A 72,089-nucleotide genomic window follows, 5' to 3' on the forward strand; every position below is an offset into this window, starting at 1 on the left:
TCTAAACACAAGACATACACAATAAAGGAGACAATAGTAAAAATATGTCACACAATAAGGGCGTGCATCAACCCCATTGAAGTTGTGAGGCTTTAATTAGTCCTCAGGAAAGACTGTTTTTTTGTTTGTTTTTGTAACTGGGAATACCTTTACCTGGCAACTTACAAAAATACAAGTATATTTGTTTTTATTTATAATGTATATTAAATACACTGTTAGGACTAGTAAATTATTTTATAGTGCTGCCGTGGTGAACTCTGTTGAACCAGCTCAGAACTCCCTCCTATTCACCTGCTGTTCTGCCTGCTGTTCACCTGGCTAATAGAAGGATGGCTGTTGCTGGCACATACATTACAGTTCGTTCTGGTTTGGTACTGGGCACCGGAACTCCTATGCTGAAATAAGTTTGAGGCTGAGAAGCCATAAAGGCTGACACACTTGGGGAGGGTGGATTTTAAGGAATTGTATGAAATGTTCCTGTGAGCTGGAACAGTCTGGGATAGAAGACAATTTCTGATGCAGGAAAAGAAAAGGTAATGAAATCATTTGTTTCAAATTGACATTGAAATTAATTTAATAATTGGGAATGGACTGTAATTCTGTAATCAAGATGGTGTGTGTGGGGGGAAGGGATACTAGAAAATAATAAGTCTGATTCTCAATTATACTAAGATCCCTTTATACTTCCAGAGTGGGCCTTAGAGTAACTGGGAATCAGGCCCAATATATACATGTTATTGTTGATTTTCTATTTTTAAAAGTTTGCTTTTAATTAGCACTTACTGGTGACAGTAAGCTGCTGCTTTTAGGAAGTTGCAAAGGAGACGCCAATGGTTGAATTGGCAAAAAGATTGGACTATTCTTATTCATGGAGATCGATCCCCCAGTTCAGGATTGAAACACGAGTAGGTTAATGTGAAGGAATTGCACTCCTGTTGTCTACAATCTATCTATTGTGATTGGACTTCAGCTTTTAGCATTGTCTGTCTTACAATTTTCATCACAGCTGTCTTTGATGAAGGAAGTAGGAACTCCTCAACACATTGCTAGTATGGGAGAAAGGACTAAGAGGCCCTATAGACTACATGTACACATCAATAGACAGATACAGGCAATATTACTCTTCTCAAAACAATCCTCAATCTCTCCTTACTACACCCACAGCTGTCCAAGGGACTTGGTACAGATTGTAACTACTCCTGCAAACTGTGCCGCTCCATGCAGGGTAAGGGGTTTGTCTATACTTGGAGTTATTCAGGAAAAGCAAGTGCAGAATAAGTACTCCTGAATAATTCCATGTGTGGACACCCTTTTTCCATGTGGATTAAGCTAAAATGGAATAAAACAATCTTATTCCACATAAGAGTGTCCACATGCAGATGCGGATTAGGTTTTTCTGGGGCCCCTGGGCCAGAGCAAGTGGGGCCCCCTGCCCACCACTTCCACCTGCAGTCCCCCTCCACACACCTCTGGTGCTCCTGCTGGGGAAATGGGGTCGGGGCACGGGGGCTTGCCCCACTCCGCCCACCCGGAGAGCCTGCTGGGCAGTGGGGTCGGGCGAGGGGCCTGGAGCGAGACAAGCCCCTGCTCCCCAATCCCACTCCCCAGCAGGAGCGCCGAGTGGGTTGGGGCACAGGGGCCCCCTTTTTTCTGGGGCCCCCCAATTGGCAAGGTCCCCTGGGCATGGGCCCCATTGGCCCAGTGGCTAATCTGCTACTGTCCACATGTAGAGTTATTGATGTGGAGTTACTGCACTTTAAATGCACACTTTACCTTAATCCAAATTAATTTACAAGCTGACGCAAGAATCAGGAGCTGTGATGAGTGTGGGACAGCAGTTTGTAGAAGTTCTATGACGCTTAGCTGTAGAACTGGGATTGTTTTCGGTTTGTTCTTTGATATTTTGCCTTCCACAGCAGGCTGACATTTCTGTGGAATAGGTTCATCTATCTCACAGCCAGTATCCATGGAGTTTTAGTGTTTGTAGGCTCTGTAGGAGAGAGACCTGGGATAAAATACTGGCTCCACTGAAAAAATGCCATTGAATTCAATGGTGCCAGGATTTCATCCCTGATATATTAATACCATATCTGCACCCAAAAGTGTCTCTTCTATTGTTGGTGTTGTTGTGTGGACAGGTAGCCAGATTCAAAGCAGAGTGAAGCAAAACCAAGCATTTAATCAGCTCATACAAAGAGGGAGAAGCTCTACCACTGCTACCGGGGGTAGGCAAAATCTAGCACAAAATAATTTTAAGTCACTTTTAGTCTAAATGAATCTAGCAGTCTAAAGAGGCATGCCCTGTGCAGTGCAGGGACTGGCAGAAAGTGTAAATTCCAATTTAGTCTGTCTTTGCTGAAACTTGTCTCTCTGTTTGGTCCACATTATTACGTGCAGATGTTGTGTTATAGGGAATCTGTCAGGCTTTGATGTTTTACTTATTTTTAAAAACAAGGAGTCCTTGTTCTACTCTCTTTCACCAGTACAAATCAGGAATAACGCCAATGAACTAAATGGAAACCAAAGTATGTCAGATCAGAATCAGTCCCCAGATATTTTCTTTCCTTTAAATACTAAAAGAAAGAAAACATGATAAAATATTCTATTAATTTACAATTAATGTTGAACAGAAGATTAGTTTAATTACACTTCCTTTTTTTATAGCTGGAGAGCCACTAGAGGAAATTGTATTAACCAGTCCCTGTGGTCATTCCTGAGCTTGAGGAACTGATCGATTTTTAATAAACTTCCATAGAAGGATTCTGCATTGAACAAATACATAATTACTTGGAAAGATTAACTTTAGTGCTATTGTTTTAGCAAAGCACATTACTGAGAAGCAATGATTTTCTCTGAGCACCTCCACCAATACATTATAAGTAGATCTGTGCAAAACTTCATGGTATTGGTTCATGTGAATTTTCTTCTTTTGCATACATATGGGTTTGCAACCTAGAGTTTGCCTTTTGAGTGTCTAAGAATTAATCAAACAACTAATCAAACAAATGTCAGCCCAAATTATTCAGTGCTGGGTTGAAACCATGCCAATCCACTCTTTCACGTGTTCCACCTGAAGTCACACCCTACAAGTCCTCTGCATGTGCCTGATGGCTCTCTCCTTCCAACTGGGCCAGTGTTACTCTTCAGTTAGTGAGACAACTGGATGAGTTAATATATTTTTTATTGGACCAACTTCTGTTTGTGAGAGAGACAAACTTGCAAGCTGCCCAGAGCTCTTCTTTAGAGCTGGTTCCAAGGTCTGGGAAACTTATTCAGAGTGTCACAGCTAAATACAAGGTGGAACAGATTGTTTAGCATAAAAGTTAACACATATTTCAAGGGACCTGTGATGGTGTAGCTGCTCCACACTGGCCCTTAAGGGGTTAACAGAGCCCTAGGGAGGCTGCGCAGGAGACAGCCAATTAGACAGAGGCTGCATTAAGCAGCCAATCAGGGCTGGGTTAGCCCATATAAGAAGGGCTGCAGACTTTGCTTTTGGACAGATTTTAAGAGTGAGATTTTCAAACATGCCTAAAAGATTTAGGAGCACAAATGTCAACATTTCCAGAAGACATTACACTTAAAATTCTGATTTGGTTGTGTTTTACACATTTTCCACTAGTGGGACTACATAAGGTTCAAAGCAATGGTCATAGTGTACATAGAGATGAGATTAATTAAGATCCCTCTTTTTATTAAACCAAAATGTGTTGTCCCTGTGTGTGTCTGAGGCCTGGCCTACACATAAAAATTTTGCTGCCATAGCTTTGTCATGTAAAGAAATTACGTCTCTAACCAACATAGCTACACAGCAAAAAGCCCTAGCATAGACACAATTATACTGACAAGAGTCCTTTTTTTCTGGGTTAGCTTGCACCATTTCCCTGACTGAAATAGGTTTGAATCTTCACTAGGAACTATATCAGCAAACCTCCTCTAGTTCAGACAAGGCCTGACTCTTCTCTGGTCCTGGTTTTTGCCATTCCTAATCAATTCTTATGTTTGTGGTGTATGTATGTGTAGTGGGATTACCATACATATCTATCAGACCAGAAGCTCCTCACCTTATCTCTACTTATAGCAGGATTATGTTAAAGAAGATAACTATGCAGTTTGTGCCAAATTCACAAACTTCTGTCAAATTATCTATTTTTGCAAAATATAAGAAATGAAATTTCCCCCTCCACAGTAAATCCAAGAGGTGATTTGTTGACAACAGTCTTGTAACTTCTAATCATACATCTGTAAGAACTGTAGTAAAAAACTGCAGGGAATGTAGTTAAACATACAGGGTCATCTGGTGTGCACTGATGTATTTCCATTGAACTCAATAGAATTATGCTTATTTACATTAGCTGAGGACCTGGGCCAAAATGTCAACTTCTTAAATCTGTGTATTTATTTTGTTTTGTTTGATACATATATACAGTGGATATGATTTCTATAAATACCAAGTTACCAGGTGCTAAGTTATAGCCTATTCTAGGAGGAGAGTTGTAAACTGCTTGTAAATGCTGCCTTTTAAATTTATTTTACTATCAGGAAGGAGAGAGAAAGTAACAGCAGCATGTAGCCACAGTGACTTACTTATAGGGTATATACGAATTTCTGAAGTTGCAAATAGTTGAATGAATAAACTTTTCTCAGGATGACGTCCTTTGATGTAGTGCTGAGTGTAAGTGTTCCTCATTTGATCTTTACTTGGCTTCCTCTAGCAACAGTATGTTCAGTTCAGAAGGGGGAATTCCCAGGAGTTCTATAATTAGACAAGCATATGGAAGAATCTCCAATTTGGGATACCCTAAGGTAAAATGTAGAGGTTATGAGGTGGAGGATGCTATTTATTTTGCAAATCCAAACTAAGCAATGGAACAAAAAAAGAATAATTTTCTAATGCATTCTGCACTAGGCTATATTATATCATCATGTATGAACACATTTAGATGGGCACTTTCTATGTCTGGCTGCTCAATTTATTTTTATAATTCATTTATTTTATATTGGAGAAGAACATATAGATTTACATATGTTTTCCTGCAAATCTCATTGTGACCCTTTTAAAAAAATGATATTTGACTTTTTTCCTAAACAGCCAGAGTTATCCAAAACATTTTATAAAACTGTCTTTGGGCAGCAAAACACAAACAAGATTGGAACACACACACACACACATACACACACCCCTTTTCTAGTGCTAATCCCTGCAAGAACAGATAATGAAGAAGTTAAACCTTAATCGGAAGATGTAGTAAATTACAAGTATTTGTGTGTTACTTATGTTTGCTGGTAGCATGAAAAAACACGTTTGAGGAGAAATGGCCAAACTGCTTATATTGGCTTTCCAGATATGGGAGCATGATGGGCCACAGAACCAGGTGGGTAGAGGAGCCTAGTGCCCTTATGAGGGCTGATCTATGTTTCTGCTCCTGCTCAGCTTCTTGCTTCCTACCCATTCATTCTTAGTTCTCAAACAATCAGGTTCTGCCCATGTCATCCCGCCCTCCTAGTAGTGGGAGGGGGCAGGGCACACTTCTACCAATAGAGAGACAGTACCTGCATGCATGATGGGTGGGGGGCCTGTGGGGGGCCTCCAGTGGGATCTGGAGGGCCTGGAGTGGCCACAGCAGCACCCTGGATTGGAAGGGAGATCAGGTAGGAGCTGGGGCAGTTGCCCCCCTTCCTCTTCTCCCACCTCTCCAGTTCAAGGTGTGCCTCTGCCATCTCTGGGGAGCATTAAAGTAGTAGATCATCTTAGTAGTAGGACCTTAGCTTCTCCCATTAAAGTCAAAAATTAATTTACAAGGGTAACAGGGTGAAATTGAATGGCCTGTGATATGCAGGAGGTCAGATTAGTACATCCAGTGTTTCCTTCTGGTCTTAAAGGCTCCAAATCAAATTGGGAGCAGGATTGAGGTTTAAGGGTCAGATTAACAAATATTAAAGAAAGGAGGAATGTATGGTTAATACTTCATCCTTTTGTACTTGTATAAGCTTTGGCTGGGCTAGAGATTACTTCACTGACCTTCTAGTGTTTAAAAACATGCTCCTTACAAAAGCCCATGGAGACCAGAATTCAGTCACTGAGGATTTTCAGCAAAGATTGAACCGGGTCAACCTCCCCACAATCAAGTTCAAAAAGAACAAAAGGAATGAATTTAGTTCTTAAGTACCAATTTTATAAAATCTTATGATAAAGAAAAATAAATAACTTAATTTTTACAACATATCATGGCTACTTTATAAGCCACAAACTTTATTTTCACAGTTACACATAAATATAAAGAAAACAAATTAAATCTAAATAGGTCAGTCCCCACAAAAACACAGTGAAAACTTACTCGGAGTTCCCAAAAGCTAAGGTTGAGTTCACCTGAGTCTCAGCTGCAGTCTTTGATCACCAAAATCTATATAGCCTGCTGAATCAAAAGCACTGCAACAATATTTTCTGCTTGTAGAAATCTTCAGCTGGAATACATTCAGACTCTTCCTCCCCCTATGAAATCACCCAGTGAGCTCATCAGATAACTAAATAACCAACTACTCAGTTTAAGTATATAGATTTTATTTAAAAAACCCAACCCAGGAGTTTGGTCCCCCTTGTGCTCTACCTGCCCCGCCATCAGCTGTTTCCTGTTCCCCCTGCCTCCCCCTGACCCCTGCCCCACCCAGCCCACAGTTTGGTGCGCCCATGTCCCCTCACTGAGAGCTTGTGCCCCTTCTCCTTTTTTTTGTTCCACACACTGATCACTGCACCCCCCTGATGCCATTGTAGCACTATGCTGCTCGGCAAGCGCATGGGGTTCTCCACCCTTCCGACCCCCCTGCGCATACTCCAGGAGGTGGGCGCTACCTTGTCCCCCCGTCTCTCGTCCTCCTGTGGTGGGCCCTGCAAGAGGGTACTCCCCACCCCCCACCCCTCACCTCGGGCCCTCTGGACCTTTTTATGGAGCCCCTGTTCTGCAAGCCCCCCAACCTCCCGGCTTTCTCACTCCCATACTCCGAGACGGCTGCGCACTCTGCAGCTGTTTTGCTTCCGAACCGTGCCCAGGGATCATCTCTACATGCTCGTGCTCCACACATTGCATTTCCTCACCCTCTCATCCTGCCCTGACACCAAGTGGCGGGACTATCTACCACCTGTGGAGGGTAAGGAGCACCGGTGGGCCAGCCTCTATTCCACCTTGGTCCCACAGTCCACCGGGGACATTGGTTGGTGGCTCCTTCACAGAGCCGTGAGCATGGGCGTGTATCTTGTGTGATTCTCCCCCATACCTGAGGCCTTCCCCTGCTGTGGCATGAGGGAGAATCTGGCACACGCCTACCTCGAATGCGCCAGGTTGTAGCCCCTATTCTGGCTCCTCCAGAACCTCTTGTTGCAGTTCTGGCTGCACTTTTCCCTGCACCTGTTCATTTTCGCACACCCTATCCGTTGCCCCACAAAGTCGCGAGACCTCCTTGTCAACCTCCTCCTGGCTCTGGCCAAAGCCACCATCTATAACACCAGGAGGAGGATGTTGGACAAGGGGGTACTCTTCGACTGTGGGGCCTATTTCCGTTCCTCCCTGGTCTCACGCCTCCGGGCAGAGTTCCACTGGGCAGCATCCACTGGCTCCCTAGACACCTTTGAGGAGCAGTGGGCACTGTCTGGGGTCCTCTGCTCGGTGTCCCCATCCAGTACCCTTGTTTTGAACCTGGGACCATCACTCCGATCCCTGTTTTTCATTAGTTGTCCCCCGTATTCATTTGGTTCCTGGGTCCAGTGGTCCCTCCCACTAGGCTGGGGGAGGGACCTTTAGAAGTGGGCGGGCTTGCACCCACCCACCTCCCGGGTTTTCCAATAAGGCCTCACTACAACATGATAGTACCACTCTACTCGGGGTTGGTGAGGTCTCAGCTGGAGTATTGTGTCCAATTTTGGTCACCAATGTAGAGAAAGGATGTAGAGAAACGGGAAAGGATCCAGAGGTGAGTGACAAAGATGATCAAAGGGATGGAATGCAAATCATATGAGCAGAGGCTGAAGGAATTGTGTGCATTTAATTTGGAAACGAGGAGATTAAGGGGGATACGATAGCAGTCTTCAGGTACTTGAAAGGCGGCCACAAAAAAGACAGAGAAAAGTTGTTCTCTTTTGCCACAGAGGTTAGGACAAAAGGCAATGGTTTCAAACTGCAGCATAGTAGATTTAGATGAAATCTCAGGAAAAACTTCCTAAATGTAAGAACAGTAGGACAATGGAACAAACTGCCTTGGGAGTTGTGGAAGCTTCTTCACTGGAGGTTTTCAAAAGGAGGCTGGATAGCCATTAGTCTCGTATGGTTTAGACACAACAAATCCTGCATCTGGGCAGAGGTTTAGACTAGATCACCCTTGTGGTCTCTTCTAACCCTATGATTTTATGATTCTATTATTATTCTGTTACTTATTTGATGTACTTCTCTATGAATAGCAACTCATATTTTAGGGGAAAAAATGTTGAGTGCAGTGCTCCTACATTAAAAGTAATATAATGTGTGCTTTGCAGTATGTTTTGAACTTGTATCATGCATTCACTCAAAGCAGTCTGCAGGCCAGCTTTTCTGTTTCTTCTGATTTCTATTTGGTTCAGGAAAGGAGAATAGGAGGCAATGGTAGCTAATGGCTTGTCTACACTCAGGAAAGTTAATCCAAATTAACCCAGGGCTTGTCTACATTTACAGTTCTGCAGCAGCACCACTGCACTAGCACTTAGTGAAGATACTGCCTACGCCAATGGGAGAGCTTCTCCCATCAGCGCAGATACTCCACCTTATTGAGCAGTGATAGCTATGTCAAAGGGAGAAGCCCTCCTGTCGACATAACCCCTGGTGTAGACAGCACTATGTTGGTATAACTGCATCGCTCAAAGGTTTGTAGTGTCGACCAGGGCTGAGGGTCTGAATTTAAAGTGGATTAGTTAAACCGTACTAAACCCTTCTATCAATACTTATTCAGAATTAAAGTTGCCTTAACACAGTTTAGCTTAATTCATTTTCAGCTTTGCACATTGTAGCCCAGTCGGTTTGCTTACCTCTATTCTATTCTCTGCTTTACATTATATTCTGCTTTATTATATTCAGCAGTAATGCAAGGAACCTACAGGCTTGTATCCTGTAAGACATTGGCTTCAGCAGTTAGCTTGAGGCTTGAGGCCTAGGAACTTTGGCAGAGATAAATTTAGGTAACTCATAAGTTTTGGGAAACTGGAAATAGAGTGTAGGGGGGAATTTTGTCCATAATGACATCAGTCAACCACAGAACATGAACTGACACCAGCTTCTGGAAGATTTTGGACGGAACATCCGACCACAAGAGTGCCATGGCAACAAATTGATGTATATGATAATGGCATGAAATCATAAATACAGTAACCCAGTGGTTCTCAAAGCCGGTCCACCGCTTGTTCAGGGAAAGCCCCTGGCGGGCCAGGCCGGTTTGTTTACCTGCCGCGTCCGCAGGTTCGGCCAATCGCGGTTCCCACTGGCCGCGGTGCGCCGCTCCAGGCCAATGGGGACTGCAGGAAGGGCAGCCAGCCATCCTTCAGCCCGCGCAGCTTCCCGCAGCCCCCATTGGCCTGGAGTGGTGAACCGCGGCCAGTGGGAGCCGCGATTGGCCGAACCTGTGGACGTGGCAGGTAAAGAAACTGGCCCGGCCCGCAAGGGGCTTTCCCTGAACAAGCGGCAGACTGGCTATGAGAACCACTGCACTAACCTATAGAAGAAGGACACCTTAATATTGGTAAGAGGAGGAAATACAAATAAGGAAGAGGGAAGAAACCCCTATTGAATATGCATTAGACATGGTAACATCAGCATAACATATTATAAAAGTGGCATCCCAGCCTGTGGGCAGGAGGAAAGAGAGATATAGCCCATGGAAGGAGCTAGAATGATGGCCACTAGTGAAGATGAGGAGGGTGACGGTGATGAGGAAGATAATAGCTAACGTTTCATGTTGTTTAACAAGGCATGGTGTGAGTATGGATGTTCAGATGTACTTTCTGTATTATCTCGATCTACCTTATTGAGTTACTGTGTGTGCGGCTTTGCTAAATGTATTAATTATTTATTCGTAAGAGTTCCTATAGTATGAGTGTTGCACCTGTGCACATCGGGGTTCCCAACTATATAATCATTTTAATAATAGTGGGCCTGATCTTGAGACAAGACCCTGTCAATTGTCAAAGTGGTAACTGGGAATTTGTATTCATAATCTATAGATCAGGTTACAACATCCCTATATCCTGGAAGTATCTGCATGGAAGTATTAGATTCCTGGTGTAAATTAGGGTATGTCTACACTACGAGGGTAGTTCGATTTCACTTAAATCGAATATGTGGAATCGATATTACAAAGTCGAACTTGTGTGTCCACACAAAGGACAGTAATTCGACTGTGTGAATCCACACTAACGGGGCAAGCGTCGACATTGGAAGCGGTGCACTGTGGGCAGCTATCCCACAGTTCCCGCAGTCCCCGCTGCCCATTGGAATTCTGGGTCGAGCCACCAATGCCTTCTGGGTAAAAAAATGTGTCGAGGGTGCTTTTGGGTAACTGTCGTCATCCAACCGTCACTCCCGCCCTCCCTCCCTCCCTCCATCCTTGAAAGCGCCGGCGGGAAATCAGTTCGCGCACTTTTCTGATCTGTGACTGCGCGGACGCCACAGCACTGCGAGCATGGATCCCGCTGCTACCATCGCTGCAGTTGTGGCCGTTCTCAACGCCTCGCAGCTTATCATACACCTTTCCCTGAGGCAGATGCAGAGAAATGAGGAGAGGAGGCTACGGCACCGCCGTGAGGGCCTGAAGTCGGAGAGTAGCACAGAGCTGTCAGAAACCACGAGACCCAGCGCCCAGGACATCACGGTTGCAATGGGTCATGTTGATGCTGTGGAACGGCGATTCTGGGCCCGGGAAACAAGCACGGACTGGTGGGACCACATAGTGCTGCAGGTCTGGGATGAATCCCAGTGGCTGCGAAACTTTTGCATGCGGAAGGGGACTTTCCTTGAACTTTGTGAGTTGCTGTCACCTGCCCTGAAGTGCAGTGACACCCGGATGCGAGCAGCCCTGACTGTCCAGAAGCGAGTGGCCATAGCCCTCTGGAAGCTTGCAACGCCGGACAGCTACCGGTCAGTCGCGAACCACTTTGGCGTGGGCAAATCTACCGTGGGGGTTGTTGTGATGCAAGTAGCCAACGCAATCGTTGAGCTACTGCTCTAAAAGGTAGTGACCCTGGGAAACGTGGAGGTCATCATAGATGGCTTCGCCGCGATGGGATTCCCAAACTGCGGTGGGGCTATAGATGGGACTCACATCCCTATCCTGGGACCGGACCACCAGGCCAGCCAGTACATCAACCGAAAGGGCTACTTTTCAATGGTGCTGCAAGCACTGGTGGACCATAGGGGATGTTTTACAAACATCAACGTCGGATGGCCGGGCAAGGTTCATGACGCTCGTGTGTTCAGGAACTCTGGTCTGTTTAGACGGCTGCAGGAAGGTATTTACTTCCCGGACCACAAAATAACTCTTGGGGATGTGGAGATGCCTACAGTGATCCTCGGGGACCCAGCCTACCCGCTAATGCCCTGGCTCATGAAGCCCTATACTGGCGCCCTGGACACAGAAAAAGAACTCTTCAACTACCGGCTGAGCAAGTGCAGAATGGTGGTGGAGTGTGCTTTTGGCCGTCTCAAGGGGAGAAGGAGAAGCTTACTGACTCGCTGTGATCTCAGCGAAACCAATATCCCCATTGTTATTGCAGCTTGCTGTGTGCTCCACAATCTCTGTGAGAGCAAGGGGGAGACCTTTATGGCGGGGTGGGAGGTTGAGGCAAATAGCCTGGCTTCTGATTACGCACAGCCAGACAGCCGGGCGATTAGAAGATCCCAGCGGGACGCGCTGTGCATCCGGGAGGCTTTGAAAGCTAGGTTCCTCAGTGAGCAGGGTAACCTGTGACTATTAACTTTGTTTAAAGAGAAGCTGAACCTGCCCCCGTTTCTTTACCCAGTTTATGTTGACTATCCTCTCCAGCTACATACCCCCTTCACCCCCTTCCCAAAAAATAAAATCTGTTCTGTTTTGTTGTTAATGAACACCGTTGTCTTTATTACTGTTTTCGCAGGAATGTTTTAAACCGGGGACGCAGACTGTGGCGGGGGGCGGGTTTAGTGTTGTGATGCAAATGATGCTTCTAAACTCCCGGAATGATAGGCTCCGCACTGGTGGACTGGTTGTCTCAACGGAGCCTGCCAGCACTCCTGGGCGGGACTGCGTGTATGTGTCGGATATGTGACTTTCTGGCAGGGGGAGGAGGGTTACAGATCCCCTGCTGCGTGGCTCTGTGATCCAGGTTAAGGACCGCTGCATAAGATCTGTAACTGCCCTCCCCCGCCACAAAGTCACAGAGCTCCCCCCCCGCCACAGAACATGAAAACCACCTCCCAGACTGAGCAGGGCAAGTAGTGACTGCACTGTGTATGTGTCCTGATGCTGGACCTGCCCCCGCCTCTGTACCCTGCTAAAGGTGACTGTCCTGTCCAATTACCAAGCCCCTTCCCCCCCTTCAGACAGACTCTCCTCCAAAAGAAAATCATGGAAACAGTAATTAACAGAAACGAATATTTTATTATGAACCACACATGAAACGAGGGGTGGTGAAACTTGGACGGGGGCTTGTGTGAGGTGGGTAGGAAAGGACTTTTCAAATTTTGGGGAATGAGAGCCCAACAGTGCTAGAGCAGTCTGCACTGGTTGACTGAAAGTTTTAACGGCCCTTGCCGCCCCTCCTTCTTTGGACTTTGGGTGAGGGGGGTGTGGGACTTGGTGGCGGTGGAGGGCGGTTAGAGATAGACCACAGCGGGGCTCTGTCCTCCTGCCTCCGGTCTTGCAGAACATCAACAAGGCGCCGGAGCGTGTCCGTTTGCTCCCTCATTAGTCCAAGCAGCGTTTGAGTCGCCTGTTGGTCTTCCTGATGCCACCTCTCCTCCCGTTCCATGATTGCTCGGTGCATTTCGGACAAGTTCTCCCTCCACTGTGTCTGCTGGGCTGCCTGTGCTCGGGTGCAGGACATTAGTTCTGAGAACATGTCCTCACGCGTCTTCTTCCTCCTCCGCCTAATCTGCGCTAGCCTCTGGGAGTGTGATGCCAGACTGGGTTGGGAGACAGTCGCAGATGTGGCTGTGGGAATGGGAAAAAGGGATTGAATTCCTGAGACAGATAAATGAAGTTGTGAACAAAGAACATAGTCTTTCTCTGTGAACAAGACCATGCACTGCACCTCTCACATGCGCACTCAGGACAAGGTCGAATTTTCGGACCTCGCCTTCAGTGCCTGGGGTCTTGCAGTGGCGATCTGAGAAGCGGGGCAGGACACCTCAACTTGTGTAGCAGGCAAACATGGTAAGCCGTAGACTTGTGGCTGCTTAAAACTTTAATAGTAGCACTGGCCTCCTTTCACATTGAAAGCAAAGCCAGTCTCTGCTGCCAGCAATCCGGCAAGCATGAACTCTGCCCCTGTCCCACCCCCTCGCGGCTCTCCCAGGGAAAGATCCCTGTATGCTGCCCCTCTCCCGCCTCCACCGCGTCGCTGTAAAGCAGTCCCAATACTAACATTCCCCTCCCTAATTCAAAGCAGGGCATCATGAGCGACATCACCCTGATGAGGATCTCGGACAGCGAGAAGGAACACATGCTTAGGGAAAGCATGCAAAAACCAGGGCCGTATGCCGCCATGCTTTGCCGTGCAATGATCCCTGAGTATTTGATTGTCTCCTGGCGAGGAAACGTCTCGTACCATGGAGGACCCAATAAAATCGCTCTCCCCAGGAACCTGATGACCAGGCTTGAACATTACCTGCAGGAGACCTATGTTGAGATCTCACATCAGGATTTCGTCTCTATCCCCGGACATATAGACCGGATTTTGGTGTAGCTGCACTGGCAGGGACTAAAGAGTGGAGCGTCTTGGGCAGCATAATCATGAAAAAACGGACATTGTTAGATTTTTTTTAAATAGTTGGGACTAAAAATTTTAAGGCAAAGAAATCATGAAAAACCCATTGTTAATATTATAAATATTCCAGTTCTGTTAAAAATAAAAGTTTAGATGTTTAAATCACTTCAGGAAAAACCCATTGTTAATATTTTAAATATTCCAGTTCTGTTAAAAATAAAAGTTTAGATGTTTAAAGCACTTACTGCTTGATCCTTCCCCTGATTCTGTGTCCGGGGTAACGGCTCGGGACGGTTGGTAGGGGATCTCGGTAAGGGTGATGAAGAGCTCTTGGCTGTCGGGGAAATCAGCTGTGCAAGCGCTGTCGACTGCCTCGTCCTCCTCATCTCCTTCCTCATCTTCCCCGTCCGCTAACATATCCGACGAGGAACCGGCCGCGGACAATATCCCATCCTCAGAGTCCACGGTCACGGGTGGGGTAGTGGTGGCGGCCGCACCTAGGATGGAATGCAGTGCCTGGTAGAAACGGGATGTGTGGGGCTGGGATCCGGAGCGTCCGTTTGCCTCTTTGGTTTTTTGGTAGCCTTGTCTCAGCTCCTTGATTTTCACGCGGCACTGCGTTGCATCCCGGCTGTATCCCCTCTCTGCCATGGCTTTAGAGATCTTCTCGTAGATCTTTGCATTCCTTCTTTTGGAGCGCAGCTCGGAAAGCACGGACTCATCGCCCACACAGCGATGAGATCCATGACTTCCCGATCAGTCCATGCTGGGGCCCTCTTTCTAGTCTGCAATTGCACGGCCATCTCTGCTGGAGAGCTCTGCATCATTGCCAGTGCTGCTGAGCTCGCCACGATGTCCAAACAGGAAATGAGATTCAAACTGCCCAGACAGGAAAGGGAATTCAAATTTTCCCGGGGCTTTTCCTGTGTGGCTGGTCAGAGCATCCGAGCTCTGACCGCTGTCCAGAGCGTTAACAGAATGGTGCACTGTGGGATAGCTCCCGGAGCTATTAGCGTCGATTTCCATCCACACCTAGCCTAATTCGATATGGCCATTTCGAATTTAGCGCTACTCCTCTCGTTGGGGAGGAGTACAGAAGTCGAATTTAAGAGAGCTCTATGTCGAACTAAATAGCTTCGTGGTGTGGACGGGTGCAGAGTTAATTCGATGTAACGGCGCCAAATTCGACATAAAAGCCTAGTGTAGACCAGGCCTTAGAGGAACCCTTGGTCTGTTCTAGCCTAGGTTTACTTGCAGTGTCCTCTTAAGTTTATTCTGGCAGCCACTTATAGCTACAATGCAGTGGTGCTCCAACTCTTCCCATTTCTGCCCCAGATGCCCTCAAAATGCCCCTTTTGCTAGTGGGATGTATTTTGCAAGTTCCAGTTCTGCCAACTCTAGGACTCCTTTATGCAACTGTAGAAACATAAAGAGCAGAAAAATCTAGGCCATTATCTCCAGAGTAGTGGTAACACATCATCATATTAAATACAAGCAACTTATTTGCATTGTTCAACAGTCAGTATTAGAGATTTTAACTCATTTTAGACACCACTAATGTCTTACTACAGATTTAAAGATTCAAGACTTCAAGTTTTATTTACAGTATCTTTATTGGCATCGTATATTTGAATGAGGAAACACCCTACTTCTCCAAGAGCAGAACAACTTTAGCAAAAGCTAAAGGGGACAGTCTAGGGGAGTGGAGAACTTTCACTTTGTTACCAATAGTATATTTATTTATATTGGTCATGCCTATGTATATGATGAGAGACAACAGAAGCACAAGGTAACAATGAGATAATTATGATAAGTGCAATCACCTGCAGCCACAACTACTGCCTAGCTACTCACAGCATGGGGCACTGTAAAACTATCTTAGTTTATCCCTTATTCGCCATGATTTCTTGCATAAAAATATGAGCAGGAGTAAGTCCTAATGAAAAACATTCCATATTTGCTTATTCCCACATTGTGACATCATTACCAGTTGAGGTGTTGCTTCTGTCGCTGATAGAACCATTTGCACTGGAGTTATGACCTTCATGATTTCTGTGTACATTAACATATTTGCTTTTATTTCAGCCCAAGGAACAAGACAATAAGGTCTCATAATAGATTCTCTTTTACATGTTGCCCACAGAGTATCTTAACATCCTTTCCGCCACTTGGACATAATTCTAGGAACACTAATCTTTTTAATGGGCTTTTTCCCATATCCCAATAGGGATTTAAGATTATAGCTTAAGTAGGAGCCTGGTGTGTTGAATTTAATCATAGTCACACAGAAATTTCAGATAAATTACCTTGTGTCATGCATTCTACCTTTCTCAGCATTGTATTACATATAATCGTTTCAAAATAAAACAATGGCATGGGATTACTCTGAATGGATCTTTCCACTTTATATATTTATGCTTCTCTGTTTGTGCTACTGATAGATACATATTACCTGTTGTCTAATATGTTACTCATGTCGGGTCTGATCTAGCTCTCATATAAGTCAGTGGGGGTCTTTCAGGGTCCCCATTGCATGCCGCATTTTGCTTGTAATGTAGGTAAGTATAATCACTTCTGAACACTGACAACACATCTGAACTCACCTATGGCGAAAGTCTTAAATTCAATGCACAGCAATATGGAGATTGTAAATTCTGAAGAAGCTGTTTTGTTTAAAAAACAAAACAAAACAAAACAAAACAAAAACTTAAGAGGGTTCCACAGTACAGGATAGATCTTTCTCAGATTGGAAGGCCTACAGAAGGCAGTGAGACTACTCTTATAAATAAGGGCTATGGACCGATCCTGTCTAGGGTACTTATGGTATTTGTGCACATCACAATTTTAATGTATTTATCCTCAAAACAACCCTGTGAGGTATGGTAAGCCTGTTATCCCATTTTACGTATGGAAAACTAAGGCACAGAGAGGCTAAGTGACTTGCCCAAGGTCATCAGGAAATCAGTGTTTTCTGGATCAAAGCTTAGCACCCTAACCACAGGACCATTCTTCCTCTTGTTGTATGTTTTTAGATATTTTTTATATCCTTTAACCTTAATAAATTCTCTATACCAGCAGTTCTCAAACTGTGGGTCAGGACCACAGAGTGGGTCGCGACCCCATTTTAATGGGGTCACCAGGGCAGGGTTAGACTTACTGGGGCCTGGGGCCAAAGCCGGAGACTGAGCCCCACCGCCCAGGGCCAAAGCTGAAGCCCGAGGGCTTCAGCCCTGGACGTCAGGGCTCAGGTTACAGGCCCCGTGCCTGGGGCTGAAGCCCTTGGGCTTGGGCTTTGTTCCCCCCCTTCCCCCCGCCTGGGGAGGCGGGACTCAGGCAGGCTCAGGCTTCAGTCCCCCATCCTGAGGTCATGTAGTAATTTTTGTTGTCAGAAAGGGGGCACGGTGCAATGAAGTTTGAGAACCCCTGCTCTATACTAATTGTTACATCTGCTATGCTTCATTCTTTTTTTTCCTTTGAGAGTGCAGAATAAGGCATGTCTAATCTGAGAGACTCACTGCTTACTACATTATGGTTGAAGTCAAGGAAATGTAATCTGATGGAAAAAGAGGGAAATGTATACAGTCATTACAATTATATTGGTAATGTGCTGGGGAAGAGCTGCATTTTCAATAAGGACTAAACATATACAATATCAAATCCCATTAGATCACTGGTCAATGAAAAGCTAACTTGCAAAACTTTCAGTTCAGCACAATAACAATGTATAACTTAAGGGCAAATCCTCTTCTTGGTGCCCACAAGAAGTAATCAGGCTGACATTCAGCAGATGTAAAGATCACAGACAGTAGCTCTAAAGGGGAGCACAGAGGGTGTTGGAGTGGGTCAGTCCACCAGGGCCCTGCCTTCCTCCCACGAGTTAGCAGTTCAGGCTAGGCTCAGAGGGGAATGAATAATGCCCTCTCCAAGAGTGGTGGAATGGTGCATGTTACATTTCCAAAGTGCAACAGGGACAATGCCTGCTGCAGCTCTTGCTGGGTGATACGTCTTTGCAAATGCACCTCAACCCAAAAATAGTCTGTGCTTTAAAAGCATAATAGAACCCATTATGAATTCAGTGCAAGGAGCAACAAAATGCCTATACACAGCAGATTAGTAAAGAACAAATGTTCAACTACTAAAACGTGCTATGTTCTGTGAACCACCATTGATTTTTTTGTATATAATTGATTTTTACATCAATTTTTTATATAAATGTGCTTTCTTATAAACTTTGTTTATTGCAGTAATATGGCATTTATTGCATTAAAATGACTGAATAGGACATGACTTTTTCCATGTCAGATGGAGATTTTTTTTTTTTTGCATATGAAAAATAAAATAAAGTGGCACCTTTTAATCTGTGTAGAACAGATTAAAAGATTTCCCTTTATATGGACTTAATGGAAAATCTCATTAATTCACCCTGTAGGTACTATATCCTGCAATGAGTAGGATTCTTGGAAAAATAAAAATATTTAAGGGAAAATTGCATCATTTTAAGGCATATCTAGGGAATCATCTATTTCATGCTGTTTAAAATCAGAGAAGGTCAGCTTCCTAATTAAATCCTACATATTCTTTTGAACAAAATCCTCAGATGCAAAGTCCTGCAAAAAGCACTGCTCCAAGCAAAGTTCATGGGTTCTTAATGAAAAGACAGATGACAGAGCATGAAGCTCATACAAATGACTTTTTTGGAAGAAAGAGCCTCATTTTGGATAAAATTCTGCCTTGGGATGCTCATGTAGCATTCACTGAAACCAGTGCATCCCACCCACAGAGACCTAGTGGCAAATAAGTGATGTTGACAAACATTTCCATATTACAAAAAATACAAGATGCTGATTCATCACAATTGTTTATAATGTTTTGTAATCCACTCTTATCTTCAAAGACACATTAAGTTTCAGAGGGGTAGGTTAGTCTGGATCTGTTAAAAGCAACAGAGAGTCCTGATATATGCATCCGAAAAAGTGGGTTGTAGCCCACGAAAGCTTATGCTCTAATAAATTTGTTAGTCTCTAAGGTGCCACAAGTACTCCTGTTCTTTTTGCGGATACAGACTAACACGGCTGCTACTCTGAAAAGAGAGTCCAGATGTATTGGAGCATAAGCTTTCGTGGGTGAATACCCACTTCGTCAGACGCATGTAATGGAAATTTCCAGAGGCAGGTATAAATCTGCAGGCAAGAATCAGTCTGGAGATACCGAGGTTAGTTCAGTCAGGGAGGGTGAGGTCCTCTGCTAGCAGTTGAGGTGTGAACACCAAGGGAGGAGAAACTGCTTTTGTAGTTGGCTAGCCATTCACAGTCTTTGTTTAATCCTGATCTGATGGTGTCAAATTTGCAAATGAACTGAAGCTCAGCAGTTTCTCTTTGGAGTCTGGTCCTGAAGTTTTTTTTGCTGTAAGATGGCTACCTTTACATCTGCATATTAAGTTGTTTATTTTGTCTTCATGAGCTTCTATGCCAAGGTGATATATTCAAATAGGGCATAGGGAGAGCCTAACATGTGAATGAAATCCTGGATTTGTTGAATTCAGTCTGAGTTTTGCTATTGACTTTAATAGGACCAAAATATTAGCCTGTGTGTGCATAATAATAAAATAATAATACCTGACTCATATAGCACTTTTTATTAGTAGATCTCAAAGCGTTTTACAGAGGTGGTCAGTATCATTAACCCCATTTTACAGACTGGGAAACAGAGGCACAGAGAGGGGAAGTGACATGCCCATGGTCACCCAGCAGGTCAGTGGTAGACCCTGGAATAGAACCCAGCCCCCTGAAACCCAGCCCAGTGATTTGTCCACTAGGCCCCCAAATACCTAGGTCATTGTTCTCAACATTTTCTAGGATTTTTTTTATGTTTCTAATTTATTTATTTTCTTGATCTCTTGGCTAACAAATATTAGAGAGTATTAAATAGTTTTCAAGATCAGTGCATTTTAATATAGTTGAACAAAACATAAAAGGTTCCCTTTTATCAAAATATAAATATGAAAATGTCCTTGGGGAATAAAAACAAGGTATCATCAGGGTTGCCTTTTTGAGTAATGTTTTTCAGGATAAATCCCTAACATGTTTGTTTTTTTTTCCCCTCCCCAGCTGTCCATCACCAAAATGTGTCAGATGATTTACCGTCCTAATTAGATTTAATTTGATCTATTTGTTGATGACTGTGGGGTAACATTTTTCTTTTGATGCCTGTGCATAACTGCCATTACTGTTAATGGAAGTTACACACATGCACTGAAGGGAAGGTATACCCATTGGTTTTGTTAATAAAGAGAGAAGGAGATGCAGAAATATAGTCACAAGTTAATATTTTTGTTGGCATTGTACCCAATACAATTTTACATGTAAAATGTAATAAAGACATGCTGTGCTGATGTTATTAGTCTCCTCTAACAGTTCATTGAAGATGATTGACAACCAAAACAGTCCAAAGGAATTATAAGCACCATTGCTCTATCAGAGAGATGGAGGCTTGGAAGACAAAGAGAAATCAAGAGAATGGAAAGACAAAAAGAACCACATTGGGAGAAACAGCCTCAGCAGGTGAGCTCACAGTACCACAGCAGAACTTCCTACAGTGACAGCTCTGCCCTTACATCAAAGAACAGCATGTTTGACAAAGAGGGAGAGATGTTACTGTAAATGGCAATGGGAGCTACAAGTTCAGCTGTTTAAAATCCTGCTTTTATTGAGGTCTTGGAGCTCAGATGCTGGAAATTATTACCAGGTAGTACCAGATTCAATCCTCGGTTAGTAACAACTTTTCTATACATAAAATATTAGTTTTACAGTCAAGTTTCTCATAGCCCCACAAAGCTAGATATGGGAGCTTTGTATAATTGACTTTGGGAGAGACCTGTCCTCCTGATGGGCCCAAGGGCTAATCTGTAGCATCAGAAGGACCCATGCTAATGGATTTTCAAATTTGCTCTTTTTATATAAGAAAACGATTTCTAGTCATTTTTATAAATGACCTGTATATACATGGAGTCATTGGCCAAACATTTGATTTTATTCTATATAGATTCTTAGACTGTGTTTATCTCTGTAGTATCTGAACACCTAACATTTTTGCAGGTGTCTAGTGATTTTTGGGTGTCTCGTTTTTTTTAATCTCCATCTTGAGACACCTTAAAGGGTTCTGATTTTCTGGATTTCTGACACCCTGTTCTTTGAAAATCAGGCCCCTTTACGGTGTCTCAAGTTGGGCAGTCAAAAATGATGAATCAATTCTAAAAATCTTGTCCACAGTAACTGACATCTTTACAGATAAACAGATACAAAACCTAGTGCCAAGCAAATTAAAATAAAAAAACAACATATATTACATGCAGAAGACCTGATGGTGTGATATAAAGATATATGAATGCTAGTTCTTGAGGATCTGTGTATAACTCACTTATGGTTTTACTACTCCTAACTAATGTGGTAATCTGAAACTCATACCAATTGAGCCTTTATATCACAGATTATCATTATGTATATTAGATGCAAACATGTAAATTGAATTGAAAATTAGAGAAATCTAATTTCTATGAGAAAAGCTCTTGACTCGCTAATGGATAGCTAAAGCAGTAAGTAATTAGCTTCTTAAGCGGTTGATTTTGAAATGACATGGTTCTGAAATATGTAGTTTTGTAAAAATATTTTGATCATAACTTACAGCTGCTGCTTTGTTGCTATTCGAAACATCAAGTGTTTTACAAAGAATATGGCAGAATTCCTTTTTCTTCATCTCTTTCATAAACTACATTTTCTTTGAATAGTATAATTAAATATAATGTGTGTTTGCAATGTTGCACATAACAAATATTAAATATGAAACCAGCTTTTTGGTTACATAATTTTTGAAAAAATGTTGGCCTATTTATTTATATTGGAAAAGAAAAGCATTCTTAATTCTGCAATGTGTATTTTAGGCCTGGATTCTTATGCATACGGTTAGGTTTATGCACTGTGAGTAGTTCCATTGAAGTACCACTTACACATACAGAGACACTGATTTAATCATCTGAGATAGCCTCATTGTCAACTGAGCCATGCCAATTTACACCTGTGGAGGATCTAGTTTGCAGTGCCTGAAAGTTAAGCACGTACGTAGACTTTGCAAGACTGGGGCTTTAGATTTAGCTTACCATTTCTGACTGCAGATATTCACGGGCTGTAATTCCTATTTTAAAAATAGAATTTCTGTTCTCGAAAAAATTTTAGGTTACTCTTGGGTGCTAATAAAATTGTTATTAGAGCATTTGGTACACTTAATTCTATATCACGTGGCTATGTTTCACTGAAAGTATTGGATGCATCTATGAGATCAAAGCTCAGACTGGACCCTATCTGTCATCCTTTGCTCAAGGAAATAATGTGAGATTTGCTTGTATTATGAGTACAGGATTTTGTACATACATTACTATCATTACAACCATCCCAAGCTTAAAATAATTCTTATGTACATTTTTTTGTTGTATTCAGGTGGTTTACTCCAGCTTAACAAAGAACTTTTTGTTGTTGCCACCACATATTATTACATTTGAGGCTCTATTGTTCCTTGTCTTCATTAGGAAATTGCATCATATTTAAATACAGTTTTAACAATTGAGGTAACATGATGTTAACTGTGACTGACTGGTCTCTATAGACAAGGACAGTTCCTGGTCAGCATCATGCTAGCTAGTCATAGGTAAACCCTGTTCCCGATAGAATGTGTTGATGACTGACATGATTCTGAATGTGACTTGTCCTTGTCTACATGGACCATTCAGCATTGTGTCAGCAAAATTAAATGTTAAAAGTCAAGTTTAAACATTATGGAATTTCCTAAGGACAGCAAATTCTTAGGCAGAGCCTGGGTAGTACAGAGCCACACTTTTCCTGTTCCTGAAACACCACACACCATGTGCTTCATCAGAGAATGAGAGAATGAACTCCCAGCTGGAATTCCCTCATTTTATTAGGTTAATCCTTCAACACATCCTGATCTTCTCAAGGAACTAACCAAGAGCTCTATGAGGGTTTATTCACCCAGAAAGTTAAGTTGAATTAACTGCAGGTGTATTAGTGGAAGTGCATTACTAAAGTGGCCTCAGGCTACATCTACATTACTAAACCTATGCCAGCATAACCCACTAGAATAGGAACATCACCTCCATGAACCACATTAGCTATGTCAACAGAAGAACTCTTCTGCTGGCATAGCTGTGTCTACATTGTGGTATTTGTTGGCATAGTTATGTGAGTCAGACAAGGTGGATTTTTCTCACACTTCTGACTGACATAGCTATGCTAATAGAAGTTTTAAGTGTAGGCCAAACTTTACTTCACTTTAGGTTAGTGAATTATGCTAAAGTGAACTAAGGCCACTTTTACTTTTCAATGAGAACATCCATAGTAAGGTTTAATGCACTTTAAATTCATACTTTAATTGAGCTTATTTTTCCTAAGTGTCCCTGAACTGTCAAGTTCATTTAAATTCAGGACCAGTCTGCACTCCACAAAGCATTGTCTCCTGCAGACACCATTTAATTCTTAGCCTGTTCTGCTCTGTTGTTCCTTTTCCCACTTTCTTTGTCCTTTTCTTCATCTCTTCTGTTTTCCTTCACTTCCTCTACAGTAGCTTTCCTTTTCTTGTCCCCTTCCTCTGCTCTCCTTCCCATCCTCCATGCATTGTATAGAATGGTCCAGTCATTTGGGGGTATTTGGCCCTTATTGCAGTTTGTTTAGTAGCTTCATTTTTTTAAGGCTAAATTATGATTTTTTTTAAAAGCTGCTGCAAGTGGCAGATTACAGGCTAAATATTTGTGGTGACAACACCAGCAATCAGGGGGTTTAGTTGGTTTGTTTTGTTTTCATGGATGGCTTTCTCATCATTTTTTTTTTTATGTATGTGCTGTGCTTTTCTTCTTATTACTTTGTATGGATGTCCGGGCTGAAGGAGAACACAACTTATAAATCCCTGTAGTTTATTGAGATATTACAGTGACACTCTACAGTCCACTATTATTATGATCCTATAACCAGTTTATCTTTTTTAAACCAGAAAAGGAAGAAAGTATGTTTCTACATAAACAGGAGACAAACAGGAAATAAAGGGTTATATCTTGTGTAGAGCAAAATATCACACGGCTTTTGTACCATATCCAATAGTGTCTAGATTTTGACTCTGGTTGTACACTCACAGAGGGGCAAAAGGGGAATTAAGAACCCTTCTCCCACACCCATTTCCCCTGCATGAGATACGTGTACCTTGAAGCTGGACATGCATAGTTAAGCAGGCAGTTCATACCTACTTACTCCTATTTTACGGCAGATAGGGATGGATAATGGGCAGGCCCCAACATCCCACCCAATGCAGCCAAATTGCAACAGTAATTGTCTGAGGTTTAGACTAATAGAAAATTATTCCTCCTCTGGAGAAAGTCACATGCAGGAAGATAAGAAGCAGTGCGTCACCCTTCTACTATGGGCCATATCCCAGGGACACAGCTGAGCCCATGGTGGGAAATATCAGTCCCTGTGGTGGATGTTTGTACTGTACCTAGCACAATGGAGCTGTGGTCTCTAGGCACTAACTAATAACAAGCACATAAAGACTCCAACATCGACAAGAAGGTTCTGCTTAAGGGCTATCAAAGGGTAGGAATCTTTTTGAAATTAATGGGAGTTAATGTGGCAGTCCTAAGAAGTTTCATAGGCTTTCTGATGACATTATTAACAGAGCCATTACTGACAATTTGCTTGAAAGGGCTATAACATGTAGAAAGACAACTTCTACACCCGTCCAGTAAATGTAGTCAATTTAGGGTTCAGCCGACCTTGTGATTAGTACCTGAACTCTAAATTTATCTTGCTTAAGAGGCTACAAGAGCTACTAGAAAGGTCCTGGGAATCAAAAGACCTAGGCACCATTCCTGGCTTTGCCACTAGCACACCGTGAGACCTTCTGCAAATCAAGTCACTTGTCTAGGCATTATCTCCCAGCTGTAAAAAGAGGCTAATGATACTTCACCTTCTTATGTAAAGCACTGTGAGATCCTTTGGATGAAAAGTGCTATAGAAGTGTTCAGCATTATTAAATTAGCGTTGTTATTAACTCAGTGGGACCACTGCAAAGTGAAGTGCTACTCAATGTGAATAAGATTGGCAGACTCCTCCCACACTGACATATCTTCCATTTCTGATTTGAATGCACAAATCTTAAAAAAAAAAAAAAAAAAAAAGTTGATACTTCATCTTTGTCACCTGACTGTGTCTACATATTGCAGCCATGGTCTTCTGCTGTTTCAGAATGATGAGAACACTTGCATTGATTGTGATCTGCTACGCCTGCAGGAGGCACAGCTGGGTAAGTAATGATTGCACAGGGAGCCTTAATGCTGAACCTCCTTGTACATGTGTAAGTCAACACTTTACTTAACACCAGTTTTTATTCCATGCATGCACAATATAAATACAATATCTATGTAAATGCAGCTATTTCAGAGTATGGCTTCATCAGATTTTTAAAAAGCCTGAAGAACCTCTTATATGAAATAGCAGCAGGGACGACCTGTTTAAGCCACTTAACATCTGTCCAGATTTATAAACAGTAGTAGTTTTCATTTGCTACAGTTTATTTACTCAACATATATAAATGAGGTGTGACAGACACCCTGTAGCTCCCATTGATGAGAAGATTAATAAAGCTTGTACTTTCAATATGACATCCCAAAGCCATCAAGTGTGCACACCTTCAAACGTGATTACTGAATGCTGCAAATGTAATATTGTCAATCAGAAGTGGCAGAAGATGAGTGGAGAATTCAACATAGACATGCCGTTTCCTCTTTAAATTGCAGATTATTTTTGTTTGTGCAGAGTTGTTATGATTTGTTCCTACAAAGCTAATAATTGACTCAAATAATTGGTAGCTGTTTTCACTCACCTGTCAATTTTATATTAGAGGTGTAGCTATACTCATTTAAAGACATGCAAACAATGTTAAATTATCTTTTGTTGTTATTAATAAGAAAATTAAGGCATGGTACCTATGTAAAACAGCAAGGTGTTGGATGACAAGTCACCTCAAGTGAGGGTATTTTAATGGCGTGTTCTAGTTAAAAATTCCTGGTACAATATGGCCCATAATTTTCTTCCAATCTCATCTCTTCTCCTTTATTAACAATGAGTAAGACTGTGATTTTGGGCACAGCCCTAATCAATGTGTGTAAGTTGTATGACCCATGAATAGCCCCTTGAGTCATTACGTTACAGAGACAGCCCTGCTTCTGCTATGCTGAAGCAGGAGGTGGAAATTAGTAATAGACTGTTTGCCCATACCAGCAGCAAGTGATGGCAATCCCCACACCAACTCAGCTGTGCTGGCTGGCATGTTAGTGAGTGGAGCCAACACGCCCTCAGTTTCCATCTCCACCCAGTCCTTATTCAGGTGCTCTGAGAGGGATAGGGGAATGGGCTTGCAGTGCTTGCTTAGACCAAAGGTACAGGTAGACTGCTCAAGGGTATATGAAGCAGTCTCCCTCTCTCCCCCGCCCCTAACCCCATGCAAGTTTTGAGTGGTTCAAGTCAGCCTTTTTTTAACAGTGGTAGAGCCAGAAATAAAACTGAAGTCTCCTGAGTACAAGCCCAGTGATCTATTCACTAGATCACAGGGCCCACCCAGAAGTAAATTAAAAATCATTTTAATAAATATAATATCAACAGTTCGTCATAAAAACTTGTCTCAGTAAATAGGTAGCATCACAGAGGCTTCATCCCCTAAGATGGACATCAGAACACTCTGGGACAAACTCAGCTTGTTACAAGATGGTGCAACTCCTTTAATTTTAATGAAGTGCTGCTCAGTTTGATTCCATGTTTGCAGTGAGTATTATATTTAGACCATTATTAATCCACAGAAGGGATCCAAATGAGCCCATATTCGTTTGTTTTAACACACATCACTTAGGACAAAATTCTCCTATCAGGGCTACATGTATGATGAGAAGAGAGAATTTTCTCTTTAATTTATATATTTCTTTCACATGCAAAAATTGATGTATCTATTCTGCGACCATAGGAACTACTGTGGCTTTCCATTTCCTTGAAATCATATTTTGTTCTACCAGCTTTTTTTTCAGTTTGAATTGACCTATCGCCGGGAGAAAAGTTATACTTATAAAGGGAACTTGTTTTTTCTAAATTTTCCTGTGCATTGATGTACCTTTCACTAAACCGTAATGGCTGCTGCAGTAGCTAACTTACTTCTGGTGTCTTCTGATCAGAGAGATCAGGGCATTTTAGATTCTATATGTAGTGTGGAACCCTGCTGATTCAAGCCCATCTTTAAATGCAAATGCTTAGAATTTTGAAGGAAAGTCATGTTTGGCTTTCCTTGAGGACTTCTTTATTCTGAATTTTGTTTTCAGCCTGAACAACAAGGAGTCTGATGGCACCTTAAAGACTAACAGATTTATTAGGGCATAAGCTTTTGTGGGTAAAAACCTCACTTCTTCAGATGCCCTAATAAATCTGTTAGTCTTTAAGGTGCCACCAGACTCCTTGTTATTTTTGTAGATACAGACTAACACGGCTACCCCCTGATACTTTTCAGCCTGGATTCCTGTAGTAGTTTGATTTTATGCTCTCTTTAAGTTGTCTGGACAAAAAGGATTCTTATTTACAAAGTTTAACCACAGCAGACATTCCATTTCTATTTTAATATTGTGCTAATAGTGGCTTTGCCACATCCCCTGTGTCAAGGGATGGTGCAGAGGTAGGCCACCCCAGCAACAGTGCAACAAAGGATTTGAACCATGCCCAGTTCCTTTCCATTTCTCCAGGGGATAATAATTTACTGCTGAGCTATACCAGCAACAAAGTCTGACAGTGCAGTTGTGCTGGGCGACATGTTGTGGAACAAAACTAAGGTGCTACCCGCTCACCACCCACCTGTGCCGAAGGTCTGGATACGTTCTGCAGGTGTGAAGGGGCATAAAGCTCCCCTGCATGAGTATGCTTATTAAAGGACAGCGCCTACACACTGGGGTCCTGATCCATGACTGGGACTCCTACGTGTTACCACAATACAAATAATATAAAGTTATCCATTTGAATTTTTCTGTTAACCGCTCCTGGGATTATAGCTCTTCTAGGTTTAGTGTGAGCTTTTGTAAAACACTGAGGCCTGGTCTACACTATGAGGTTAGGTTGAATTTAGCAGCGTTAAATCGAATTAACCTTGCACCCGTCCACACAACGAAGCCATTTACTTCGACATAAAGGGCTCTTAAAATTGATTTCTGTACTCCTCCCCGATGAGGGGAGTAGCATCAAAATCGACATTGCCATTTCATATTAGGGCTAGTGTGGCCGCAATTCGACAGTATTGGCCTCCGGGAGCTATCCCACAGTGCACCATTGTGACCACTCTGGACAGCAAGCTGAACTCGGATGCACTGGCCAGGTAGACAGGAAAAGCCCCGCGAACTTTTGAATTTCATTTCCTGTTTGCCCAGCGTGGAGAGCACAGGTGACCACGCAGAGCTCATCAGCACAGGTAACTATGCAGTCCGAGAATCGAAAAAGAGCACCAGCATGGACCGTATGGGAGGTACTGGATCTGATCACTGTATGGGAAGAGGATTCTGTGTTAGCAGAACTATGTTCCAAAAAACGAAATGCCAAAACATTTGAAAAAATCTCCAAGGGCATGATGGAGAGAGGCCACAATAGCGACTCACTACAGTGACGTGTGAAAGTTAAGGAGCTCAGACAAGCCTACCAGAAAACCAAAGAAGCAAACAGAAGGTCCAGGGCAAAGCCGCAGACATGCCGCTTCTACGCTGAGCTGCATGCAATTTTATGGGGGGCCGCTACCACTACCCCACCTCTGACCGTGGATTCCGAGGAGGGGGTAATCTCAGCTATGCCTGAGGATTCTGCGGACGGGGAAGAGGAGGAGGAGGAGGACGAGCTTGCGGAGAGCACACAGCAGTCCGTTCTCCCTAACAGCCAGGATCTTTTTCTCAGCCTGACTGAAGTACCCTCCCAACCCTCCCAAGGCAGTATCCCAGACCATGAAGCCATGGAAGGGACCTCTGGTGAGTGTACCTTTGTAAATATAAAACATGGTTTAAAAGCAAGCGTTTTTTAATGATTGATTTGCCCTGAGGACTTGGAATGCATTCGCGGCCAGTACAGCTACTGGAAAAGTCTGTTAACGTGTCTGGGGATGGAGCGGAAATCCTCCAGGGACATCTCCATGAAGCTTTCCTGGAGGTACTCCAAAAGCCTTTGCAGAAGGTTTCTGGGCAGTGCAGCCTTATTCCGTCCTCCATGGTAGGACACTTGACCACGCAATGCTAGTAGCAAATAATCTGGTATCATTGCATGACAAAGCCTGGCAGCGTATGGTCCTGGTGTTTGCTGGCATTCAAGCAACATCCGTTCTTTATTTTGCTGTTTTATCCTCAGGAGAGTGATATCGTTCATGGTAACCTGGTTGAAATATGGGAATTTAATTAAGGGGACAGAGGTGGCCATTCCTACTGGGCTGTTTGCCTGTGGCTGAAAATAAATCCTTCCCTGCAGTTAGCCAAGTGGGGGGGGGGCATTGGTGCTGAGCTTTTCGTGTTTGGCCAGCAGGGATCTTCCCTGATACCAGCCACGCAGTGGGGGGGAGGGGTAAAGCGATCATCCCAGAGAATTGGATGGGGGGTGCGGGTTAGTTTGGTTTCTGCAGGGATCTTCCCTGATACCAGCCATGTGGTGGGGGGAGGGATAAAGCGATCATTGCAGAGAATTGGATGGGGGGGGTTAGTTTGGTTTCTGCTGCTGCACGTTAACAGGAAAACCGCAGCACTCAATGGGCTTTGCTTGGTATGTGGGAAAGGAGGGCGCTACTTTTAGGAAGGTTGCAGAAGCCGAAAGACAATGGCTTACCATGGCCGCATGCAAGCCAAATTCTGTTGCCTGGACCTGCGTCTGTGATCGCTAACACCAAAGCCACAGGCACTCAATATTAAGATGCAAAATGCGACCTTGTACAGAAATCACATGTGCTATGTAATGTGAATAGTGTTGTTCACCATGAAAGTGTATAATCATTGTAGTGTAAAATGTATCTTTTTAAATATTTCTCTCCCTTTTTTCCCTCCCGCAGCTGCAAATTTTTCAAGCCTCCCTCCTCCGTCCTGAAGGCTATCTCAGATAAGGCGGCGAGATGAAATGTTCTCGGAAATCATGCAATCGACCCGCGATGAAAGAGCTCATCTGAATGAGTGGAATGACACCCTATCCCAGTACAGGAAAGCTGCCAGTGAACGTGAGGCCATGAGGGACAAATGTGAGGACAGAAGGGACGAACGTGAAGAGAGGAGGGACGCTCGAGATGAGAGGTGGCGGGATTCAACGCTGGGGCTGCTGTGTGAGCAAATGGACATGCTCAGGCGTCTGGTGGAGCTTCAGGAATGGCAGCAGGATCACAGAGTGCCGCTGCAGCCCCTGTATAACCACCCTCCCCCCTCACCATGTTCCATAGCCTCCTCACCCAGATGTGTAAGAACGCATGGGGTGGGGGGCGAGGCTCCGTGCACCCTCCCACTCCACCCCAGTGGACAGCCCAAGCAACAGGCTGTCATTATTTTGAACTTTTGAAGTGGCCTTTTCCTTCCCTCCTATCCTCCTTCCAAACCCCACCTGGGCTACCTTGTCAGTTCTCTCCCTCTTTTTATAATCAATTAATAAAGAATACATGATTTTTAAACAATAGTGACTTTATTTCCTTTGAAAGCAAGCTGTGATCGAAGGGGGAGGGTGGGTTGCTTACAGAGAATGAGTCAATCAAGGGTGCGGGTTTTCATCAAGGAGAAACTTTCACATCGTAGCCTGGCCAATCATGAAACTAGTTTTCAAAGTTTCTCTGATGTGCAGCGCTTCCTGGTGTGCTTTTCTAATCGTCCTGGTATCTGGCTGTGCGTAATCAGTGGCCAGGCGATTTCCCTCAGCCTCCCACCCCGCCATAAAGGTCTCCCCCTTACTCTCACAGAGATTGTGGAGCACACAGCAAGCAGCAATAACAATGGGAATATTGGTTTGGCTGAGGTCTGAGCGAGTCAGTAAAGTGCGCCAGCGACCCTTTAAATGTCCAAGTGCACATTCTACCCTCATTCTGCACTTGCTCAGCCTATAGTTGAACAGCTCCTGACTACTGTCCAGGCTGCCTGTGTATGGCTTCATGAGCCATGGCATTAAGGGGTAGGCTGGGTCCCCAAGGATAACTATAGGCATTTCAACACCCCCAACGGTTATTTTCTGGTCTGAGAAGTAAATCCCTTGCTGCAGCCGTTTAAACAGATTAGTGTTCCTGAAGACGCGAGCGTCATGAACCCTTCCCGGCCATCCCACGTTGATGTTGATTAAACGTCCCTTGTGATCCACCAGTGCTTGCAGCACCATTGAAAAGTACCCCTTGCAGTTTATGTACTGGCTGCCCTGGTGCTCCGGTGCCAAGATAGGGATATGGGTTCCATCTATCGCCCCACCACAGTTAGGGAATCCCATTGCAGCAAAGCCATCCACTATGACCTGCACATTTCCCAGAGTCACTATCTTTGGTAGCAGCAGCTCAGTGATTGCTTTGGCTACTTGCATCACAGCAGCCACCACAGTAGATTTGCCCTCTCCAAATTGATTCCCGATTGACTGGTAGCTGTCTGGCATTGCAAGCTTCCACAGGGCTATCGCCACTCGCTTCTCAACTGTGAGGGCTGCTCTCATCTTGGTATTTTGGCGCTTCAGGGCAGGAGAAAGCAAGTCACAAAGTTCCATTAAAGTGCCCTTACTCATGCGAAAGTTTTGCAGCCACTGGGAATCGTCCCACACCTGCAACACTATGCGGTCCCACCAGTCTGTGCTTGTTTCCTGGGCCCAGAATTGGTGTTCCACGGCTATAACCTGCCCCATTAACAGCATGATCTCCAAAGCGCCAGGGCCCGCGGTTTGAGAGAATTCTGTGTCCATGTCCATGTCCTCATCACTCTTGTCGCTGCACTGCAGTCGCAGCCTCCTCTTCACCTGGTTTTTCAGGTTCTGGTTCAGCATAAACTGCACGATAATGCGCGAGGTGTTTACAATGTTCATGACTGCTGTCTTGAGATGAACGGGCTCCATGCTTGCCGTGGTATGGTGTCTGCATAGTTCACCCAGGAAAAAAGGTGTGAAACGGTTGTCTGCTGTTGCTTTCATGGAGGGAGGGGTGAGGCTGTACCCAGACCCACCAGCGACAATGTTTTTTGCCCCATCAGGCATTGGGATCTCAACCCAGAATTCCAATGGGCGGGGGAGACTGTGGGAACTATGGGATAGCTATGGGATAGCTACCCACAGTGCAACGCTCTGGAAGTCAACGCTAGCCTCGGTACATGGACGCACACCGCCGAATTAATGTGCTTAGTGTTGCCGCATGCACTCGACTTTATACAATCGGTTGCCAAAAATCGAATTCTGTAAATTTGGAGTAATCCCGTAGTGTAGACATACGGTGAGATTATGTTCTTCCCAGACTTTGATTTTGATATTTCTTCTCTTCTTGAGTTCGGCAGAGACTTTTATAATTTTACGACTCCTTTCAGCTGCGGCAGCATCTCAGAGTGTTTCATTTGCCACTGTTTAATTATCATCATAGCAAGGTTTTATAAAAGAAGTAATTAATATTTTTCCTTAGCAGATTTTTGGGGTTTTTTTGCCCTTTGGTTGATGAAACTGTTAATTCTCTCAAGATGAGACTTGTTGAGGTTTGCAGCTGAGGAGATAAAAGGAAATCTAGGCATGAAAAAGTAATGTGCCTTGCAGAAAAGAATGGAAATTATTTCTGCTCCTTGGATATTTTTCTCTCTGTGGATGAGAGGGGCCCAAACCAGACCTTATTTCGGTCTTTTGTGTAACAGCTGTCTGAGTGCTGGTGTGAGATCTCCCCACACCCACCCCCAATGTGGGGATAAAACTATGTTAAAGTCACCTGTCATACATATAACTTTGTTAGCAATTCATGTATTGGAATTAAATGTTGTCTCCACTTCCTTTGGTGCATCTCCATTATAAATAGTTATAGGTCCATCATTTAACCACCTATGTAATAACAAACATCTACTCTCCTTTCTAGCTACCACTTGCAGGAGTAAATAACCCCTGCTTTCCTCACCACAGCCAGTCACAATCTAAGCAGTACCTCTTGCTGTCCTGTGAAGCCAAGAATAGTATGTGAGAACCTAGCCGCACAATTTTTTTTCAGATAGACCTTGAATCAGCAGTGCTATTCAGCAAAGCACTTAAGCACATGTCATGTGCTTAAGTCCCATTGATATCAATGGTGACTTAAAGATAAGCACATGCAGAAATGCTTTGCTAAATAGGGATGTATTTAAGCACATGCTTAAATGTTTTGCTGAATTAGGCCTCTGTTCTAGATGTGAACAGTTTCAATTGTAAAACAGATTCTGACTCCATGTAAATATCTGGCAATCAATAGCTCTTCCTTACTGAAATTTCTCATGTTTACTCTTAGGGCAGCATTGATTTTTTTTTGTTATGGGTATGTATGTGTATCTGTGAATAAAAGTATACAGAAATAGAGGAGGGGGAGTAAAATAAATTCTCTGATACCAAGCTTTTACACCACCCCAGTACAAAGATTCAGATAGAAATTACAGGTTTTACAGCTCCTTAAGAAATCTTATTGAATCTCTTGTTATGGAATAGCCTGAGGGGGAGCAGGAATAAAAAAATCATTAGTGAACAAAACATATTTAATGGACTCCATTATGAAAGTGATAGCTTTTAGAAGAATAAGTAATAAAAGTGTTTGGACATGTTAATGCATCAATAGCTGAAAGAGGAAGTTGGATAATAGTTGCTCTATTTCCTGTCCACATCCTTCACCTTATAATTCTGGATCTAAATCTGATGGATTCAAAATTTAAATAGTCATGTAAGAATTGCTGTGAAAGAAATTTGATGGCATTTAATTCATTTCATTAAAGCAGAAGAGGTGAAAATTTATTCTAGAGTCAATAATATTCAAATGCAACCTTTCTGTTTTATTGATTAGAATCAAAGCCAGGGTTGGGAAAGCTGCTGAAAGTTAATGGATCATGGGCCGGAAGCAATACCAGTTAAAGTCAATGGGAGTCTTTCATGGATTTGTGTGGGTGTTGGATCAAGCCACCACAGGGAGTTCTGAGAGGAATAGTAGATGAGAGGTTCCCTAACATAACAGCTCTAGTGGAGCATTCTTCCAGGAAGCTGATGTGAGGAGCTGAGGACCACAGAGACAGTGAGTTCAGGGATATAAGACCTCCATTCTGGTGGCTTTGGCCTCCAAATTACCGTGTATGGGAGTGAGGCTTAAATGACTCCAGTCATGTAGGGAAGGGGAAGAAGTTGGCTGGCTATATGGCTAACACATTATTTGTTATTTTTTCAATGTGTATTCTAGCTTCTGTGATAGTGGAACAGGTCAGGCACCCTGGTGTGTCTCTATATTATCAGCAACTTATACTCAATAAATGCCCCTGGAATGACACTTATTCTTTTGGCTATACGATTTGTACTTTAAATAAAAAGTTAAGTGAAAAATATTGTGAAGTGTATTTAAATATAAATTTGAAAGCGTGGCTATCTAGATGTAGGGAGATCATTACAATATCAGTCTTCAATTAATATTTTGTGGTTCCCTTTACATGAAGAAGAGCCAGACATTTTGTTTAGTTTATAGGAAGAGTCCAATACTGTTCTCATGAATTATCACAAAAAAGTATTCATATTCCATGAACTATGATTGTAAATAGCTACACAGAATGTCTTACACTTCGGTAATAATAACAATACATTTTAAAGGCAGTCTTCTGTATCTGAAGGCCTCTAGGTGCTGCAGTTAAAAACAAAACAAAGGCTGAGATTTTTAAAGCTACCCAAGGGATTTGGAAGCCCAAGTAACATTAACATTTGTGGGAATTAGGTGTTCAGATTCCCTAGGTGACTTTGAAAAATCTCAGGCTAAATACATAATGGCATTCAAAGCAAAATCCAAAGCAGACATTGCTGATGCCCCTCTGGATAAGAACACAGCACACTGGCTATTGGGTTAAAGTCCAGCACTGAACACTTGATTGAGTGACTCAAACTGCAGCCATAAAGCCCAAGGCTACCCAGCTCCCAATTCATACCAATATTGCAGTGGTACCTGTATTAAATACAGTGATGGGAAAAGGGGCTTCTTACCCCACTCCCTATAATCATCCTTAGTATATCTATTCTCAGACCGTGTAAAAGTTATGGGAAAGGAGGCCACCAGAACCATCCCCTTATGTAAGGGATTCCAGCACCAGGAACATCTGCCAACTGTTTGATTTAAGCCAGAATGAGTACTCTTGTGAAAAAATTCAGCTTGGTTGTCCTATTAGCAAGCATCATCCTCTATAATTAACACTGATGATTATACAAATAGTGGTAGGGAATCAATACTTAGTGAGGTTATTTTCTTTCCTAGAGAACTATTTCTTGATCAACCACCCTATTGTATAGATCCTCCTGGATGAAATCATGGCCCTGTTGAAGTCAATGGCAAAACTCTCACTGACTTAAATGGGGCCAGGATTTCACCTTTTTTATTGCAGTAGTGCCTAAGAGTCATGGGTCAAGGCCCCATAGTGCTAGATGCTGTCCAAAGACGGAACAAAAAGATGGTCCCTGCTCCAAAAGTTTATTTATAAAGAGACAACACTCATTTAGCAAGAAATAAAATGGAAGTAAATGGAAGCATTCAAATGAATTAATGTTACTCATGGGAGTAGCGTGCAGGATTGGGCTCTTTGACTATAGATTTAGGGAATGAGACAATATTTTGGGGTGGTAGATCCAGACTTGTTAAGATTCTTAAATATTTTTCGCAGCATCTGATCTCTTCAGACCTGAGACTAGTGGTACAGCAATATTATGAATGAGCCACCAGACTCTGGAGCTGTCTCTTTCTAGGAAGGGTAACATCTAAGTATTCTATGTATTAGAAAGATTGTGTTGATTATTTTTTTAGTTAATCTGGATAGCACCCCGAGCCATAATAAGGAATGAGGTTTGATAGAGGTAGATGTACAAATACACATGATTGGAAGATGTTATCCCTACCCCAAATGAACAAGAGGCAAGGTAGAAGAGGAGGAAGGTAGTGTAATAAATTCATGCCTTAAATAATGCATGGTGCACAACTAGATTTATATGTTACTTGCCCAGATATAGAATGATAATTTTTTTTTATTTAGTTGGGTTTCTTTGTTAGACCTTTAATGTCTAATAATACATGATTGTCTTCTGTATACCATGCACATACTGATGGTATAATTGTAACATTTGCACACATTTTCTTTTATCTATAACCTTCTCCCTATTGTATACTGGAGATTTATGGTTTGTTAAAGAATACTAGTGTAGCTGATCTGTTTAATTATAGATTATAGGATATTCTATTGAGAGGGTCTTGCTTCAAATATTGCTATGTTAGCGTAGCCCTCTGTGACTATGGGAGTTCTATATATAGCAATCATCTTCTGAGTGTGTCTTTACCTGCATGACTTCCTCAATGTAATATAAATGAAGAAAACTACTTTGTGCATGCCATCTACTTCTATAAATTAAATATTTTGTAAATGAATGTAACTGCAATACTTAAATGGCTACTGAGAACTTGCCTTGCTATAAAGTTCAAATTACAAAGCCTGAACTAGTTTACAAATAATTTACAGGTAGGAATTGATGAATTGTTTATTTTAGAAATTGCTCAATAACATAATATTTCATCCTCCACTGCCATTCAGTCTATTATTTACAGAAAATAAAAAAAACAATACACAGCTTTGTGTACTGTTCTGTTCCTGTTGTTAAAAGATTCCCTCACGTTGTTGCAGCAGTTCTGGTTTTCTGTGCTGTTCAAGTTTGTATCAACATTGCATCTTCATAGCAACCTATTAACTGAACCATAACAGTTTGTTGAAGACTAGCAGAAAAGCAAATTCTTTTAAGGAAGTTCATGTTTTTAATATCAAGAAAGCTAAATATGATGTGTTCCATTTTATAAAGAGATCAGAAATATTTCCTTTTAGTGGGCCTTTTCAGTTTGTCTGAAATTTTTGGGACCCTATCCTGTAATGTGCTGAGAACTTTCAGCTCCTGCTAAAGTCAGTAGGGAATGCGGGCATGCAGCGCTTTGTAAGACACATTTAGTACCTGGGAGGATTGAATCCCAGGTAGTTTTATCAGGATATTTAAAAAAATCTAGCTTAACTTCCAATAATAAGATCTGATTCTGCAATCTCATCCTCATGCATCACTACCAGCCACTTTCTTTCACCCTAAGTAATTAAGTTTTGCTTTAGCAATCTATGCACAGAATATTGTATCTCAGGGCAAGCAGACTTTTTACAGCCAGACTGAAAGCTGTTCTCAGATTCTAATTTCAGATCACCTGCTTACATTTTTTATATGACCTCCGACTTCAGAGATACAAGCATAAAATATTCTAGGCTGAAATTAAGGAGAAGTATTAATTTAACTAAATCATCAAAAATTAAACTGGCAATAGATTTCGAAATAGCTTTTTATGTTTTACTAAAGATCTTATGCTTTCTGTTTCCACTCACTAATTCAAAATGTTTAGGTTACTCTTTCCTACCCTAACCACTCCACTGTCAGATTTTGAGGTCCTTTTCTTGCTAACCAATCTTCCTGCCTGTGCACCTCAATTTTTCCTCTTCTAACTCATAATTTGGCCTTCTGTCCATCTCATAATTCATCATTATTTTCTCCTTTCCCTCCTCCACAGAACGCAGGCTAGATTTACCTTGCAATTTTTATTGTATTAAATAATTATGTAGTTACTTCTGTTGCTAGTACTGCAACTCCCGAAATTGCAAGAAGAGAGCGATCACCTTAATTTTTGCAGCCCATGAGTCTCTGTTGTAGATTGGGGGATTTACTGCTTTTCATTAAAAAACAACAACAACAACAACAAAACCTTTTTATAAATACCAATTTCCTAAAGGATTACAACATTCAGTTTTCAAGGAATATATACCCTTTAGTGATCATCTGTGGAAAAATATGTGGGCTCAACAGACCACAATGACTCAATGGCTTTTGCTTCTAAAATCTGCATGCGGCGTGGAAGAATATGTGGAAGAAAATGTTTCAGCTAGTCCAAGAAAGAACACACATTGTGAAGCTGGTAGACAGTACTGTGGAACACTTTTGGATATTAAGCAATCCTTAAGTACACATTTGTCCAATAGACTACTATAGAAATGTTTCACTCCATATGGTAAGCTATAAAAATGTTTGACTACTAACTACTTGCTAATGGATACTGGCAGACACAGTATTTTTCTGAACTAGAACAGATTCTGAAATTAATCTGCTTCAGCGTTGTTCAAGTTATGTCTACCAGATCAAGATGATGTGAATTATGACTGTGACAGGGAGGGTAAAGACTGAAATTCACTTCCTTTGTCACAGTAGATCAAACTTTGCCACCATCAATGTGTCATTAGAGCACTATACCCTAGTATATTAGCAGAGAAAAGTGTATTAAGACAGGATACAAATAATTTTACATGTGATTTTGGGCTTTCGTAACTACCAGAGTTACAGATGATGGCGCTTTTCATCTAGATAGCAGCTGGTAGGTTCATATGCTCTGAAATGCCATCTGCACCTGAACACTTTATGTTCAGAGCACCAGACTCCAATACCCTTATTCATGCCAAGAAGTACCTTAACTCAAAAACAGCTGAGTACTGACTCCATTTGGGACAGCAGTGGAATAAAATGCTACCCAGCACGAGTAAGGGTATCAGAATCTGGCCCAAAATCAGTGGTGTAGGAATGTAGAGGAGGGCATATGGCTGTGGGCTACATTGTACCATCCTTACACTGAATAGTACCTCACTCCAGGAGTAGCCCCATTGATCAATTGAACTGCTTGTGCATAAAAACACTACTAAGAGTGAGTAAAGGTGTAGCAGCCTGTACATATGTGACTAGTCACTATCTGTTTTGCTGTCTGCAATGTAGGCAGTACATTTAACAACCTGTCATGAAGGAAGTTCTTTGCTATTAATTTTCCATTTGTAGCACATCTTTGGGCAAGATATATGATTCTACAGTGTCAAAGGAAGAAAGATCAGGAAGCCACTCCATTGCAGTAATGTTTAACCTCTCCCTGTCCCATGTGGGAGCAGGGATATGTCTTTAGGGAGAATTCACCATCCTTTGCTTTCCCCTCATCTAGAGAGGTGACGGTAGATGATCTGGCTGCTGCAGTGGGTACCAAGACCATTCAGGCAGGAACTTTGGCGGACAATGTCACTAATGTTACCTGATTTCAAGCAGGGCAAGCTGATTGCTTAAAACTGGCATAGCTGAAATCAGAGCGTAGCAGTTGTATGTGATACTGCAGTTCTCTTTTCAGACAAATTTCATGTGATGTGAAATGAGCATAACTATATTTTATTCAATTTTGATGAGGGCAGGAACTTTCATGCCTCCTGGTGGTGCCTTGGAGTGGGCAGGGTGATGATGGTGAATGCAATACAGAGAATCTATGAGACTTTTGTATTACAGCTGAAAAGTCTGTTAGATTTTTAAGGCTACTTTGGGTTCTGTTGTTTTGAACATCGTAATGAGATATCAATTGTGATGTATAGTGTCGTCTAATTCTTTCTCTTCCTCCGTTTCTCATTGCCTCTGGGCTTTTGCTTTCAGTCAGGTCTAATGATGATGGGCCAATTTTCCATCAATGCATTGGTTCTGTTAAATGACTGCATGATTTCATTTATCAGTGCTATGTCCTGCTATGCCTGCAACTTGAGGTTCACTTTGAAACCTATTCAGATCCAGACATAATAACTCAAGAGGTAGCCTCACAGCTGTCTCTATGAATGAAATATACAAGGCAGGCACATGGTGTTCTCTGAACAAAATACAAAGAAGTATTGGTTAGATTTAGTCTTTAGACATTGATCCAGAATTGGTATGCCATTGTGACAGAACCTCTTCCCTATTTACAGATCCACTAATTCTTCCAGAACCTAGAGGTTTGTTCTTTTTGGGATGACCCTTTATTTTAATTGTTGTTATGCTCTGAGATAGCACATCTCACTCAATATTACCAGAGTCAGATCTTATTTTTTGCCACTCAGAATGCAGATTTTATGACATTTTTACTCTTATTTGCCTTTCATCCCTATAAAGGAATGATCTGGATTCTGTTTCTTATCAGGCTTACTTTGAGGTGAATGATACAGCTGAAATCTGAGTTAGATGCAAGTGTAAGGCCATTATCTGTTGATTAATTATTCCTTATTCCTAAAGAAGAAAAAGAAAAATAGTGGGCTGTACCTCAACTGCAGATAGCATAAAGGATATAAAAATGGAGATAAAGCTATTTTGTTAAAAGTTGTTTTTAATTGAGGACCTGGCACTGGAAACTGCTCCTCTAAGAATGAAAACAAAGGGTGGTTTTCCATGACCTCCAAAACACGCCCACATTTTAGAAAGACATCAGCCAAGGGTAAGTGTCAAGAATTAAAATGAATTAACAAAAAAGTAATTTAAGGATTATTAAAAAGCTGAGGGAAAAAATTGGTTATTCCCTTTGCTGTGCCATACGGTCTATTTCCGTGTGTGTATTGATTATTTGGAGATGATAGAATTTTGTGTTACCATTTTTATTTTACTACATGAACTTTGCATATTTATTGTCACCTTTTCCAGATGTTAATTTCAGCTATATTATTATATTTCTATTCACTTAATTAGAGAAAGAAATTATGGAAAAAACCTATATCTATTCTGTGTCTCTGCCATTATAAAATTATTCCCCACTGTGTATTCATTACTTTTTTTCTCAAATTAAGTTTACATGGTTCCAATGATGGTGTCTCCTATTTTCTTTAAAATATTATTTTACATAGTTGCTCCATTTTTCATTACAATATACAGGGCCGGCTCTAGGATTTTTGCTGCCCAAGGCAAAAATAATTTTGGCCGCCCCCCTCACCCCATTTTTTAATTCCCCCGGCCCCGCCTCAACTCCGCCCCTTCCCTGCCTCCTCCCCCCAGCCTCTCAAGCCTAGGAGGGAGGGGGAGAAGCGGCGCCCGCGCCGCTGCCACTCGGGATCTCCCCCTCCCTCCCAGGTTTGAGAGCCTGGGAGGGAGGGGGAGACCTCGAGCGGCCGCGGCGCGTGAAACAGCTGATTCGCGTGCCGCTGCTCCCCCTCCCTCCCAGGCTTGAGAGGCTGGGAGGGAGGGGGAGCAGCGGCGCGCGAGCGGCAGCGGAGGTGAGCTAGGGCGGCCGGGGCACATTTTTAGGGGCGGCATTCTGGCGCCGGCCAGGCCGCCCCTAAAAATGTGCCGCCCCAAGCACCAGCTTGTTTTGCTGGTGCCTAGAGCCGGCCCTGACAATATAATAATTATTGTCTTTGTTGATAAATGTTTGCTGAAAATGGTATACTTGAACTAAGATCTTTAATTCCTTCCATTATTCAGACTGAATGTTTTGGCTTATTTACGTCTCTATCTAATTTATTTATTGTTTATACCATTAGTCAACTTTTTGATTTCACATGGCTTCCAGTGGTTTATTTAGGTAACACAAGTTTAATGATTTGTTTTGCTATAATTTTGTTGAACTCAATATTAAATACTCTTTAGTCAATAAAATATATATTTCAGTCATCTATTTTTGTCTGGCTGTAAGTTTCGTATTACTTCAGGTGGTATTTCACTCTAATATCTATTTGCCATAAGGAAAGCATTGTTCTTAAAACTCATGTATTCATTTTAATTCAGATTTTGTATTCTCTCTGTCACTTTCACAAAACCAGCTTATTTTGTTAATTCCAGTGGATCAGGGCATTGAACAAATTTTCAAGCAACACAAACCATATAATATGATGTGTAGTGGTGTAACTTTGCTTTTGGAATCTTTATACATAAAGAATGTGCAATACTAAAAATGTTTCTTCTCACATCTATGCTTTGTTCCAGTTTTCATCCGTGTCTAATGTGGGATTTTTCACAGTTTACTCGGGTAATTATGTGCTTAAAACATCTAAAAGAGGGGAAACTTTCTCTTCTCCATCTCCATAAAGGACAGAAAATGTTTGTGTTCAGGGTTTAACTGAAAAACAATGAGCACATCTGGTATATTTAGATGTTTTTCACGAGTTATGTACATGGAGCCAAAGCCTTTGAGTTTTGGCGACTAGGAGAACCTGGTATAAGTTTTGATTTCACAAAACCTCTAGAACTCTTCAAAAGTCTAGGGGGTTATAACACTTTACTTTCACAGTACACTTTCATCCATCATTGAAATTCATGTGTGGTTTGTTGGTTTGTGTTTTTTAAAATGGAAGTTTAATGGATTTATTTTCCTGACTGAGTGTGCCGTGCAAACTGAGGGAGCATTCCATTCCCTTCCATCAATTTCTCTCTTCCACTCAGCTACCCAGCTCCCAGAATTTCTCTTTCCCAATGGCTTAATCCTTTTTTTTTCTCTTTCACCAACTTCCTTTGCGCTCTCTCTCTCTTACTTACACACACACACACACACCCCTTCCTATAATCTGTCATTCCATTTCCATAGGTTCTTCAACCAACCAAGGCCAGCTTTACCCGCTCATACCCATGTACAGTGCTCTCTCCACAGCTAGCCCAGCCTTGTTTTTCTGCTACGTGGGGAACTGTGAGCAGGCACAGTGAGTGGAACACAGGTGCTAAATAAGTATATACATTCTGGCTGCCTAAGCAAAGCTCAGACCTCCAAAGCTTTAATTAAAGCATTGAATATCACACCCATGTTATCAGAGTAGGTTTGAAATTCAGCAAATTGCGATCTCCCACTTCCAAAACTACACTTTATGTAGTAACAGTGCTAAGATTTTCAAACTGTTAACATGTCGCTATGCAAACATGTCCTCTCACTTGAGCTCTAATAATTTAGTTAAACAATAACCACTTAGACGTTCATATAAACAACCATAATATTAATAACTAATAACAACCAAACCATTAATCAAAATAATGGCCACTTTAGGGTTGACAAAGGATGTGGATGAGGCTGCAGAAGCCAAAGATCTTCCTCTATTTTGGAAGGTTGAGCTCTGGACTGGAGGGAATTGGGGGCAACACCAGGCTCAGATTGTTGTTAGGTATGGAATGTTTAAATAAAAATCACGTAAGTGTTAAATATAAGCTCCCCATGTCTTAATAAGAAAAAACAAAATCCCCTGGCATAACTTAGAGCTCCAGCTTTACACTAAGTTAAGCCACCGAAAGCCCTTGGCTATGATGGCCAGCAGCCAGGCAGAGTGTCATGTTGCCAACTCTTGTGATTTTTATCATGATCATGATCTTTGGTGATTTTCTTAAACCCCCAGCTGCTGGGTCAAGAGATTGCATGAGAAATTCACTTTCAGTAAAAAAAAAAATACATTTTTAATAGAGCCAGGTGAAACAATTTCTGCTGAAAATGCAGATTCACATTGACAGAAACATTTTGTGAATTTGTGTCAATTTCAGTGAATAGATTCAGACGAAATTAAAAAGAGAAAAAATTGCAGACAAGTTGTTTCATTTTGACACTATCACAATGAAACAGTACAATTTTTTAGGCATATTTGTTTCATCAGTTGAGTTAGGGTATATTTATTAAGCATCTAGGATTTCCTGAATTGTATTTTCACTGTATAACTTCTCTGGTTTATTAATCATATGTATAACTCTCCTTAATCATGCCTTTTAATGACTCTATTGTTCTGTCCAATGGTTGATGAAGATTTGGGATATATCTTTGTGTTGTAGTTATTCTGGGGAAATTCCTGCCTCCCAAAAATATTTAGTAGGGTTTTCCACCCCAATGCAAGGGGATGGTGATTGAGGACAACCCAACAAAAAAGAGAGCCCATAGCACAACAGGAAAGCCAGGAGTTCCTAGAATGCCTCCTTTGAGTTCAGTGGAGCTGAGATGCAGATCCATTTACAGTGTTTACTTTATACAGTGCTTACATAAAATACATAATTTTGGGGCAAGTATTTTAAAGAAAGTATAGGTAGTTATGCAAAATGCCCCTCACATTCAGTATTTACATTTACATTTTTTTTGAAGATCAGCAACTTAGCCCTAAAAGTAAACGTGTGTACTGATACCTACTAAAAATAAATGTGATTCAATTCATGTAAAGAAAAATGTTAACTACAAAATTTACAGGATGACAACCTGTCCCGAAATACTCCCGCCTAGGGTGACCAGATGTCCTGATTTTATTGGGACAGTCCCAATATTCAGGGCTCTTTCTTATATAGGTGTCTATTACCTCCCACCCCGTCCCGATTTTTCACACTTGCTATCTGGTCACCCTACCCGCACGCCCCCTGTAATATGAACTTCAGGATCTCCAGTCCAATAGAATCTTGTTTACCAAATGAAAGAGAGTACCTGGAATTTTTAACTATACAAAGTACTTTTAGATAAAGGAGGAATTTTTCAAATAGTTTGAACTCAGAGGGTTTAAACTAAATTTAGTCCATGGGGATTTTTGGATAACAAGTTCAATTACGAAGGATTCTATCCTATTTGTTTCAGCATATGGGTGTTTTACACCAGCTTGTGCAATAGTAGAAACGGGTCTGCTCTCTTTAAAATCAATTGGAGCTTGCCATTGATTTCAGTGGGATCAGAAGTAAGATTTATGTGAACATCAAGAAGAAATGATGTACCCAATGAAAAGGCTATGCAGTTTTCCTATGGTGGCTTAACAAGAAAAGGTGATTCATTTAAGTAGCAGGTGAAAATGCTCTATTTGCTTTGCTTCCATTTATCATTGGACTGTGGAATGAGTGTTGTGATGCAACCTTTTGTTAAAAGATATGCAAGTCACAGATGAGAGCCTGCTGGAAAAATTAAACACTGCTTAAGCAATGTCTCATCTGCAAGCAGCGAGGCAGAGAAACAACAGAAAGTGGCTTCTGGAATGCATGTAAAGTCAATCAAGTTAAATACAAATGAACAGCTATGTTGAGAAGGTGAGCCAGGAAATGGATAGCCACTTCTTCAGAAGGGAAATGAGACTGAAATGATGATGGGAAAAGGTAAATGGAAGAACTGTGTGTATGAAACCCAAACATTAAACGATTAGCCTTGTTTGAAACACTTGAAATTTTTGAAACATGTAGCAACAAAGTCCTCATCCTGCTTGTTTGTTCAATGTAAAGTACAGCCGGAGCGAGCTGTACCCATCCCTCTCCCCTCAACCAAAATCCAGCAACAAGCTATTGAAGAAATGAAAATAGGGTGAATGCATCTCCTTATTTAATTGTATTTGCTTGCAATATTGCTGCTCTGGTGCTCTTCCTATGAATTGGAGCTATGAGGAATCAACAGTCATTAGCTTGGAGTTAACATGTTCAAACTGATATTTTTTTGTAGATACTGTATTCATTAATTTGATCCTGGACAAAAATTGTATCCTTTTTATAACCAACTGTAGTCTATTTTGAGAAACTTAATTTTGTTCTCTCTGCTTCTCTTTGAAAATTGCCCTTTCATTATTCATTGAAAAGTATTAAGTGAAAACTCAAAATAATGGCCAAAGTCTGGCTCTAAAATATATCTTCTCCAGTTATATAAAATCACAGGGTGCTTGACATGGCAGGATCTGGCCCAGTATATTTTTTTAATGAAACTATTGTTTTATTGTTTTGATATCTGACATCTATCCAGAGCCATAGACACCTTGTAAATTAAAAAAAAAAAAAAAACTCTGGGGAAGGTCTAAATGTATCAATACTATTGTTTTAATTAATCAGGTTTCCAACTAAAGGACTCTCTAGCCAAAATGAAAACATTTCCCTACCATAATATAAGAGACTCCAACCTAAAGCCCTGATTCCACAAGCAGCTGTGTGTGGGCTGTATGTGTACAGAGTCCTAATGAAACTGATGTGGCTCTGCAATAGGGTCTGATTACATGGAGCTGTTTAAAGAATAGCTAGCACCTCACACTCAACTGTAAGCCTCCATTCTTCCTAAGGGCATGAGTATCTACCATGACAATCGAAGGGGAACCTTCAATCATGCAGAATCCAGCCCTAAATGCCTGCCAGAAAAGATGGGCCTTCCAGAATGCCTGGAAAGCTAACAAAGCCTGTGTGGTTTAAGTATGTAAGAAGAAAATTTAAAGGGGATTATCAAGTGACTATTTTTAAATGAGGAGTCCACAATGGACTTTATATTGAATGTTTCATGGCAGTATTTGAACAGATGTTGCTGATTAATTAATTGCAAATGTGAAAATGAGAAGGCTTAATGAGCCCAAGAGATCATGATGTTATATTCTTGTCACTGAGACTATTAAAACATATTTTCGCAAACATTTAAATGGTGCCAGAAAAATTAAAAATAAGAGTACCTTTAGCACTGCTGGATAACAAAAAATGAAGGAACTCCATCTTCATCAATGTTAAGGCTGAGTCGTGTCAATATCAGCAGTAATGAACAGGATAGTTCAAGTCAAGATAGTGACTTTTATAGGCTCTGTCTTAATGGATGAAAACCAACCTGTGAATTAGCAATATTTTCATATATTGAGAGGATAACTTCAGGGACATTATCAGTATTCAAAAAAAAAATTACTCCTGGACCTCATAACAGCTATTTCATTAACTTTCTGTAGGAGAAGTGATGCTAAGGAAAAATACTTTCACAAGAAGTTAGGCACACATTGGCGATCATACCAATAGAACCATGATTCTAATTTTGACCATGCTGGTTATTTAATTTCAAGTAGAAAACTGTTTCTTTGAAAAGAAGAGGCTAGTGTCAGTCCTCCACCCATTTACATGAATCAGTGTAGTATTGGGCTCATCTGCCATATATTAGCAACAAGATTTAGCCTCTGTTTAAGGTTCAAATATTTGGGAACAAATCCTTAGGAAAGTGAATAAACTAATGCTTGCTCACTTGTTTGTGAGTATGAGGGTGGAGTTGGTGGCATAAGGGTAGTTTCGAGGTAAAATTTAAGCTTCAGGAAAACCAAGGGATTAAATCCAGGATGCCAAGGTGATAGGTACTTCACAAATACCCAGAATAGATAAAATGCCCTTTTGAGAGGGATTTTCTCTTACTTGTTCCTTAAAATAATACCTATTGAGGGACAGAATCTCATGCTAAAAATATCAAGCTAGATTCTGGTCTTACACTGGTGTGAGTCCATTGATTTTAATGAAGTGTCTCCTTGGTCACACACGTATAGGAATGGAATCAAGTCTTTTTAAAAAAAAAAAAGATATTTGTCAAGGCTGTATCCCCACTTTGAACTTTAGGGTACAAGTGTGGGGGCCTGCATGAGGACTTCTAAGCTTAACTACCAGCTTAGTTCTGGTCCACTGCCACCATTCCCTTCCCTGGGAAGCTTTGAGAAACCTTTCACCAATTCCCTGGTGAATACAGATCCAAACCCCTTGGATCTAAAAACAAGGAAAAATCAATCAGGTTCTTAAAAAGAAGGCTTTTAATTAAAGAAAAGGGTAAAAATCATCTCTGTAAAATCAGTATGGAAAATAACTTTACAGGGTAATCAAACTTAAAGAGCTCAGAGGACCCCCCTCTAGCCCAGGTTCAAAATATAGCAAACAAAGATAAACACTCTAGTAAAAGGTACATTTACAAGTTGAGAAAACAAAGTAAAACTAAGACGCCTTGCCTGGCTTTTTACTTACAAGTTTGAAATATGAGAGACTTGTTTAGAAAGATGGGGAGAACCTGGATTGATGTCTGGTCCCTCTCAGTCCCAAGAGCGAACAACCCCTAAACAAAGAGCACAAACAAAAGCCTTACCTTTACAGGTAAAAGGATTTTGGAGTCTCTGGCCAGGAGGGGTTTTATAGTACTGTACACAGGAGAGCTGTTACCCTTCCCTTTATAGTTATGACAATTCTGGTCTTACACTGGTGTGAGTCCATTGATTTTAATGAAGTGTCTCCTTGGTCACACACATATAGGAATGGAATCAAGTCTTTTTAAAAAAAAAAAAAAGATATTTCCGTTACGTTACATTCATTCTTCGTATTCCAGAACTAAAGTGTACAGAAGATGTTAGTGTGGAGCTACTGAATGATCTGTTAACATCTAGGTCAGTTTGGTCCCAGGTAAAACAATCCGCCAGGTACTGACCTGTGTGATAAAGAATATGTCACAGTATTTCATATTGATATAAAGTTGTGGAGGGGACTAAGAGAAATAGCTTATGCTGAAGAACTGAGATTTTCTACCAGATCTTTAGATAGTGTTGATCAGTGTAGTTCTATTGACTTCAGTGGGGCTGTGCTGATCTACAACAAGTAAGGTTCTGTTGTGCAAATAAATAGATAAATGGCCAAACACTTTTTTACATTTGATACTCTCAAAATTGCAAAAAATATAAATCATGTACACCTCTACCTCGATATAACGCTGTTCTCAGGAGCCAAAAAAACTTACCGTGTTATAGGTGAAACTGCGTTATATCGAACTTGCTTTGATCCGCCGGAGTGCGCAGCCCTGCCCCCTCGGAGCGCTGCTTTACCGCGTTATATTCGAATTCGTGTTATATCGGGTCGCATTATATCAGGGTAGAGGTGTACTAGATATTCACAGCTGTCTGCATGCCATTCTGGTCTAGATACAGGCTGCAGTATGAGCGATTTCCTTTTTATACTGCATTGTGAGTTGTAGAAATTAGATTTTTGCTTGCTGATTGCTTTGCAACAATGCAGTAGGTCAAATGCTGGGAAGAACCAAGCAGAGCTCCAGGATTTAGTCAAATATTTTTGGAGGGAACTTTGCATAACATTCTCCCCAACTGGAAGAAAAAAATTGCTTGATATCAGGGCCTTCTAGGCCTCCCGCAGTATGTGTGAGGGATGGAGTGGAGAGGACTTCTTCCTTTCTATCCCACCATGTAGTTGTTCTCTCCATCTGTTGATATTGTACACAAGACTGCTTCCGCTGAAGTCAAGAGGAATTTTGTATTAACTTAAATGGGGAAAGGGAATGAAGCTAAAGGGAATGATACAATGACTTCCAGAGCCATTCACCCCTCAAAAAAGTATACAAGCTTTACAAAACCTTACCTAATTGTTCGAAGAGGTAGGGAGAGAAGATTTGGAGACAGGAATTATAGTTTCAATTTTAAAAGCTCCTTTCCCCTTACATTGAAATTTCTAGTTATTTTGGCAACCAAAGCTTAACTATTAAAAAAATGAAAAAAGATCGTCTCAAAAAAGATATACTGGCATTAGACAAGGTTCAGAGTAGGGCAACTAAAATGATTAAGGGTTTGGAACGGGTCCCATATGAGGAGAGATTAAAGAGGCGAGGACTTTTCAGCTTGGAAAAGAGGAGACTAAGTGGGGATATGACAGAGGCATATAAAATCATGAGTGGTGTGAAGAAAGTGAATAAGGAAAAGTTATTTACGTGTTCCCATAATATAAGAACTAGGGCCACCAAATGAAATTAATGGGCAGCAGGTTTAAGACAAATAAAAGGAAGTTCTTCTTCACACAGCGCACAGTCAACCTGTGGAACTTCTTGCCTGAGGAGGTTGTGAAGGCTAGGACTACATAAATTCAGGGTTTAAAAGAGAACTAGATAAATTCATGGAGGTTAAGTCCATTAATGGATATTAACCAGGATAGGTAAGGAACGGTGTCCCTAGCCGCTGTTTGTCAGAGGGTGAAGATGGATGGCAGGAGAGAGATCACTTGATCATTACCTGTTAGGTTCACTCCCTCTGGGACACCTGGCATTGGCCACTGGCAGTAGACAGGATACTGGGCTGGATGGACCTTTGGTCTGACCCAGTGTGGCCATTTTTATGTTCCTATGTTATATTATGTAGAAGACAGAATTGTGTGAGTGATTGCCAGAGCTAGGGGAGAGTGGTTCACTTATTTAAACTGAGTGTGAATCAATTGACAACAGTCATATCTGTAGGGCTTTTTAGTGATTTTTGAGGCTGAACTCATTTAATGAATGAATAAATAAGCATGGCTCTGTGGAAATTAATTGAATTCAGCGGGGATATGTCCCAATGGGACTTTTGCCCAGAATTACGACCCCCTATGATTTGCTTCTATATGGGAATGGCTGTAGGGTGGCCTAGATTAAATGAGTTGTTGGTCTTCATTCAGTTCCTAGTAGTGGAGAGCTGCCCACACGTTTTGCACTAACTGTTGCCCTTGATGGCAGTCTCAGCAGGGAGGCTAGTAACAGAACAGAGATGGAGAGTGAATTGCCCCCTGGTCTCTACAGGTTAATTCCTCCTGGTCAGGTTTGAAGTACATTTGTTAGGGCAGCATGAGAAAGCTTGTATTGCTTGTCTGTGCTTTACCCATTTAGTAGATAAAAGGAGGATTTCATTCTCCAGACCTGTTAAAACCTTTCATGAACACTAATTTTTTTTTTTAAAGAGACAACCTCTTCCCACCCCGCCAAAAAAACCACACAGATTTTAAAAGCCTAGTATTCAGTGCACAGGTTTCAATCTGCATCCCAAATATTCACACCAATTAAGCATGATAGGGAACTGCCAGTTACAGGGAGATGCCTCAACATAACAACATATTTACGGGCAAGAAAAAATACATCTCACTGTTCTCTTCATTTTTCCCTCCTCCCCCCCCCCTTCCTTTCAGAGGTAAGTTGCTCTGCTGATATATTTTTTTTCCATTATGAATCTTTCCTGAACTTGAAGGGTTGGCATCCTTTTATGATATTCTTCTCCAGGTGGATTATCCTAACACTGCTTTTCTTTCTTTCTTTCTTTCTTTCTTATTTTGTGAATTGTGTGTGTGTGAATGAATTATAGTATTTAAGAGAATGGAAGCTGATAACTTTGGCTGGAGGATAGGTATAGTCCAATCTTTTTTCATATATCTCTGCCAATCCACCTCCCTTCTGATCTATAAAATCACTGCTGTTTCAGCACTCTGACTATCCATACTTTGCACATATAAAATTGTTTTGTTTTGTGGATGACAATTTTTCATTGAGGCTTAGGTGAAATCACCTGATAAATAGCATTTATAAAAGTAATATTTTGAACTTAATTACCACCTTCCCATTGAAAAGTCCTAGCACTTTATGAGCATTAGTTAATTAAACTTCACAGCACCCTCCCAGGTAAGTATCTTGTATGCTTATTTTGTAAATTGGATTTAGAGGCTTGACCATAGTCACACACACACACACACACAAACAACACGAGGAGTCCTTGTGGCACCTTAGAGACTAACAAATTTATTGGGGCATAAGCTTTTGTGGGCTATAACCCACTTCACCAGATGCATGGGGTGGAAAATACAGTAAACAGGTATAAATATACAGCACATGAAAAGAGGGAGTTGCCTTACCAAATGGGGGGTCAGTGCTAATGTGGCCAATTCAATTAGGGTGGATGTGTCCCATTCCCAACAGTTGACAAGAAGGGGTGAATATCAACAGAGGGAAAATTATTTTTTGTAGTGCTAATGAGGCCAATTCAATCAAGGTGGATGTGGCCCATTCCCAGCAGTTGACAAGAATTATCAACAGAGCGAAAATTATTTTTTGTAGTGACCCAGCCATTCCCACTCTTTATTCAAGCCTAATTTGATGGTGTCCAATCTGCAAATTAATTCCAGTTCTGCAGTTTCTTATTGGAATCTGTTTTTGAAGGTTTTTTTGTTGAAGAATGGCGATTTTTAAGTCTGTTATTGAGTGTCCAGGGAGATTGAAGTGCTCTCCTACTGGTTTTTGAATGTTACAGTTCTTGATGTTTGATTTGTATCCATTTGTTCCTTTGCATAGAGACTGTCTGGTTTGGCCAATGTACATAGTCACACAAGAATCAGAGTCCAAATAGAACCCTGGAGTTTTGATTTCTCATTTCTTACACATGTGCACACACATTTATTTGCTGTGAAGAGCAGACCAAAACTCAGGCCCCAGAGATGAAAGCTCTGGACGTATACCTATAGCTTTGCACTTAGCTTTTTTTTCATATAAATATGAATGTGTCGAAAAGAAATGTGTTTTAAAAAAGTCTTAGACTGAAAGTGAACATCAAACTGCAGCCACATAAACTGGTACAAAAGACTTCTTAAGGCTGTTCACAACTATTTGCAAGATTTATTAAGTCAGAGGTATGCTACTGAATATAATTCATCTTATTTGTCACAATGATATGCATCCAGAATTATTAGTGGAAGACTGTGCAAGCTCTACAGAGGATTAAACAGAAAAGGGATTCTGGTCAGACACTTTCTCTTTCTGATAAAGGATTAACAAAAAGATTTTAAGGTAGCGTAAATGTTTCAATATGCATGTCCATTTATCTATATATCTCTTGACTCTTCCAAGAATAAATCACCTTTGTATTGACTTTTATGTGCTTCATTAATAAAGATTAATGTTAATATTTCTCCACATGTATACAACTTTTAATGTGATTTGTAATTAGCCACACTTAAACCCAAGGAACAACTTCTAAGACTCAAAGCCAGTGAGAGATGGTAATTTAGGCTGTAAATTTAAGGAAATTGAATGTTCTGTGTGTGTGGGAGAAACCAGTTTCAAACTCTAAATGTTATATATAAGGATGTTATTATTTATTTGTACTATAGTATCAGCTAAAGGCCCCAGCCAAGATCAGATTACCTTTGTGTTAGGCACTGTACATATACACAGAATAAATACTCCCTGCTCTGAAAGTTTACAGTCTAAATAAGACCATCTCAGTCTATATATCTAGCAATTTGGATATATTCAGATGATACATTTCTGGAGATGGAGAATTCCAATGACTGCCTTTGTTCACAATCCTGCAAGGAATTCGGTGCAGTTTTGCACACTGCTCCTTGTTGGATCAGGCTCTTTGTGAAAAACTGGTTGGTATTCATCATTTAGCTATCTATGACTCTTCTTCCAAATAAATGAGAAACACTACTTAAATTATCCTTAAGAGCACTTTTCTCAATAAATAGAATTCCTCCATGAATCAGAGCCTGTCAACGTTACCACTGAAGCCCTTAAGTATGGCTCTTGATACAGTGATATTTCCAGTATAGACAGGTTCTGATTCTATTATAAATCATTTTAAAAAACAACGAACAGAGGGTGCAAATGTAGGCAAAGTCAAAAGTGAAATCAGATCCATGTGGATCTCTGCCAATTGCAACTGGGTAAAATGTGTTGGCAAAATAAAGTTGTGTAAAGTTCGGCATCTGCATACTGCAAAATCAGTCATGTGAGCTTGTAATGGAAACCACAAAGTGGGGATAAATTGGCAGGGTTTCACCTGATTTCATGTTGAACATGAAACCATAGGAAACTGCAGATTCTGTATATTTTCTAAGCAGAATAAAAACTTTGCCCAGGTTTATTAAAAACTGGGTCCAGTTAGGTAATAATTAGGCCAATATTCATTCACCAGTAGACCCAGGTTCACTTGAATGGTAACCATCAGCTGGATAACGAGGAGTACTTGTCCAGGGTGGTTGAAGAGTTCTCCGACTGGTTTTTGAATGTTATAATTCTTGACGTCTGATTTGTTTGGCATCTACATTGGCCAAACCGGACAGTCTCTACGCAAAAGAATAAATGGACACAAATCAGACGTCAAGAATTATAACATTCAAAAACCAATCGGAAAACACTTCAGCCTCCCTGGACACTCAATAACAGACTTAAAAGTGGCAAATCTTCAACAAAAAAACTTCAAAAACAGACTCCAACGAGAAACTGCAGAACTGGAATTAGTTTGCAAACTGGACACCATCAAATTAGGCCTGAATAAAGACTGGGAGTGGATGGGTCATTACAAAGACTAAAAACTAATTTCCCCATGTTAATTTTCCCCTACTTTTACTCACACCTTCTTGTCAACTGTTTGAAAGGGGCCACCCTGATTACCACTACAAAAGTGATTTTTCCTCCTGTTGATAATAGCCCACTTTAATTGAATTGTCTCATTAGAATTGGTAAGGCAACCCCCATCTTTTCATGTACTATCTCTATATATCTTCCTACTGTATCTTCCACTCCATGCATCTGACGAAGTGGGTTTTAGCCCATGAAAGCTTATGCCCAAATAAATTTGTTCGTCTCTAAGGTGCCACAAGTACTCCTCGTTATTTTTGCTGATACAGACTAACACGGCTACCACTCTGAAACCATCGGCTGGATGTGATCTGATGTTATAGTATTAACAAAAACTGATATCCAGACAATGTTCATGTGGTGCCAGGTTTCATTATGAATATTTCATACAACACTATGTTAGAAAGAAGTAGGACACTTTCTGGCTAATTCTCTTGCTTGTTCCTAAGAGGGGGGAAGGATAAGAAGTTAAGGCTATGGTTCTAGATGAGGGGCTGCTGCCACCAGTTTCTTCCTCAGCTTCTAGGTACCGATTCAGCAAAGCACAGAGCACTTGCTTAACTTTAATCACCTGTTTGAGTGCCTTGCTAATTCATGGTCTCAGCTGTCCAGTATGAAGGTCTGTAACAAAAGCTCTCATATTATGATAATAGGCACTGTTATTAAAACCCAGAGAGAAAGATAGCTGGAGAGGGTTATTCTTTTGTTGGCTCAAAAATGAGAAATGAGTGCTGCAGTGCACATTTCAATGATATATACATTACATATCTATGTGCTAGATTACTGTATAACCCTATGAGACTTTTTAAAAAGGAAATACAATAGATTTCTTATTATATTAGCATCTGTGCTTTTGAAGTGTGCCATGCATCATACTGTATTAATCTAGATGTTACAGAATTGCATCTTGCATGCTATTTTATTTATATTAAATTAATCTCTGTGCACACAATCATTTTCCATGGCTTTAGTCACTTCCCTAAATATAAAATAAAATGTAGTTGATATCATGGTTCAAGTTTCTCTTCTTGTATAATTTAAGAGGCTGCTGCAAATCCCTAGGTGAATGACAAGGAAATAAGTAGCATATATTACACATTTAAACAAGAGATGTGATATTTGGAAGAAATTTGGAGTACCTATGTCACTCAGGCAGAATAAGGCATAGCCACAAGTGAAAAAGGTGTGGTTCATTTAGCATTTTTTTAAGTAAATAGTCATGGATCCACTGTCTCTCTTTAAAATTAGTTTTTTTGTTTGGTTTGGTTTTTGCTCATAAATGTATACAGGCATATCATTGTGGTTGATAAGCCATTAAGGCCCTAGTTCAGCAAAGTACGTGATGTGAGATTTGCAAAGGGGCCTAAGAGAATTAGGCACTTGACTCCCGTTGACTTTCAATGGGAATTGAGTATCTAACTCCCGTAGGTACCTTTGAAAATCCCAGCTTTGAACACATACTTGAGTTTATCACAATTCAGCAGAGCACTTGAATATGTACTTACATGTAAGCACATGCTAAAGGGCTTTGCTCTATGTGGGCACAGCTAATGGAATTTGTACTTCAGGGCAGTCATTTTACATGTGTCACCACTGCAGCTGGACTTCTCAGAGATGTCTGAAACCCAGTTTGCAACATTCCTGTGGGCCTCATTTCTGTTTTGACTTTGCTGGGATTTGCATCCCTTGAGTTGTGCTTTGGTACCCTGCTATTCAGTTGAGTAAAGAATATCCACAATAATAAGGTCAAATCCTAATGTGCATTTCTCAATTGCTACAATACACTGAAACAATGGTGGATACAATAAACAGTATTTCAAGTTAATAATGATCAAGCTGTTACCTTCTCAAAATTGTTCTTGAGGTTTCTGTGAAGAATGGACACAGGAGTGTTCTTTGTACACACCGTGGATGGATGGGTATTTGTGAGATCACTGAGGCAAGTTGGAAAGGGGGAGGGGACATCATAGTTGAAAAACAGACCATGTGTAGAGATACTGGAAATGCTTACCCACAGCTAAAATGCAAATTCCAGTTAGAAAGGGGAGAAATGTTAGTAAGCTTTTGGGGAAGATATATATTGCACATTAGAACTTGATTTCCCAAGAGCTTTCTGCAGATACTTCAATAAATAAATCTGTCCAATTAAAAAGATTCTTGGAATATATATGTAGCATTTAAGCATTTGGATACATTTTGTTTGAGAACTGGTTTCAGTTTTTTTTCCCTCCCCATGTATTTTGTTTGCTAGAGAGTATGGCAATATACTCAGACTATATTAGTAGAGGCCCCAGTCCTACAACTGATAGTTTGTGACCAGGCTGTTGTGAACATGCAGAGTCCCATTGATCTCAACCACCTGGGCCATCAGTTGCACAGATCTGCGCCAAAATTTGAAAACAGGGATGTCTATCTGATCATTGGAAGCTCAGTTATTGGTATACTATACAACACACCTTTTTTCTCTACTCTACTCTACTTTTCTTTTTTTTAATAATCTGAGCATCTAGTCAGACTTTCCCCCCCTCCTTATAGTATTTAAAATAAGGCTTTGGTCCCTCTTGAACTTTTCTGTCTCTACCTTTTTATCATATTTTTCTCCAGTTGGAATATTCCAAACAGCCTGAATTTAAGTTGTGAATTAATAAAAAGTTATTGTGATGGAGAGGGCCCCAATCTAGGAACGCATCCCTGTGCAGCAAAGCACTGAAACGCTTTAAGTTCCACTGGGACGTGAGCACATGTTTAAAATTAATCCAGTGCTTTCCCAAGCAAAGGCCTAAATGGTTGGTTTTTTTGGATCACACACCCAGACATCTTTAGAGGGGGTATCTCCTATTATAAGGGAGGGAGCTTTCCCATAGTTCAATAAATCAAGTATTTTGAGAAAACCTTGGGGAAGGAGGAGAGGATTCCCCTCTCTAGGGGAGAATGTTAGACTGTATTAACAATAGCAACACCAGGAGATGAACTGTCTGTGGACCCTCTTCCAGCAATAAATAGGTGTGGCTGCTTTGCTAAAGAACTTGTACCTGCTATTGTACCTCGTGACAGTCTACTGCTAAATACTCTCCAAGATTACATAAACTGGCTCCTGCTTCAATACTGTTATGAACTTTTCCAGAAATGCTTTTCTGGGCTGGTATTAGAAGGAAGACCTTATGGCCAACTTCAAATCTCACTTGAAGATAGTGAACTTTCAAACTAAACTAAAGCATTTCAGATTTGAGTAGCATTGGAAACACTTTCTTTTTAAGGACATTGAGGAGTGGGGGTATTTAAAGAGTTTAAATGAAGTTTATTTATCACCACCAGTCCTCTATCCAGCATAACAGATGAGCCATGGTATGGGAAGAAAACAAGGGACATATGATGGGATGTCCACCCCACACAAGGCAGAGCAAATTAAATTAGGTTAATTAGTCTGATTGATGATGGAGTCTATCTGAGAAGGAACAGGCTGGGCTAGAATAAAGGTAGGAAGTTGGAAGCAGGAAGAAACCTACAGCTATTTTCTGGATGTTAGAGAGGGAGGAAGAGAGTAGAAACCCTAGGAGATCTAGGCCCTGAAGGAAGGGTTTATTCAAAGGGGGGTGAAGCCAAAGCCTGAGAGAGGCAGAGTGGGAAATGGCTCAGGGAAACTGCAGGTGTTACCTGCTGGGTAGAGAGTCCCTGAGCTGGAACTCAGAGTAGAGGGTGAATCTGGGTTCTCCTACCAGCCATTGGAGAAGTAGCACAATCTGGGCAGTGAGAGAGAATGTATTTTAAATGGAGACACTTTGATAACCCCCTAGAAGGGAAAAACCCACAGTGACCTGGCCAGAGTGCATGCCGTGATGAGCCAGCCCCCTGAGTTGCAGAGAAAGAAGTAGCAGAGCATGTGAACAAGTGACAGGAGGGGGCATTGGAGCTGGCAAGAGCTAATTCCTGAGCAGCTTGGAGAAGGTGCTCTGTTGGTGAGTGAACACTATGACAGTGTACTCTCATATGCTTCTAATAACATCAGTGATCTCAGGTATGGCAAGCAAACAGCATGACTGCATTAAAGAGTGGTATGAAATCAGTCTGAATACAGTTTGAGCCTCAAAATCCCACTTATCCTAGAAAGGGAGAACCTGGTTCTGATCTTAATTATATTAATTTGTAATAGTTTAATTCCATTGATAGTTATTCCTAATAACTCAAGTCTGGAGGACCTTTTTGTTGTCTTTCTGTTTTCCTTTATTTAGGAGAAACTCAGAGTTGTTCAATGGAATTTATCTTGCAAAGCTAGAAGTGCCTTACAGGAGAGGTAGAGTTTTATGTCTCTAGGAACATGCTGTGATACAAATATGTAGTGATGGTCAAGGGAAAGGGGATACTGCTGCTTCAAGCATGGAAAAAGAAATCAGATATTGAGGACAGATTGCTGAAAGACATGGAAGAGCAGTTGTTTCTCATGTGATACTTTTTTATTGTAACTTTTTTCCCATTGTTTTCACTGTTGTGCACTGTACAACTGGCTGTGCATTATTTTTACTGCCAAGACTGCTTTGTAGGGGATGAGCACATATTTATTGTAGGATGGATCCTTCTATCCCTCCTCTCATAAAGGAGACTCTAGTCCTTGCCACACTGATAGTTATTTCTGGGAGTAGTAATGCATCCCTAGATGAAACACTTTCAGAACTCCTATTTCAGGCTCAGTTAAAGCAGCCCACTGTATGCGACACAGTTTCAAATTCTGCTGAGCGAGTCCAGCCTTTGTGTTTGTTGCTATTCATCCCTTAGGTTCTCTTTATATTAAGAGCCTGATATTCTCCATTAGTACTGTGAAGAGCGATCTTGAAATCACCCATCTGAGCCACTACAAAGAAAATTCCAAATGCTCCAGGAATGGTAACTGAATTGCTTAGTTTATGTACTAATGTTCAGGAAGGGGTCATTATACACTGTACTGGGTCCCACAAGAGCACTTAATGCGTCTATGTACAGATTTTTATATTTCACATACCTGTGACTAGTATGAGTGTTCAAAGGGAGCACAGGATCAAATGTAAACAAAACATTTATACATTGTGATGTCTTTCTTGAGTGCTGTAAAATTGTGGAATAGAGAAGAAAGTGAAGGCAAACTTTTATTACTGAGCATAGTGGACATCAAAAGTTTTGAATACAGAGATACCCTAACATAGCACTTAAGATTGTTCTTGTATTTTTTTTTATATAACTGATCTCACAGGTATATATTTAGTATATTATGTATCTGAAATATGTAGTTTTTCTGAAGCTAATTGTATATCTGCACTGTTATATTTATATTTGTTATAGAATCATAGAATCATAGAAATATAGGACTGGAAGGGACCTCGATAGGTTATCTAGGCCATTGTTTCAGTAAGAGTTGGATAACATAACATGCTCAAATTCCTGAGGTTGGTGTATCTAGTCCTGTCCCCTGCACTGAAACAGGGCTAAGTATTATCTAGATCATCCCTAGCAGGTGGTTGTCTAACCTGTTTTTAAAAACCTCTAGTGACAGAGATTGCACAGCCTACCTAGATAATTTGTTCTAGTGCTTAACTACCCTTACAGTTAAGAAACATTTCCTAATGTCTAACCTAAATTTCCCTTGCTGCAATTGAAGCCCATTATTTCTTGTCCTGTTTTCAGCAGTTAAGGAGAACCATTTATCACCCTTCTCTTTATAACACCTCTTGCGTACTTGAAGTTTGTTCCCGCTCAGTCTTGTCTTCTGCAGACTAAATAAACCCAGCTTTTTTCAATCTTTCCTTGTAGGTCATGTTTTCTAGACCTTTAATCACTGTATGTTGCTCTCCTCTGGACTTTGTCCAATTTCTACACATCTTTCCCCAGGTGTAGTACTCGGAATTGGACACAATACCCAGTGCTGAATAGATTGCAGGAATTACAACTTGTGTTGGTTACAATACCTCTAATACATCCCAGAATGATGTTCACTTTTTTTGCAATGGTATTACATTGACTCACATTTAGTTTGTGATCTACTATAGTCCCCTCAGATACTCTTCTGCAATACTACTTCCTGGGAAGGCATTTCCCATTTTGTATTTGTGTAATTGGTTATTCCCTCCTAAGTGTAGTATTTTTCATTTTTCCTTATTGAATTTCATGTATTTCAATCCATTTCTCCAGTTTGTCAAAATTCTTTAGAATTCTAATCCTGTCCTCCAAAGTTCTTGCAACTTCCCCCCCATCTTGGTATCATCCACCAAACTTTATAAGTGTACTCTCTATGCCATTATCCAAATCATTTATGAAGATACTGAATAGAACCAGACCCAGAACGGATCCCTGTGGGCTCCCACTCGATATACCCTTCCAGCTTGACAGTGAAACATTGATAACTACTCTCTGAGTATGTTTTCCCAAACAGTTGTGCCCTCACCTTACAGTGTGTTTGTCTAGGCTATATTTCCCTAGTTTGCTCATGAGAAGGTCATGTGCAATGGTATCAAAAACCTTTCTCAAGTTGAAAGATGCATTTTGCTGCTTCCCCCATGTGCAATTTCCTTTTTTTGTAAATGAATAGAAACAAATGAGATATTCCAGATTTGAAAGCCTATGTTCATATGAATTGTTTAAAAAAAAGTCCTATTTAAAACCATCAAATGTGTTTAGTACATTTTATGTTGATACAGAGAACAGCTTACAGGACTTCAGGGATTCAAGTTGACCTAAAGTGAACTGGATATTTGGTTTTTGCTCACAGGCAGAGTCCCTGGAAAAAGCTCAAAGGCACAGTTGAGGTTTATTGTGCAGCATGAATCTTAGGGGAGTCACAGTGTTGGGAGACTGGCTTATAAAGAAGTTTCGGGAAATAATTTTCATAACTATTCTTGACTAGGTAGGCTTTTGATCCCAGGGACTCTTTTTTGTACTGTTTACAATGGGCAAACTCCTCTAATCATTTTGATCTTTTAATAATTACTGCTTTTGAGGCAGTAATTTAGACCAGCTGCACTGGAGTCTGTGTAGGCCAATTATTATTTCAGCTGTGTGAAAAGCCATTATGGCTTACATTAACATACTTCTGCTCTTTCATAAGCAAGCTAACCCTGCCAGACCTATGAGGGGTCTATTTTGCCAGACTGCCTCTCCTGGACAGAACAGATTGATCCTAGTTTAAATTATTAGTGGACAGGAGAATTATTTCTCTCTCCTCTCTCTCCTTCCCCCCCCCCCCCACTATATCATTATTACTTTGTGATTTTGCTCTAGTATTGTTCTCAGCCACAACTGAAGGCATTAAGAAACTGAAGCTCTGAGCCAGGTAGAACACTTTGTTTTTCCTCAACCTGTTTATTACTCTGACTTCAAATCTTGAAACAAGGCATCACAATGATGGTCAAAGTGCCTCTTCCTGGAATACCCCTTATAGCACCCTTATATGATTTCCCCTAGATTTAGAGTAGGGTTGGAGATGAAGGGACGCCAATAATTAGCAACTGTCATTTCTCTTCATAGGATCAGTATCTTAGTCTTCAGTTGGTCCTTTATCACCAAAATCCCGAGAGAGGCTGATCACTGGAAATTCTTGTTAATTGACCTCTCAAAATGAGACTTTTGATTGACTTAGAACTCCCATGGAAATTATTCCTGGGAGGTGTAGGATGTAACACCACATGCTTCACTCATGTTGAACTAAGCAAATGCTAATCTCTTTTAGATTATTTCATACTAAAAGGAAATATCTAAGAAATGGTTTATCATGTATTTTAATTCCTCATTCCTAATCCTCTGCAGCCTCTCCTGACTTGATGATGCTAATTAATGCTGTAAGTGTAGGTGCCTGTGTATTTTCATATGTAAATTCCACATATTTTGAAGAGCAAAATGGATACCTGAATTAATACCAGATTTTCCAGCATAGGCCAAATTTTGCCAACACAATTTTTGTTGGCTTTTATTTGTCTTGTTAAGAAGGCTTTGAAAAACAACAACAAACCCTAACTCTGTTTGGGAAACTGCTTCCATGGATTATATGAGATCACTTCAAATAGAATTATCCAGGGAGTGAGCTGGATCAGCAAGAACAAAACCTGGTCTGGTAGGATGTGAGCACTAGAAGATAGGCCCCAGCCCTTTACATCTTTACACATGTGTAATTACATCCATTTTTAATTGGGAATATAGATGTGGAAAAGACTTGGCCAAGGTCAAAACAAGTCCAGGGCAGAGCTAGGAAAACAACTGACATCTAGTCTTGTGATTATGGAAGGTTTGTGAATATAGCACATCTCCTTCCCTCATTCCTCCCTCCCCCCCCCCCAAGTTTTGAGTGTTGTACTCATTGACCTTGCATTTTGTAACTGCTCAAAGCTTCAGCTGACCGTTCAGCTGTGTGGCAAACAGCCATAACCTAGCGGTCCAGATTTATTGTTTTTGGCCATAGATCCAAAAACTCCATTAGCCAGTCTTTGATTTGATAAGTACCTTCTCACTTACTGTTAAGTGGGATGTTAAGTCTGAGCAGTGCCGTTTCGCTTCACTAGAAGTCTGAGTGGTCCCTTTGCACTGCTACTTTGAATTAAGTAAGCAACAACAGTATTATTGCTTTCTCTGGATTTGTAATGTAGCAATTTAGCAGTTCTTTGCAAGCCAAATGAAGCTGAAGCATATTCATAGCAGTCCAATGGAAGTCCCATGACTGCATTTACAGTACTTATCCAATACAAATGGTTAAAAGGAGGATTTTGTTTCAGTTCATTGGCAACCTCTTTGTTGCAGTGGGACTCATTGCAGCAGGGTCTCCTTACTGGTGTGGAAGGAAGTTTGCTGTTTCCAAATGTGCTATGCACTTTACAGAACAAAATAAAATTAATGGATATTTTAAAAGAAGCTTCACAACTTATGGGGAGATAAACTAGCACCCATGATTTTATAACTGCTGGTGTAAATTGGTGTAGTTCCATTAATGTTAATGGAGTAATAGAGATGTACAATAGCTGAGGATCTGGCCCAAATATATACAGATTTTGAACTGCAGCAAGTGTAATTAATGTCAAGTAGTTCAGCAATTCATGTTCTCTTCCTGCTGCCTTCTCTAATGGCATAAAGTTTGAGACTGAGTTTGCTATCAATTCTATTAATCTATATCTGAATAATTAGTCATTTTAATGAGATTTAAATCAGTGTAATTCAAAGCAGAATTTGATCTCTGGCCTACAAACTGAACTATTTGGGGGGAGGAGAGGGAGGCTATATAGAACCATGTTTTAGCAAAGGGAAACCTGCTTGAACTGCAATTTATTTTTTTTACCTAAAGAGTTTATACTGCAATATTCTGATTGATCTCTCCCCTCCTCCCCTGGTTGGGGTGAGTAGGAGAAGATACATTAAATGGGGAGAAACTACAGAATAAATAAGATTTGTCTCTCCTTTTAAGATTCTTCTTCCCTTATGGAATCCATTGTTGACCTAGCTTACTGCCAGTGAGAAGGTTGAGGAATGCATTCCTTCTTATTCTGTCCAAAACTGTTGTGTGCTGTTGACCAGACACTGAAGTTCACACTGGCTTGAAACATGGCAGCTGTTCTAGATGGGCATGAGTCACAAAGGTCTTCTCTAGATTTGTATCTGAAATGTTATATAGCTTAGTTGTTTTGCATCTGGAGCTTCAGCTGGGAACAAAGCTTCCTCTAAGTTGCATGATTATATTCCCTTCTGGCAGAAACCATGCATAGCAGACAGTGTAGTCTGTAGTAGCCATAGGCCTCACCTTTCCCTGTCTACTTCTTGTGTTGCAAATCTAGGGTTTCCCCTTGTCTAACTTGTCTAACTGCATCTCTGTGCCTGTTAACTGTGGGGGTGGAGGGAAGAGCAGGTAGCAAGGAGGACTTCTGCTTACCCTTCCCCTGATCTCTCCCTCTCCTCTCAACACCTCTCCTCTTTATTTCTTCACACATGCAGTGACAGAAATAAGAAAGTGATAAAGATGGTGAGCAGGATTGGGAAGGGAGGGAGAGGAAAATGAAAGGGAGTGGTGGAGCAGAGGTGGTAGTGAATGTGTGGTATGAAGGAGGCAAATGAGTCCCTGGAGTGAATGAAAGAATTAATGAGATGAGAAAGGAAATCAAGTAAAAGCAGGAGGCTATGATAGAACCTGTGTGGGTTTAAAATTAAGGCTTGAACATTCACTTTTTTCTGTGAACACACAAATAAATGAGTCACCATTAGTATGGAACCATCTCTAGTGACGGGTGAAGATACTCTTGTGTGTCATATTTCAGAAGCATTTTAGGATCTTGGGGGTTGAAAGGTTTTGTATAAATGTAATTTGGTTAGGTATAAATAGAGATAACAGGCTGCAGAGCAATCAAAAGGAATCATGTTCTAATGTAGATCCTTGAACTGTTAATCCCCACTAGCATCACAGTAACTAAAACCATGTCTTGCCTGATACCTGATTAGAAGTTGGAAATTATATTAATTATTAAAATGTTAGCAAAAATAAGCTAGCATGTGTGGGTTCCTCCCCCCCCCCCGATCTTATCAAAGCATGTCTGATTTGGTAGAAGGAATGATGAACAGGATAGGAGAAAATACAGTACTGCTCTATTACTGAAAAATTAAAATAACTTTTAAATTCTTGTCATATTTATCTCTGCCATTTTTGTAATAAATTCCTTTCCTAAATCTGTGCTGTAAGAAATTGATGGAAATATTGGTCATATGATAACCATCACTTACCTCCTTGTGGACACTGCAATATTTGGACAATGCCTTTCCCAGTCCTACCAATATCCTTGTATTATGCAGATTAATGACTGGCATGAGACACTTACGACTTTCCCTAAACTTGTATCAAGACTGAATTGTTTACACACAGATATTTTCTTATTTTCATAGTTTCTCCTTTGACTTTTTCCCCAAGATGTACCTGAGTACCTGCTTCTTTCTGTCTTGTTGGATTTTTAAGCGTGACATGAGCTTAACTTCCCTAGCTTTATGTATGTGGAATTTTGTCCTTATTATTCTGATTTCTCATGTTTCCATAGTTCTCCAGCACTGATAACCAAACAAAGGTCTTTGATTTTTTTTTTTTTTTGGTTCAGTATCTTAAACAACAACATTGTGTTTCTAACCTCATTATTTTGCTTTTAGTCTATTGGTTCGTTTAGCATACTCTTGCAATGCTGTGCTTTCTCTGCAAAGTCACGAGATGCACTGTCTTGAGATTTGCATTTTGTTTCCCATACTAATGTACTGCCTCAAGTTTCATAAAGAATCAGGTAATAACAGTTTGCTTAATATTGAGCTTGTCCTTGAAATTAAACTTCCCCTCATTGGGTTTGACCTTTGTTGTAGCACGAAAACACAGCTCACTATCGCTGATGTACATCTATAGGTTTGTTAATAGTGCATGTTTAGTTCTGTTCTGCATATTTTCTCAGTCAGGTACACAATCCAAAATACCAATCCCTAATAAAACCACACTGCAGTCTGTGAAAGTGGCCTACTATCCCCATCTGTAGCAATATGTGGGTTATTTGGTGGGATTTGGGAGCAGCTGATCATGTACAGGATCTATTTTTTTTAATTGTTGTAATTATGCAATATTTTTACACATACCTAGAGAATCGAATCTTAAAAGTCAAAATAAAAGGGACTAAAACTTTTAAAGCTGCTTAAGGGGGTTGGCTGGCCAATTCCCATTTAAATTAATGGGAACCGGTTATCCAAATACTCTAAGCGGCTTTGAAAATGTCAGCCTAAATAAATAAGAACCCAATTAAAAAGAAAAGTACTATGTCGTTAATATTATGAGATGCTCAGTAGCTATGGTGACAAGAACTATGCATGTGCTTGTTACCGTGCCTCAGTGGATCACAACTGAGTGCTAAATTCAGGACAAACTACTGAGAAATAGAACAGACTCACCCCAAACTAGTAGTTATTCTATCATTAGGTTATACTGAGCCGGTAACACAAGTAAATTTCTGTCTCACCACACTGGTTAACAAGAAGCTAAAAATGCAGGCTCCTTAGGCATTCCAGTCCTTGTCTCACCACCCAGACACTGGACTCTAAATTTGTTTTCAGTAACCAATCATAATCAAATACAGGGTCCTTCTAATCCTAATCCACTGAGTCAGGTCAATATATAACTCAGATCTTACCCAATAATCACTCTGCTGCCAATCCTTTAGTAACTAAAAACTAAAGGTTTAATAATAAAAGGAAAGAAGCGTTAATAATGGTTAATAGATCATATACATACAAATAATTGCAAAGTCCTTTTATCAGGTTTGTAGCAGTGATGGAATAGACTGCTGGCTTGTAAATTCTCTCTGGTAATTTCCAAAAGATTGAAAGATCCTCCATTCATAGGGCAAAATATTCCCCAGTCTAGAGAATCAGAGCAGGAAAAAGGCAAAATGGGGATATCTCAGGCGTCTTTTTATATCCTTTACCATGTGCCTGGAAATTTACTGTTCCTGTGGAAAGTCACTGGCCTAAGATGGAGTCCAGGGTCACATTAGCATATCACATGTCCATTGAGGTGGCCATTAGCCCCTTGGAGTCTGAGGCATCTGCAGGAAGACTATCTGTGTAGAATGAGTTTCTTCTATGGCCCATTGTGAGAGCTAAGTGTCCTTAATGGGCCATCAATACATAGCTCTCTGGCCTTAATGTAAATATGACCTGGTCGGTGTTACCCAAGAATACAACACATATGTATGATGCCAGTACATAATGAATATTTATAACTTCAAATACAAAAATGATATATACATGTAAACAGGATAATCAATCATACTTGGCAAATCATAATTTTTCCATTGACCTCTTACATGACATACTTTGTACAAGATTTGTTGCAATTGTATAGCGGTGGCAATATCAATGATATACATGGTCACATTCAAACATACAGCATCACAATGTTGTAAGAAAATAAACTTTGGTGATAATAGCCTACCAGATATTACAGGAAATCAACCTGTTTGAACTCCTAATTCAGTTTGTAACTGCCTTTCACTTTTTTCCTGCCTGATAGAGCTGGTTTAAAAATTGGAGGGGGCACAAAGTTACAATGGAAATGGGGAAAAATAACTGTCTTATACAATTTCCTCAATTGTTATGGGAGTTGAGGTGCAGATATAAAAATAAAAAGATTTTGCCCGAAAACCAAAATATTTTGATTTGGAAATACTGCCGTGGTGCCTCATGCTACCCATGTTTCTTTACAGGCAGGGATCCCTGGTCAGATTACGTCTTCAAGGGTGCACCATTGTATCTCCTCATGTAGGGGGAGGTGGTGCATCAGGGGAGATGTAGTTTGGTCAGGGAACTTCCCTTTGAGGAGAATGGGGACATAAGGCAACCAAACTATAACTCCAATGAGACTCTGCAGGAGCATTTCCAAAGCAAAATATTACAGTTTTCAGGTGTTTGGTTTTTCAACAAAGTTTGAAATTCCCCATGAAAAGCAGACACTCTTTCTGGAGGGGGGAGGTTTAGCTAAATTTTTCCATTGACAGAAATCTTTTAACCAGCCATATTGCCAGATAACTATCAGAGGAGATCTTTCTTTAGAATGCTGTTACCAAAACTATTCATAGAGCTTGATAAGTGAGCTGTCAGAGCAGCATTGTTGGCACTTGAAGGGAATCTGATGTATTGCTATGTGGTTTTTACTGTCTGGAAGTGGGAATCTAGAAGCCATACACACAGCACAAATTGCTGCTTGCATTCAGCTTTGCTCAAATGGAAATAGTATGAACTGAAGATTTGTCACATCCCAAAACGTTTGTGTATGAAAAATAAAACTTGCTGCAACTGCTACCCTTTTAGGCTGAAAGGAGTCCTTCACTGTCTGAACACCACAGAAAAGAAACAAGACAACAATGAAGAACCCACCCAAAATGTTCCTCTTCAGCAGGAGGCTCTAAAAAAAAGTCTTATAAAACCAATATTTCTAAAAATATAGCCTGCATTGGAGCAAAACTGTACGTAGTATAATTAAAATAATGAATACTGCAACTATGTGGAAATAGGGATATCTTTTTCAAATTGCAAATGTTCATGACTAAATATATAAAACTTTGAGGGGGGGGGAAACAATCAGTAAATTCATTTCTGAACACACAGCCTGTTGTGTGTAACACCTTTAATGGTGGCTCTTTTGTCACTACTCCCCCAACTAACTTCAAAATTTAAGCAAGTTGGTAGCCCTTGTACACTAGAAAGTCTAGGGGTTAAGATGGAATATCATTTTCTAGGGGGGCTTTTAGGAAACACAAACAAGTTGTGAATTCCCAATGGTGTAGTTGAGCCCTGCAGTAACCTTCGAGCCCTGTAGTGTACTAAATACAGAATTTAATTACATCTTTGGCAGTCAGTCACTTCAGTTGAAATGACAGCTTCTCTAAGGGTTTTTAGGAGTGATTTTCTTTGGGCCTAAACCATGCTTAGTTCTTTACTCATGCTGGAAAGGCAACTTTATTCATTAAAAGTATGTCCTGTTTTATACCTTGAAGTCAAAAGAAAATATGTAAGTTTACATACATGTACAAACTGTGTAATGATAACAATCTCTTCTGAAGTGTAATTCCTAGAGTGTGATGACTGCCAGTAACTGGCTTTAATTTGCAGCAGGGAAATATAGAAATACAAACACAGAACAAATGACAAGATTACTAAACTGAAGATTAGATGAAAAAGTTGTTGTGTGCAGTATGAGAAGTAACAAGTCAAAGGACTCCTATACAGTTTAGCTGTTTTTTTAAATGCATACAGAAAGCTAACCATATATAGGAAAGTCCTACAGATTTCGACTCCTTTATATGCGGAACAGTAGATTCATAAAGAAAAAGGCTATTGTGATATCTGTGTAATCTGGGGGGGAAGAAGCAAGAGTCAGGGGAAAAATACTCATGTTCTAATATTAAAAAGTTTAAGAATGGCCATACTGGGTCAGACCAAAGGTCCCATCTGGCCTAATATAGAATCATAGGACTGGAAGGGACCTCGAAAGGTCATCTAGGCCAGTCCCCTGCACTCCTGGCAGGACTAAGTATTATCTGGACCATCCCTGACAGGTGTTTGTCCTAACTTGCTCTTAAAAATCTCCAGTGATAGAGATTCCACCTCTCTAGACAATTTATTCCAGTGCTTACCCACCCTGACAGTTATGAAGTTTTTCATAATGTCCAACCTAAACTTCCGTTGCTGCAATTTAAGCCCATTGCTTCTTGTCCAATCCTCAGAGGTTAAGAAGAACATATTTTTTCTCCCTCCTCACTGGAACAACATTTTATGTACTTGAAAATTGTTTTGTTCCCTCTCTTCTCTTTTCTCCAGACTAAACAACCCCAATTTTTTTTCAATCTTCCCTCATAGGTCATGTTTTCTAGATCTTTAATAATTTTTGTGGCTCGTCTTTGGACTTTCTCCTATTTGTCCACATCTTTCCTGAAATGTGGTGCCTAGAACTGGACACAATACCCCAGTGAGGCCTAATCAGCATGTGGGGCTGCCAACTTTCTACTCTCACAAAACCAAACACCCTTGCCCTGCCCCTTCTCTGAGGCCCCAACCTGTCCCCCCTGCTCACTCCATCCCCCTCACTCTTTCCACCCTCCCTCCGTCCCTCATTTTCACCAGTCTGTCTCAGGGTGTTGGGGTGCAGGAGGGAGTGAGGGCTCTGGTTGGGGGGTAAGGGCTCTGGGGTGGGGCCAGAAATTAGGAGCTTTGGATGCAGGAGGGGGCTCCAGTCTGGGGAGTGGAGCCGAGGGGTTTGGAGTATGGGAGGGGGGTCTGGGTTGTGGGAGGGGGGACTGGCTCTGGGCTGGGGGTGTAGGTTCTGGGGTAGGGCCAGAAATGAGGGGTTCAGGGTGTTAGAGGGGGCTCCAGGCGGGTGCAGGGGGTTGGGGCACTAGGTGGGGCTGGGATGAGGGTTTTGGGGTGCAGGAGGGTACTCTGGGCTGGGATTGAGGGGTTCAGAGGGCAGGAAGGGGATCAGGGTTGGGGTGTGGGAGGGGATCAGGGTGCAGGCTCTGGGTAGCGCTTACCTCAGGCAGCTCCCGGAAACAGCGGCATGTCCCCGCTCCGGCTCCTGCGCGGAGGAGCAGCCAGGTGGCTCTGTGCGCTGCCCCGTCTGCAGGCCCTGCTCCATTGGCCCTGGTTCCTGGCCAATGGGAGCTGCTGAGCTGGCGCTTGGAGCAGGGTCAGTGCACAAAGCTCCCTGGCTGCTCCTATGCCTAGGAACCAGAGGGGGGACATGCTGTTGCTGCTTCCAGGAGCCGCACAGAGCCAGGGCAGGCAGGGACTCTGCCTTTGCCCTGCTATGCCGCCAGCCAGACTTTTAATGGCCCAGTGAGCAGTGCTGACCAGAGCCACCAGGGTCCCTTTTTTACCAGGCATTCAGTCAAAAACCAGACACCTGGCAACCCTATCAGTACGGAGTAGAGCAGAAGAATTACTTCTCCTGTCTTGCTTACAACATTTCTGCTAATATATCCCATAATGATGTTCACTTTTTTTTGCAACAGTGCTACCCTGTTGACTCATATTTAGCTTGTGGTCCACTATGACCCCCAGATCCCTTTCTGCAGCTCTCCTTCCTAGGCAATCAGATACTGTCTTCCGACAGTGGCCAATGCCAGGTGCTTCAGAAGGAATGAACAGAAAAGATATTCATCAAGTGATCCATCCCAGTTTCCCATTCCTAACTTCTGGAAAACAATGTTAAATAATTTCATATGATAAAAATTGTGTGGAAATATAAAACATCCAAATTTAGGAAAACAGGATGTCAAGAATCTGAGTTCATTCATATAGATCTTTGAATCACTTTTTGGAAATGGCTTTGTAAAGCAATTTATCTTTCATATAAAATCTGTAAAATGCAGAAATTCATATTTGCACTTCTTAATATATTCTAACCTTCCCACTGCTTATTCTGTCCTTGTAACACTTCTGAGAAATTGACAAACTCAGTGAAGCACAAACTAGGCTCCCAGATCAGGTTATTTTTATGTCAACTCTCTTTATTAGACAATCCCATTAGAATCTCACCAATGACAGAGTAGGAACACAGAATGCCTTTAGCATCCTTATAATACTGCACGCTAAGAAAGTTAGTGACATTAGAAAGCTGATCTTATTGCCAAAACTCTTTAAAACATGCTACAAGCTAATTATATTGGTTTATGGAACTATCTGCGCTAAAGTAATTTATTTTAAGCTCTACACCAAGGAACAAATTCTGCCATCACTTATGTTCCTAGAAACTACATTGAAGTTAATGGGGTTGCACACGTAATGATGAGCAGAACTTCTAGCTATCTTGGTGTCTCTTAAGCCCCATCAACATGTATCCTAGCCTCTCTCAAACATTAATGAGCTAGGGCTTTGTCTTCAATGGAGTTATGACAATTTACACCAGTTGATAATCTGCCTCAGAATGTCAGGGAAATACTGACCTAAGTAATACTTAAGTTCTGAAAGCTGAGACTCCCTTTTAGGAAAATAAAACTAGTCATGTCCTTCCCACCATACATGCCAACCCTGCCAGCTGTTAAAGGCCCTCATGTCTTAGGCTATGTCTGCACTACAGCTGGGATCAACTCTCTGAGATCGATCCACCGGTGGTTGATTTAGCGGGTCTAGTGAAGACCCACCAAATCAATAGCAGATCGCTCTCCAGTCAATCCCTGTACTTTACCCCCGACGAGAAGAGTAAGGTAAGTCGACGGGAGAGTTTCTCCCATTTGCCCCCCCCACCCCCGCGGTGTAGACCCTGCAGTAACTCGACCTAAGGTGCATCGACTCCAGTTATGTTATTCACATAGCTGGAGTTGCATAGCATAGGTTGACTCTACCATGGTAGTGTAGACATAGCCTTAATGTATATAAATTCTGCATTCCTGCTTCATTCACTAGTCCTCTGTATTTCTCCTTCCCACCCCTATCTAGTGGAGCATCCTCATGCTCTAGAAAAAGCTGCTGCAGGTATTCATAGTATACTTCCTCTCCTTTCCTTTCTTGCACACCTTGAGCAACAGAATAGGAAGGGCAATACCAAATGATGTAAAATTACCTGATATTGCAGTATTTTTTTTTCTACATGTTGGAAACCTATCAT

Source organism: Terrapene carolina, unplaced genomic scaffold, assembly GCF_002925995.2.
Source record: "Terrapene carolina triunguis isolate 2854851 unplaced genomic scaffold, T_m_triunguis-2.0 Scaffold211, whole genome shotgun sequence".
Classification (NCBI taxonomy): domain Eukaryota; kingdom Metazoa; phylum Chordata; order Testudines; family Emydidae; genus Terrapene; species Terrapene triunguis.